At 39.0% G+C, this 72,089-nt stretch overlaps 4 protein-coding genes across 9 annotated transcripts in view; 2 read left to right on the plus strand and 2 right to left on the minus strand.

Moving 5' to 3' along the window:
- Positions 1–24,395: 24,395 nt before the first annotated feature.
- On the minus strand, positions 24,396–37,882 carry elmod1 (ELMO/CED-12 domain containing 1). 2 transcript variants are annotated; one of them, XM_077505430.1, is made up of 12 exons: positions 37,754–37,882; positions 36,109–36,172; positions 33,599–33,744; positions 33,369–33,397; positions 32,791–32,888; positions 32,594–32,723; positions 31,034–31,167; positions 30,892–30,960; positions 29,164–29,184; positions 28,752–28,802; positions 27,361–27,494; positions 24,396–27,192 (listed from the first exon to the last, which is right to left on the minus strand). In XM_077505430.1, exons 2-12 carry the CDS (start codon positions 36,123–36,125, stop codon positions 27,017–27,019), a joined length of 1,005 nt encoding a protein of 334 aa, XP_077361556.1. In that variant the 5' UTR covers positions 36,126–36,172; positions 37,754–37,882; the 3' UTR covers positions 24,396–27,016. The 2 variants fall into 2 exon arrangements, with proteins under 2 accessions (XP_077361556.1, XP_077361557.1); XM_077505431.1 differs by lacking the exon at positions 29,164–29,184.
- A 585-nt stretch (positions 37,883–38,467) lies between these two features.
- Positions 38,468–49,975, minus strand: slc35f2 (solute carrier family 35 member F2). Of its 2 annotated transcripts, none has more exons than XM_077505578.1 (9): positions 49,659–49,975; positions 48,833–48,933; positions 48,574–48,746; positions 47,936–48,063; positions 43,322–43,481; positions 43,082–43,238; positions 42,104–42,156; positions 40,707–40,861; positions 38,468–39,434 (listed from the first exon to the last, which is right to left on the minus strand). In XM_077505578.1, the coding sequence occupies exons 2-9, from the start codon at positions 48,919–48,921 to the stop codon at positions 39,237–39,239; spliced, it is 1,113 nt and encodes a 370-aa protein (XP_077361704.1). In that variant the 5' UTR covers positions 48,922–48,933; positions 49,659–49,975; the 3' UTR covers positions 38,468–39,236. The 2 variants fall into 2 exon arrangements, with proteins under 2 accessions (XP_077361704.1, XP_077361703.1); XM_077505577.1 differs by having other exon boundaries at positions 49,581–49,974.
- A 2,132-nt stretch (positions 49,976–52,107) lies between these two features.
- Positions 52,108–69,467, plus strand: cul5b (cullin 5b). Of its 3 annotated transcripts, none has more exons than XM_077505579.1 (19): positions 52,108–52,174; positions 54,054–54,163; positions 54,252–54,351; positions 55,274–55,450; positions 55,531–55,672; positions 56,715–56,860; positions 56,938–57,018; positions 58,076–58,169; positions 58,300–58,430; positions 61,260–61,367; positions 62,030–62,094; positions 62,183–62,315; positions 63,224–63,355; positions 63,452–63,575; positions 64,894–65,069; positions 65,157–65,318; positions 67,268–67,386; positions 67,867–67,990; positions 68,498–69,467. In XM_077505579.1, the coding sequence occupies exons 1-19, from the start codon at positions 52,151–52,153 to the stop codon at positions 68,690–68,692; spliced, it is 2,343 nt and encodes a 780-aa protein (XP_077361705.1). In that variant the 5' UTR covers positions 52,108–52,150; the 3' UTR covers positions 68,693–69,467. The 3 variants fall into 3 exon arrangements, with proteins under 3 accessions (XP_077361705.1, XP_077361706.1, XP_077361707.1); XM_077505580.1 differs by lacking the exon at positions 52,108–52,174 and adding an exon at positions 52,183–52,542; XM_077505581.1 differs by lacking the exon at positions 52,108–52,174 and adding an exon at positions 52,615–52,636.
- Positions 69,468–71,043: 1,576 nt separating this feature from the next.
- Positions 71,044–72,089, plus strand: part of capn5b (calpain 5b) — a 51,671-nt gene continuing 50,625 nt past the window's right edge. For both annotated transcript variants that reach the window (XM_077505488.1, XM_077505489.1), the window contains exon 1: positions 71,044–71,240. The gene's annotated coding sequence lies outside the window, so the exon portion shown is untranslated. The remainder of the gene's footprint in view (positions 71,241–72,089) is intronic.

A 72,089-nucleotide genomic window follows, 5' to 3' on the forward strand; every position in this document is an offset into this window, starting at 1 on the left:
ATCTGCATCAATGAACGGCGCTTTCAAACACCTTCCTCTTTGATTATGCAAATCTTTTGTGTATTTTTAAACATATCCCGCGCCTCATCGCTTGCCACGTGCGTGTGCAATTTCTTTTTTTTTTTTCCTGTTTTGATTAGCTGACACGTAGCGCAGATGGCGGTGACGAACCTGGCAGAATTTCAACATGAAAAGTTTATGGGACAAAGTTGATTTCGTGTCAACAACAAGGAGAGACGCTGATGAGACGCGATCAAATTAGGACGAGAAAACCGTGCGTGGTGCCTTCGCTAATTAGTAGCCAAGAATATGGAATGCTAATGATGATATGTACTCAATGTTCCTGCTTCAATACGGATTGAGCATTATTGACAGTGAAAAGCCTGCTGGAAAAGGTTTTCAAAATGTTTTTTTAAAAACTTTTGGCTGAACCCAAGAAATTGAAATTTCTAAAAATGGATGGACGGATGTAGGTGAGCACATTCATCCGATACATTGGTGGATTGGTTACCAACATCCCGAAATGCGAAAGTTTTACTAGCGTCTCACAGAGGGAACATGACAGAGAGACAGGAAACAGATGAGTAAGTATCCACTGGCTCGAATCTTGCGTCTAATCGCGTTCTCGTCTCCATCTGGCATCCCCGCCGCGCTTGCCCCCCCCCATCATCCTTCCTCACGCCATCACAGCTGTGAATGGCAAAGTCTCACTTCACTGCTAGAACAGGATTCCAAGCGCATCTTCTATTAAACGTCTTTGATTTTGCCATTTATTTTCTGCACTCTCCCTCAACGACTTAAATCGGAAAATCAAACTGAATGCGCCAGTTTTTTTTCCCCCCCCTTCTTCTTCCTCGGGCCATTGTTTTGCTAATAGCGGGTTTTAATTGAATATAATGTGAATTCTCTCGCCGCCACAATAGAGTAATCCGTTCGCCCACACCGCTTAATCGAGGCTCTGACAGGAAGCGACGTTGCTCGGCACGGCAGTCTGCGGAGAATCAATTGGCTGTTGGCTGGAGGAGGAACAGAGAAGATCACGCTGACGGATTTGGAACAGGCCACTCCGTGAACACACACACACACACACATACACACACGAATCATAATGTATAGTCTTAATTACACTTAACAATCAACGATGAAACATCACAGTGATGAGCAGCATCTTAAGTGACCTTTTCCAGCCATGACCTAAGCTTAAAAACAAACTTTGTTTTTATTTTTTTTAAATAGCCATTTCCCATTTCTGAACAAAATTGACTGAACTTCCATATTATTCCAAGGACCAGCTCATAATTAGTAATTTTTCACACTATTGCATTGAAGTCAATGGGTAACGATTGCGTGCCACAGGCAACATTGTTGTCATGACTCGGGTCATGCAAGGGTTATGCTTACTCTGACTAGGGTCATGCAAGGGTTATGTTTGGGTCATGACCGTGAGGTCAAGTGTCTGTTTTGAATTGATGTAATCGGCATCTAGTTTCAACTGGTAATACGCTATGTGATGTCAGGAATCTTTAATCTCTTTATCTAGGCAACAGCCAATCAGATAATTCCATATCAGTCCTGCTACCCAACAAATCAGATCGATTCACTGTCTATATTTGCCAGACTGAGAAGTGTGTGTTTTGTCGGATTATTACTAGGGGTGTAACGATACCAGCAATATTGTGATATTGTGATATTAAAACTAGTGTTATTCCGATACCATTTTTTGGCCCCCGATACAGATTCCGATATCCAGTTTTGCCGTATCAACCGATACCGATACCTAAGGTTGTTTTTTTTCCCTCAACATGAAAAAGCTGTCCTGCCATTGGTTCAGAGCATTCAAGGTCCAATAGGATATCTTAGATGGGCATGCAGTGAGCATATCACATATCAGTGAATGTCATGCACAAGCAAGACACAAGATGCTGCATCCAAAATCCTATATTAGTGTTAGAACTTAGAATGAAATGTTATCGGCATGTTACTTGTTCGTAATCAACCAAAACCACTGTTTTAATGCAATATCGGCGCCTCTGCCGATAGCAGTATCGGTATCGGAACAACACTAATTAAAACTGCCACAATATCGTCGGCATCATGTTCAAGATACTTAAAAGCTACACATCTGTTAAAAAAAAAAAATAATTCAGGTTGATTTCCATTGTTGCAGTTATAGCACCCTCTGGTGGCTATTTTTTTTGTGCAGTTTAATTTTTATTAAGTATCGTTTGGCCCTTGTATGTTTAAAATACATTAATTGTCAGATGAAGGGGATTGTGAAATGTTTTGAATAGAGTGAATATGGGGAGGAACTCAAAGTGGGCTTGCATTAGCAAGTAAGTGCCTCAATATTAAGTGTTAAGGATTGAAGGTAGTTTATATGTATTGCTGTTATGTACAAAAGCACAATATTGCGGTTTTTTTTAGTATGAGCTCTTTTTTTTTTTTACAATATTATGACTTTTTTTTAAATATTGCTAACCTCCCCACAATATTGTGATAATTATATAGTGAGCTTCATATTGTGACATCGTATCGTGATATTTGGATATTGTTACATCCCTAATTATTACCTCTGTTCCTCTGTGCAACTCTCGTTGTTTCTCGTCTAGTTAAGTTCGTTCCACGCCTCTCGATGTGAATAAATAGTTAAAATCTTATTTGTCTCTGCGTTTTTGGGATCCAACTCCAGAACATAATTATATTGAATCAGGCAACAGAAAAGAACAAAAAACTGATCATTAATTATATACAATTTATACCACTCATCTAAAAAAAAAAAAAAAAAGTAAATATTCTAATTTAATACTGATCATTCATTTATCGCTGGGGTTGTGTTCCGAAAAAAAAACTTGCGATAAGTGAAATCCGTTAAGTAGAAGTTGATTTGTTTTCATTTGTTTTTCGTTTATTATACTTGTTTATGAGTCAGTGGTTTAGTATGTTTGTTTTATTGGCCTGCCAGTATGTTGATGCATAACCCCCAACGAGAAACTCTTCTCATTAGGATGAGAAACTTTATTGTCCTAAAAAGAAACATTTTATTGTACAATGTCCCCCCCCCCCCCCCCTTGTCACTTTAGGGGCGCCATAGATTAAGAAAGAGTTTGTGAAGTTTAGAAATATTCATGCCACTTTTTCATCATGCGAGATGTCATTTACAACTCCAACAAAGCAAAAATGTTCTCGTTCCTGTTAGCTATTGTTTGCATAATTAAATAGGATTTCCTCTAAGCTGTAATTAGTTAATAGATGATTCATTTAAAAAAAAAATAATAATATTTTTTTTAAAATCGACCAAATTATTTTCAACAGACTTTGGACGAGAGGCAAACTAGCTGAGCCTGAGCCAACAGCGCCTCCGCTGGTTGCAGCCAAACGTTGCACTCCATTCAACACATGATTAAATCGACAATGAATTATGAATAAAATAAATAAAATTCAAAATATGAACCGCGGATGCTGTATTAGCGGTATCCTGCTAACTTTGCGCAGGCAGGGAGACGGAGGCGGGACGGCGAATTTAAACAGCGTTAAACGCGGCCGTTTAATCTGGAGCCGGGATAACAGGAACACAGCTGCGGCCGCCTCATCAGCCGCGACGCCCGCCGACGCGAGGAAAAGGCCGAGTGAGACGAGACCCCTGACGAATCAGCTGCCAGAGGCGAGACGTATTTGATTTCTCATGTTTTATTTATTTATTTATTTATTTTTTACCTAGTGGAGCACATTTTCACTCGGCGGCGTCAATTGGATCTTTGAGAGACGGCGGTTTCAACATTGAGTTAAAGGCTGAGTCCATTTGAACTTTGTGGCAAACAAAAACAGTTGCACCCACCAAAGCAGGTCATCAAAATTTGATTTGTCATGTTTTGAGTGTGGGAGAGGACAGAAAAAAGAAAGCATGCTCACCACAGGAGGTGGAGGCCTCGAGTCACATGATTTGCCAATCTTGACTTGACAAGTCATTTCAATTTTATTGAATTTACTGTTGCAGTATCAATAAAGAATACTGATTTTCACAATAGCAACTTGGGACTTGCTTGGAACTTGAAGGTTAAGGCGTGCATATATCTTTGCGGTCAGGCAGACACCAAATATGGTCAATGTAATTTTTTTTTTTCCACACAAATTGATACTGTCCCTTATTTTTACACATTATGAATTCATTTAAACTTTTTAACCCAAACGTTTTCATTTGAGGGCCACATAGAGAAAATCTGAAGGACGCAAGGACTACAATTTCTCTTCGTAACATTGTGTTTAGTCCTAAAAATTGTACAAAATTTATTTGTGCTTTTGCATATTTAGAAAAATGCTACAGTATATAAACCAACGTATTTGTAATATGGTAATAGGGTTATTATAGTTTGGGAATTTTTCATTTTAGTTAGTTTTTGTTAGTTTTCAGGGTGGTTCTGTTAATTTTTGTTAGTTTAGTTCTTTAAAAAATGCTTAGTTTTAGTTTAGTTTGTTGATTTCAGTATTAGTATGTTTTTTTTAAATGTGTATTACTTGTGCGCAATATTTAAAAAACACCATGGGAGCAATGTCATCTGAAGGTGCTTTTCTATTGGCTGCTGCTAGATGACGTCACTTCTGTGTGACATAGTTTCAAACGTCATTATTCCCGTTTATATCAAAATAAATCTACTAAAAATCACATTTAAAATCATCTCCAAAGGCTCATGCATTAAATTAATTACCAAAGACTAAAACAAAGGACGTTTGCTATAATTATAGTTAGTTTTATAAACAAAATGTAGTTTCAGTTAGTTCTAGGTTTTTAAAATGCATTTTCGTTTTTATTTTATTTCGGTAACAATATTGTTTTTTTGAATTTTAGTTTTTTTCATTAGTTTTAGTTAACTAAAATAACCTTTCATGGCACCTGTTTTCCAATACCCTACTTTGACCATCTCCAAACATTTTTGTTTTGTTTATTATTTATTATTTATTTTTATTTATTTTGTTTATTTATTTTTGTTTATTTGAACTGAGTCAAATGCCATTTTTAGCATGTGTAGCAGGCCACTGAAAAATGGACGGCGGGCCGCAAATGACTCCCGGGCCGTAGTTTGGACACCACTAATTTAAAGTATCATAAGACTTTTGAAAAACTAACCAGCTATTCTGTGAAATGGCTCATTTCAACTCTTCCCTGAAAAAAATTGCCAATTTATATTGAGCGATTATGATTTTATAGCACTTTTTATGACTATTTTTGCGTTAAGTACTGTATCGGGCATTTTGGACAGTCACGTGATCATCATGACGTATCACGTGCGTAAAATACACATTGAATGACATGGAATGAATGACAACAAAGAACTCACGAGGAATGATCGCGTCCCACGGCGGACCTCAAAGGTGGAATTTCGCCTTACAACAAAGAAGCATTTCTTCAAAAGCAGTACAGCCATGGAGGACACGCTAAAGATCCAGCAGCCGGCGAGTCGAAGTGGACGGTAAACAACCGGGTGACTTGTACTCTGCTAGGCTAAGCTACATGTCATGTGCTAAGCACGCTTTAGCCCACATTAGGAGCACACACCCCCACACGGAATGACATGAAACCGGACGTGTTGAGTACTTTACGCTGAACAGAATTGGCGCAGTATTTGGGATCGAAGACGTCTTTTTCTTGCTCCTTACGTCAGCAAATTCCCATTGAAACGAGCGAAGAACGGCATCCAGTTATGCACGGGATACGTCATGATCATGTGACCAAGAACATGGCCTTCCACACGGTACGTTGGAATTCGGATACTTAAATCTGTTTAAAATAAAATTCAGGGAATAAGATGCCAGGGGTATTTGCACTTTTATTCTTTGTACACAATGCCTAATCCAATACTGGAAAATGACTTAAATGTTGTATCGCTTTAAGGTGCTGAAATAGGTGAGAACAAAGCTATTCACTCTATCACTTCAACTCTGAAATTAAAACTTTGACTCTTCCTCACTTCACTGGAGCCGTGCGGCATTATGTCGCCTCAAGATTGAAAGTCTGGATTTTTTTTTTTCTTTCTAACAATTCACAAGTCAAGTCAAGACAGGACAGATTCACTTCTGCCTACTACGCGTTTTATTATTAGAAAGGGACAATACACATTGATGAATATTACACTATGTAAATATGCTGATGCTAGCATACAGCCAATTTATATTCATAGTCCCTTGGCAGATGACAAAAACATTGACAAGACAAACAAGAAAATGATCCTTCAAGTGGTCACGCTTTCACATGAAATCAAAACATCAGTCATGGCTCCAAGGCCTTTGAAAAAAAGTTTGGGAAGATTATGTGATGATTTAGTGAAGTATTAAAACCTTACTATAATGAATGGGAGAGTGAACGTGTGCGGTTATTGATGCTTGTGTGCAACATAAATAAACCTTGAATGATGGTAACAAGCAAGATGGTAACAAACAAGATGGTCCTTAAAAGTCAGGATTTTGGAGATTGCGCCGGACCTCTGCTATCCGCCATCTTAAATGTAAACAGAAAGCAAGAGATTAAGTGATACGCTTTACTGGTCGTCTGGCGAGGTTCTTTTATATTTGTTTTTAAGAAATCACAATCTAAAAACTGTGGCGCTTCTCAGGGGATCTTCTTTAAAAACGTAACCTGATGTTTGTTTGTTTACGTGGTTGCAACTGTTGGCGCTGAAACACTCCGGCAAAGACGTTGCCTCAAGGTCGGGGATAATAACTTATTAAAGCGGCTAACTGGATTACAAGCGGGCTTATTTGCACGGTCACCATCCTCCTCTGTAGTTTTTGGTCTCTTCAAAACAATATTGCCTGGAAATGGCAAAAGTCTGTATGATATACAGTATTCCACTCAAATAGCCACTATTCGTACCTTTCCCTGACAATGCCATAATACCGGTGGACACATTTGTCAGGGAATTACCTTTGCAACAAAGCAACCTTACAGCTATTTTTTAATAAATGACTTTACAATCAACCCCGGGCAACACAGACATAAGACGGGGAGCAAAGAAAGAGGCTGGCTGTTAGGCATCGGCGATTAAATCTATTCTAGTAGGAGCAAGCACTTACGTAAAGTCCTGGCGGAGGATTGTCATGAATGGTCGCAGTCTGTTTTTCCACACTGACCTTCGTCTCGATGCTCCCGTGCGCTTCCAGACAAATGTCAATGGAAAAACACCTGGCAAGCAGGTATTTTTGTTCTGTATGAACTGAATTCAAATGTACTTAACATCGAAAGATTAAAGTTCAGATTTCTAATGTTATGTTCTGAGGTGGGATCCCAAAAGCGCAGACAAAAAATAAGAGTTTAACACTTTATTCGCATAACATCAAGAGGCGTGGAACTAACTTGCCGTGACCAGAAACAACAAGAAGGCATCGAGGAAAAGAGGAGCAGGTGGCCAGCTGGACAGAGGAATAATCCAACAAAAAAAAAACACATGTTTCTCAAACAGCTTATATAGACAGTGAATCGATTTGATTGGTTGTGGCTAGACGTGAGTAACAGGACTGACATGGAATTATCTGATTGGCTGTTGACTAGATAAAAAGAATAAAGATTTCTGACATCACATAGCTTCTGACATCACATAGGGTATTACCAGTTGAAACTAGATGTCGATTACATCAGTTCAAAACAGACACTTGACTTCACGGTCATGACCCAAACATAACCCTTGCATGACTGGAAACATAACCTCTGAATGACCCTAGTCACAACAGTAAGCACAACTCTTGCATGACCCTAGTCATAACAGTAAGCATAACCCTTGCATGACCCAAACATAACCCTGTCATGCCCTTGCATGACCCAAACATAACCCTGTCATGCCCTTGCATGGCCCAAACATAACCCTGGCATGACCCAAACATAACCCTTGCATGACTGGAAACATAACCTCTGAATGACCCTAGTCACAACAGTAAGCACAACTCTTGCATGACCCTAGTCATAACAGTAAGCATAACCCTTGCATGACCCAAACATAACCCTGTCATGCCCTTGCATGACCCAAACATAACCCTGTCATGCCCTTGCATGGCCCAAACATAACCCTGGCATGACCCAAACATAACCCTGGCATGACCCATTCATGACATGTAATTCAGTAACCGTCTACATTTCACAAAGTGTACATTAGTGACAAATACAGGAAAACAGCATGTAACTGGTGTCAAGAATAGTGAAGGGATACAATTTGAGCAGAATTTTGTTGGAAAATAGACCTGATGTCACAAAATTTTTAAATTTAAATAAAATTGTTCAATTTCAGATATGTGGAAAGATATGTATTTTTTTCTCATTTAAAAAAAAAAATGCATGATACTTTATCACGGTTAAAAATAAACCAAAAACAATTGTGTGCTTTCTCATGTTAGACATTTATTTATTTATTTATCCTTTTGATACAGGCCATGTTTATTAATAAACATCTAAATAAACACATTAAATTCAATTATTATCTGGAAACAAAAACATTTACCGTTGGCCTGGCTTGGAAATGACCTTGACATTCAAGACTTGACTTTCCTTGCCATGTGTCCTGAAGCTCCTTTCTCAAAGTGTGTTAGGCTAATGATTATAAAAGAAGTTTACAACATCTTCATGACATGACATCACACAAATATAATTTAGCTTGAAAATGTCAGCAGAGCTGGACTGGCCATCTGGCATACAGGGGAGATGCCCAGTGGGCCTGTGTCCTTTGGGACCGATGCTGTGTTATTTAATTATTTTCCTCTATTTTACTCCAAGAAAGCAGCCCACAATTTATAGGGAATAGCTGATTAATCCATTTACAATATAGACAGCAAACATCAATGGCAGAGCTACGCGGTAGCCAGAGGTGCTTCGGAGTCCAGTGGGCTTCTGTCAAAATGCCAGGGCCAATGTTTTGTGCCAGTCCAGCCCTGAACGCAAGTCAGTTGTGCTACAATATTAGCTTTGGTAGAAATTTGAGGAGTTTTGAGCCACTGCTCGAAACAAAACATCAAACTCATGTCATTCTCAATAAAGTTATTTGATAGTCGAACAATGAGAAAGTGGCACATCTTAATTCAGCCTACTGCTTGGAAAGCATAAAAAAGGGGGAGGTTGGAATGCGTTGAATATGCAGCGTAAATAATGAGATGAGTCACGGGACACATTTGAACAAAGCTGTCCATGAGCGCTTTTAGCAGGACACACCAAAGGGGTGTTATGCGCGTTTAGCGCAGGAAATACACACAATGGCTGACTAAGAGGGAGTTGTTATCTTATGGGCTATGTCACATGGCAAGCCTCCGGGCCTCCACCAGGTCCAGGCAACGGGACGTCGCCAAGTGATTCACAGCGGACGCGGCGCTAATGCCCTTTAGCGACTTCTCTCGCCGAAGAAGAGCTGTCGAGGATGACAAGCTTCTATCGGTAAAAACATGCACAGTGAGACGCATCCCTGATCTTGTCCGTTTGGCTTTATGTGGTAGTTTGTACTTTGTTACGTCCTCCCACTGCCATAATTCACCATCTAGCAAAAGCTAGTAGCATTTTTGGCCTGCAGCTCTGGAGCACACCCTGAAGGGAATGTTTAGTAACAAACAGAAAGTGAATGAATATCATCAATCTGGAACACTACATACAACAAAGGACATTGTTTTTTGTTTTCTAAAACGCAGAGCTGTCATTGTTTTGCGCAAAAACAAAATGAACAAGTGTCGTTATGAGGTCATACGAAGGGTAAGGAAGCTACATCAGAGTGGATTTATTATTGACGCCGCAAGGCGGTCGATGAGCTCCCCTGATCGTAGCTTAGTGCGTAAGCAAAGACAGAAGCATAAACATGGATGTTGTTACTCTGACACCAGCTTTAATTCATCTCACACACACCTACACACACCCTCCCACACAAAAACAGGAGACTGTCTCTGTAAACTAGCTACAAATTTTTGTATGCCAACAAAGCTACAAGATACACCAAATGTTACAAATAGTCGCAGCTGAGATAGGCGCCAGCACCCCCCGCAACCCTTGCGAGGAATAAGCGGTCAAGAAAATGGATGGATGGATGGATGGATGCTATAATGGGCAAAATAAATGAAGTATCCCTTTAATTCAAGTTAATAAAAAATACAGAAAACTTTGTTTACATTCTGCCAAGAAGTCTGCTTCGTTTTGCCCAATTTGTGACACACTGGAATTCAATTGTCCCCCTTTGTAAGCCTGTTTTTCATGTGAATAAAATGATTAGCGTCCATATTAATTTATAAAGACATCCATCCTCCTCTTCTTTCATCCGCTTTCTTTGTCCTTCATGTTTCTTCATCACTTCTTCTTCTTCTCTTCCGTCAACGCTCCTCTATGTAACCTTGCGAGTTTGCCTTTAATATTCATGGCGACCGAACCCGAGGGGGATTCTTCGCCGTGTCTCTCTAATTTAAGCCAGATAAGCTTCATCATTCACGCGCTGATTTAATATGCGTCACGTGAGCGCCTGGTGAGCGGTTAAAAAGGAAAGGAATGACGGCGCGGAATCGATGCGGTCTAATTTGTGGAGGGGTCTCGTCCACGGGTAATTGCTAATGGACACATTTTCTGATACTCTAGTTCAATTGATGACATTTTTTGTTACCAACAAAATTAATTCCATCAGTTTTAGGTTTATACTTATCCTCGGGGCCCTGGACCAACTTAATCCGGACCTGCTAATACTCTGCCGCATAAAAATGTAATAGAGAGAAGGAAACCTGCTGCTCAGAATAATAAGTAGAGAATGTGATGTATTGTGAGAAATAGCTAAAAAATGTAATGTACTGTGTGAACTTCGAGAGAATTAAATGTGCTATTTTAGAAAGTTCTAGTTACTAGAGTTTGAAACTGAAATAATAAATCAGAAAATGAGGCAAGTGAAGAACTTGGATGAAACGTGCTGCTTAAAATAACTACAGTACAGACTAGTGATGCAACTGATCACAACAGTCACGGTTCGGATCGGATCACAGATCGGATCGTTTTTCGGATCAGGAAAAAAATAGATAATACTTTGTCTTCATTTAGTTTGCAAACACTTCTCCCCATTAAATTAAAAAACAAAATCAATTCAAAATGTCAAAAACAGAAATTAGGATTTAGGAACACAACTTCAAGTGCAATATGAGGCAGAAACACATTTTATACATGGCCCATGTGTAAAATAAGGTATTAATGGCTTAAATTTCTGTTCCTATAATCGAAATGGCTAAGTTTGACATTTTGAGTTGAATGTTTTTATTTATTTTTAATGGGCAAAAGTGTTTTATAAAATAAATGAAGACAACGTTCCAATTATCTTTTTTTTTTTTTTAATAATTAAAATACCTCAAAGTAGTCAAAGGCACACTCCCTGACTTTAAACAGAGTGAATTACAAAGTAGCCTTGGTCCAGAATATTGGGGGGGGGGAATCAAAATTCCAGCTGTCAAAAGTCATTTACAGCTACCAACCCGTTGGTAATGCTAACAACTAGCTGCATTAGCCAGTAGCCACTTCCGTCGGCGACTTCTGCCAGATCATACAATGGCGGCAACGTAATTAGTGGTTTCTTAGCGTCCTAAATTAGTGATTGAATATGAGTTTGGGATAGCGTTGTGTTGATGTTGGTCGCAACTTTACCGTCAATAAAAAAAACAAAAACAAAAACAAAAAAAATCTATGATAAATAAATCCTAAACGTTGCACCACTGCTACAGCCTGAATTCAACTTTATGAAATACTAACAAGAGAATGATGTATACTTTCTGAAAACTTTGTGAAATAAATCTCTAGACTGAAAGAGTTTGTGAAAATAACACGAGAATGAAATATAGAGCGAGAAGGAAGCTATGGAGTGAATGAAAGAACGCGGTTAGCTCACACTTGTCTTTTTCTTTGAGCACATCTCCTCCATGGTTCACACGACAAGTCGCACGGATGCGGATTTCCTTATCTGGCCATTATGCACGCTCTCACCTCAGCCAGTTATCTTTTTCTTTTCACCTCTCTATGCTAAGGAGGCCATTTTGTATTCCGGACACACTATGCCAGTGTGCTCTTATCTTCTCTGGGGCGTTTGAAAAGGTTCTGATTCTGCATTTAAAGTACGTTAGAAAAAAAAAAAAATCCAAAGGCGATTGAGGTGACTTGTGTCGCTATGCTAACAGAGTGAGAGGGCTAAGTGCACTAAGGCTGACAGCCAATTCATCTTGGTTATGAACACAGATGACACGTGATATCCTTCGGCACACATCATTGTACAGTAGCATAGCGTGGACCTTTTAAAAGATTCTCTTACTTGACTAAATCTTTTTCGGGATTTTGTTTTTCCAAGAGTTAACATATATCAAATTGATTTGCATTTGTGCATCCGTCAAGCATCCGTCGTTCCAAGTGTCCTTTCGCTCTCTATTGGACGGTGAGTCAGTCTTTCTATACAGCCAATTACAAGGATGCCTTGAGATACAAGTGACCTTCGACCGATTTTGCTTTGACTTAAGAGCAATCATTTTCGATTGTAGAAACTGAAGATGTTCATAAAAAGAGGCTTCAAGTTATTTATTGGCATTCTCAGGTGAGGTTTAGTGTCTTAGTCAGTCGTTTAGTCCATCGGTCCGTCCCATGAATATTTTGATTAATGAAGCAGTCGGTCGGACTACTTGTCTTTCGTCTGGATATCAGTCAGATCAGTTAGATCTATTTAGCCATTTGTTAGTTATGATTTTTATCGATCTGCGACTCTATGCCAGTGAGTTGATTGGTCTGTCCATTTGTCCAGTATCAGTCAATCGTTCTGTCCGTCAGTCCATTCATCGGTCTCTCCATTTGTTCAATTATCTGTCTTTCAAATTCCATTTTCAACAACATATCAGTCGGTTGGTCTGACTATCTCTGTCTGTCAGCCTAACCATCCATCTCTCCAATTAGACTTCTATCCATCTGTCAATTGGATAGTCCATCCGTCCATCCATAGGACTCCGTCTTTGTGTCTTTATAACCAGAATTTCTCCTATGTATTGGTTGGTCCGTCCATACATCTGTCCAAATATTAATTTTTCAGATTTAAACATCATGTTGGTTGATCCGTCTATAAATCCATCCATCTATCTATCCATCCTTCCAATATTTCCATCAATTGGACAGTGTAGGAATAATTCTAAATAATAAGTTATACATTTGCTGCAATGAAGAACTGCTTATGCTTGTAATTAAGAATGCTTTGCACTCACATTCACATAGCCTAGCCATATATGTTATCTTATCATATATTGCTGCCATGAAGGACTGCTTCTGTTTGCAGTGAAGACTGCTTTGCTTGCAAAGAAGAATTGCTTCTGCTTGCAATGAAGGATGATTTGCTCTGTTCCCACTCACATTCACATAGCCTGGCTATTTGAAGATGACTCAAAAGCTGAAGAACCACAACTTCTAACGCAGCATAACGGTTTGAGCCAGTCTGCTGAGGTCACCTGTTTTCTGTTAAGAAATGATTGCAAACTTGACCACACGTACTCAGCAATCTTCTCCTCCCATGCACAACACATAGATAAACAAGTACACTGTGTTCCAACTTACAACTATGCCTTGGAACACCCATATAACTAGGGGCGTGGAAAGGGCCTAGAAAACCAAATAAATAGAGAGAGTGAGGAGAGGAATCTTCAGAGAGTGCAGAAGTGAATTGTGTCAGTCAGTTCCTCTCCTCCCTCCTCGCGAGCCCTGAACTGAGTGTCTTCTCTCCTTTTTGTGTCGTGTTTAATAGCTGACAAACAGGTAACCCTGACAGACAGTGTGTCCATTCAGCTATCTGTCTTACCAATTATATCTTCATTGATCAATTATTCGGTCCATTATACTTGTTTTTAATCAATTATATTCCGTTTAATACCGCTTACATTGTTAGCATATTTGTAAAAGCAGTGTTTTATGCAGCTCTTCAAATCGTCCTTTCATGAACTTCAACTCTGGCAGAAGAGTTAAAAAAAAAAAAAGAAGAAAAAAAAAAAAAAAAAAAGAAACATGTTGCGCATCATGTTCACCCAAAACCCCCCCACCCCCAAAAAAATGTCAGCACTGCTGTTCTTTCGGCATATAAAACAACCCCAGCCGCCCTCCGCCTCCCCGCCTTATGACAGCGCTTGTCAAACCGACAGGAGCGAGCAGGAGGCAAAGCTGGCCGTTTAAATCAGATGAAAGGTGTGAAAGTGATGCCAAGAAAGTGTCATGGCTGCTGGAAACGCCGCGAAAACCCCTGTTGCTGCATGCAAACACTTGCTACTAGTCCCTATCAGTGGCTAAAAGAAAAAAAAAAAAAAAACTAAACAAACAAACAAACCCTTAAGCACCTTGCCTGAAATATTTCGGTCTTTTGTGGTCATTCTGTTGGAGATTGCAAGGGACCACAGAAAGGATAAACCAACAGAAGCCAGAAAAATCAATCAGCGTTTCATGTTTGATAGGCGTGGCTTGTTGATATCGCAATTGCAATCCCGTTTCTTATTATTTTGTCTCCCTCATAAACATGACAAGTAGCAAACATTTTTTTTTTCCTCTTCTCATTACGCTTTTGCCATAAAATGTCAATCGTGACGGAGTGCACCTCTGAGCGCGTTTGTTTGTCTTGAATGCTAATGAGTTCCCAGTGGGCAGATCCATCCGTTTAATTTGAATTATTTTTTATTTTATTTTTTATTTTTGTCCAGAGTTCAAATTAAAATAAACTACATACATCATGTCCAACATGGATGAGCAGAAGTACTGGACGTATAGCTCAAGGAAGCACCGTACAATGTGGGAATTGGCCAACATTTCAACCAACTAGACTAAGGGCAATTTCTGGAGAAATTGCATGGGAATGCTGAAAGCTGAATGCTAATAGCTGAACGCGAAAATGCATGGGGAATGCTTGGAGAGAAATTATGAAATCATGACCTCCTGGTTATTGGACAATGCACTTTAACAACTGTGCCACCGAGTAGTGTAAGACACCCGGTAATGATGATAAGTTATATGTATGGAAGTGCGCATGGAAAGTGATATTTAGAAAAGGTTTAATATCTGTCCCATTGAAAATGAATGGGGAAAAAGTTGATATTTAACGTTAAATTGTGCGAATACTGCAAATAATGTGGAATAGACGATATATACCCCGCGAGGCGTGAATTTTGGAAGGTAGTTGAAAATTAAACAGTGTAAATTGAAAGTATTATGTGGGAGTTATACGGCAAAAAAGCGTGGAGAATAAAAATCAAAAAACATATGTGGGAATGCAGCATTCCCACAATATTAAGTACAAAAGAGTGCCGCTTTAGAATACAAACCAAATTTAGGCAGAACTTTAGCCTTCAAACTTACACATGGCCTCATGATTTTTGCCCTAGTTTGACTTTTTTTTTTCTTTTCTTTTTTTCCAGGCAAAAAATGAAAAACTGAAATTATCAGAGATTAGAAACTTTTAACTGAAATGTGTCCCGAAGCAAAACACTTTGTGCCTGCAGCTATGCCCTCAGCAAATGTGGCACTTTGAGCCAAATGCTAATGCTAACGGAATGGAAGCTGCATTGAAAAGGCTTCAAATATGTACACTAGCATTATACAGCCTTCTGGGGATGTACATTGACGATTATTTTTTATAAATATACTTTTTTTTTTTTTTTTACTCACTGGAAGCAGCTTGTTTTTCATTGTCCAATTGTAATTAGTGTTTCCTCACCTGTATACCTCAAACCTTTCAGACCTCAGAATGCTGTTTATGGGGTATATGCCACGGAAGAGGCGGGACTGTTTTTGCACATCAGTTTGTTTCCGGTTCGGTTTGCGACGTGTGGGCTGCGTCAAAAATACTTGTGCTTCCGAATTTGTGCCCCTCGGTTGCGCGTTCACAACCCGGACCGGAAACAAACTGATGTGAAAAATCACGTCCCGCCTCTTCCGTGGCATATACCCCATAGGGACCAGGATCGGGAATTAATTAAGCACTTTTAATTCAGGCAATTAATTAAGTCACTCCTGTAGGAAGTTCCATGGCAATCCATGTCATACTTCACAGATGAATGCATCACTCCTCCTACAGAAAGTTGTCGTCACATTTGCAAACTTCAATCTCTTTCGCAAATACTGGCTATTGTTATGTGCTGAGGTTGGATTACAAAAACTCAGACACAAATAAGATTTTTAACTATTTATTCACATCGAGAGGCGTGGAACAAACTTGACTAGACGAGAAACGAGAGTTGCACAGAGGAACAGAGGTAATAATCCGACAAAAACACACCCTCCACAGACAGGCTTATATAGACAGTGAATTGATCTGATTGGTTGTGGCTAGACATGTGGGTAACAGGACTGACATGCAATTATCTGATTGGCTGTTGACTAGATAAAGAGATTAAAGAGTCCTGAGATCACATAGCTCTTGACATCACATAGCGTATTACCAGTTGAAACGAGATGCTGTTTACATCAGTTCAAAACAGACACTTGACCGTACGGTCCCGACCCAAACATAACCCTGGCCCCAAATAACACAGGCAAAACACGGTCATGACAGAACAAGCCCCCCCCCCCCCCCCCGTAAAAAAAAAAACGAGTGATATTGATCTGTTCAGGTAATTTTACTGCCACTAGATGGCATAAGTGTAAGACGGTGACAGCTCAGTGCATTTTTTCTTTTCATATTATGAGCTATCGAATATTTAACATGAAGCAACTTGTGAAATTTGGCACATTTCTAAAATTGCAAAAAACAACTTGACCCCATTCTCCACAAATATATGCATTATCATTACATTTATTACTGCTAAATTTTGGCGAGGACGTGTCTGCTGCGTTGCGACTGGCATTCCCCCAGTACAGCCTTTCCAAGTAAAGGGCGGCCATGAATCGTGCATTAAAAAACATTTTGTGGCTTTCAACAAACTTTAAATTAAGGCACTCATTTTGACACCCCTAAAAATAATCACTACAGAGAAAAGCATGCTGTGAAAATATATATATATATATAAAAGTAAACATTCTGTGTAATAGAAGGAAACATACTGTGTGAAAAGTAATAACATAAGAAAAAAGATACAGTATTAAGAGTAAATGAAGCAAACCTTGTAAAATTATTAGGGTTGTAATGATATCCAACTGTCACGATACGATATCACAATATGAAGCTCTTGATACGATAATTATCACAATATTGTGGGGAGGTTGGCAATATTTAAATAAGGTCACAATATTGCAAAATAAAATTAAAAAAATGGGCTCATATTAAAAAAAAAAGCACAATACTGTGATTTTGTACATAACAGCAATGTTATGGTATTATTATTAGTATTATTATGTGAAAGATATTGCGATATTGCTAAAGCTACTATATGGAGGATTTCCCCAAAAAATATCTTAACAATAGCTTTTTTATTTGACCATTTATGACTGAAACATATTCTAATTAGTAGATCTACATTTTAGCTGTTCACAATGGGTACCTACAAGCCTCTGGCCGATATTATTTAGGAAGCGTCCGGTCCGAATCCTTTGAATTTCCCGCCCTCTGTCTGCGGGATGTGACGTCATGCACGTTCTCGTCAGTTGTTTCCTGTAGTCGCGAAGACGGAACTAGTACAGATTTTCGCTGCCCCAGACAACTGCTTTTACTCCGTGGAAGGCTGCTTAAAAAAAATATATAAACAATGTCAAGTGCCACGAAAAAAAAAATAATCTAAACTTGATAGTGACCGACGCCGGGCAAGAACGAGAGTGATCATTGGTTTGACATTTCAGCGGTGGAGAGAGTTGAGATCCGATTTGGATTAGAAAAGTGATTCACAGCTGGCTTTCTTTCTACTCCAAAAGGTAAGAAGTGAGTATCTTGACATTTAGAAAAAAAATGTGTTGTTTTCAAGTAGCAGTAACCTCAAGATCGATCACTTCTCGGTCGTAACTATTGGGGTGAAAGTGAGGTGGACGGCAACATTTAGCGTGAAAGGGGCGGCAAAGTTGAATGTAATAGAACAGAATGACTTTATGAAGAACAGACGTTCCATTCCGCGGCGTTTCAATCAGACTAAATGTTGCCTTATTTTCCTCTGTGAAAACAGCCTATTGTAGCTACATTATGCTAACGGAATGTGAACGGTACTACTGAATGGCGATAACATTCACGGCCATATCACACTAAGTAGTGAATGGGTCTATATGTTTTTCACAATCGTCAATTTCCATAAATGACAGCCCACCTTTCGGCTCATGCACAATGATACTAGCCTGGGGGCGACATACAATAATAATGACTAGAATCAGGTTGACGTCCGTCGAGCGGGGTGACTACAATATGTAACTGCATATTAACATCGGAATGAGGTCCAATTAATTGACGTAATTTGCACATCGTTTTGGAGTACAGCACAGGACTGGACTTCGACCGACTAAAGCAATATGAGCTGCACGTCCCGTGGACATCAATTGTTTAGTGGGGATTGAGAGTCTCACCCCATGAAGTGGCCAGCTTTGTATAACATTTTAAAACTTCTTACCTCTGAAAACATAGTTTAATTGGATATGAAGAGCCCAGTCTTCAGTATTGAGGTCGTGCAAGTACGAGTGCGCGCAGCGTGTATGAGCGTGCAGTTTCTTTTCGGCCACAGGTGGCAGTAGCGATTTGAAATTTTAAATCTTCCATATAGCTGCTTTAATGCACGCACACATTGAGTTCCTCCACATATTGACTTGCTCACAGGCATGTTACGTTCCCCTTCATCTGACAATTGGTGTAGATTTTAATTAAACATAGAAGTGCCAAAACATCCCTAATGAAAATTAAATTGCACTAAAAAAAAGCAACAAAAAAAAAGCAGAGGGTGCTAGAAACTGCACAAATGGAAATCACCCTGACTTTTTTTTTTTTAACAGATGTGTTGCTTTTAATATTGTGAACATGACGACGATATTGTGGCAGATTTAATATCATGATATCGTGCTTATCGTTACAGCCCTAAAAATTATAACTACAGAATGAAGCATACTATGTGAATATATTTAAAGAACAAAACGTTTAGTAAAATCTAATTAAAGAATGAAAGAATCTTTAAAAGCAAAACTAGAGGAGTCAAATTCTCTAAAATAATACTATAGAGAAAGCAGCAAATTCTGAAACGATGACTAGAGAATGAAACTTGTGTAGATAAAGCATGAAAAGATGCTATCGGAATTATCTAAATAATATCTAGACAATGGATTATGCTTTGAAATAATACGAGAATGGAATAAACATTAAATGCAACAAGAGGAATGAATCACTGTTGAAATATGACATTGTTTCACAATGACCTAATGTTAGCATCCTACTGTTTTCCATTTGCTATTATGCTAATTCAAATACATTTCACATTCAAATCCAGCATGTAAGCAGTGGATCAGGGAGTCATACGACGCGTCTGCAATACAATTCGTTTTTCTTAATTATTATTATCATCAACTCCACTCAACTTTTTAAAATAGATGTTATTTTTGTAACTGTCAGGTCCCCCCCCCCTCGCCTCATCAGCGAAGCGGACGTCTCTAGCAATCAAGTCCAAAATGAGTTGGTCACAAAATGGACGCCGCGGGAGCTGACGGCTGAATTCCGAAATTAAAAAAAAAGGCCTAATTATACATTTACAGCCGCTATGAGAGCGCATGCAGCAGATCGCACGCACAAAGAAAAAACAAACAAACAAACAATATTAGCATGTCACGCGTGCTAATTGCGATAAAGGGAACGATATGATGCGGGACAGTCATTGATCCGGGCGGATATTGGATTGGACGCCGTGTGATTATGACGCCGGCGCGTACTCGCTCATCCAGCGAGATTATGCAAATGAGCCAATTGAGGAGGAGGATGCGGACGTTTTTTTTTTTTTTCCTCTCTCTTTCCCTGCCAGAGTAGACTTCAAAGAGGCCGGCGCCGCGCATAGAATTAGCGCGGTGCCTAATCCTGCAAAAGGTAGAGGAATGAGGAAAAATGTGTGTGTGGCTTTACTTTTGATAATGCACGAGGGTACAGTGAGTGAGAAAGGTGACAAAGTGAGCACCTGGAAAGATTTCAGCAGGAGAAATGGTGACTCCTAACGCAAAAACAAACATGGAGAGGTATATTTAAAAAATGCATTTTCGTCAACTAATGAAGATGAGACAAAAATGTCCTTTACTTAATAAAAACTGTACTAAAATATATGGACATTTTAGTTAAAAACGAGATGAAAATTATAATTTTGTTGTAAAAAAAAAAAAAAGTAAATTATAATTTAACATGAATTCAACAGCTATAACATTTCAACAATAATGTTAATATATATAATTAAATTATAATTACAACTACAGAATGAAGCATACTATGTGAATATATTTAAATCACAAAACGTTTAGTAAAATCTAATTAAAGAATATATATATATATATATATATATATATATATATATATATATATATATATATATATGTATACACATACATACATACACAGGGGTAAAATGGTCGTCCTGACTAAAACGTTGATGTATAAAATTAGGTTTTCTTGGACAAAAATAAAGACTAACCCCGGGTTTTCACCGGATGCGTATGCGGTGCGGTGCGTCTTGACTGCGTGCTCCGGACGGGTCAATTTTTTTGTCAATCCACACCGGCTCCGCACAGCTGCGGTCCGGCAGCTCCGTCGCCGCCCACTTCCCAACGTGTCTCGCGGGACCGCGCGCACGCGATCATGTGGCATTTCACAACGACAAACATACAGAAAGTCTGTGCTCAACAGAGAAGCAGAAAGAGAGGTGGACTTCTTTTGATTTAACCTTTTCTTCTTCTTCTGCTATGAGATTCCATGCAGCATCCTTTTTTTGGTTGTCCTTATAAAAAGGATGTGCCGTGTCATATATTATTTTGTGGTTTTCCACCTCCAATATAAACCTCTCCTCGTCCATGTTCGCTGGTGTCTAAACCGTGAATGAGCACATGGCCCGGCGACGCCCACGTCACGTTTTGCTGAAAAGCTTGCGAAATAGGAGCTGGCGAGTGTTTTATTCTGAAAGGTAACCGGAAATTTATTTTGAAACTGCGTCGGTCTTCCTGTCCCGCTCGATGTGTTTTGTGCTAGCTTGCCATTTGCCGGAGGCCTACCGCTGCGGCGTCCGGCAAAAATAGAAAATAGGTCTATCCTTGCGGAAGGCCTGCGGCACGCCGCAGCTGAGACGCAGTCGACACGCAACGCACCCGCAAGCGGTGTAAACTGCACCATTCGAATGAATGGAATCTAATTGCTTGCGTCGCCGGACCGCACCGCAACCGCACCGCAACCGCATCCGGTGAAAACCCGGGGTCAGATGCTAGATTCATAGTCAACTTTAAAAAAAAAAAAAAAAAGGGATGAGGTTAACTAACTGTGATAAAAATTAACAACGTGACTGAAATTGGACTAAAACTGAGACTAAATTTAAAAATGGCAAACTAAATTAACACTAGTTGGAAATGACTGTAAACTGAACTTATCGGAAACTTCTTTTGGAGCTTCACATGTTCCTGTTCCTGCGAGAGAGAGGGGGAAAAAGCACATACTGACATTTTATTACATCTGAGGAGCAGGATTTTGAAAATTACAGTTAAAGAAGCTGTTAAATTAGGAATGACTGTAAACTTACTTCTTTATGAGCTTCACAAATGACAGTAAAGGAGTAGGGATGTCGGTAAGATGACTACTTCTGAGCTTCACAAATTCCTTTAAATGGTGGCAGGTGTGTGCTGACTCACGTTTGATGAAGCTTGACCGTGATTGGTTCTGAACACAACTTCATCCCCGTTGAGAGTTGTATGCACAATGACCACGTTGTGTCCAAATTCACAAGGCTGGGTCCTCTTTATTATTATTATTATTATTATTATTATTATTATTATTATTATTATTTTGTTCCTGTAACCACTCATTCACACACACACACTTCATTTAAGCTACATGGGGTCTCCCAGGCGGAGGAGCGAACCCGCACCAACCGGCACTGAACGCAAGTGACGGTTCCACTCCTCCACCTGGAGCCCAAGGCTGCGTCCTCTGAAGGGCAAATTTGTCGGCTGCATGACGTCACTCTCGGCGCGACTCGACAGCACGCAGAAGATCCCGCCATCTTGGATCGCCAACCACGGCAACCACACTAGAACAAATACCTTTTGTGCATACGCGATAGTGCGCGTTCGTAAAAACACGATACAACATGGGGAAAAAAGCACATAATATTGATGCAAGTTAAAGTAACTAAGTAATTGTTAATCCTATAAAATTAACATTTTACTATTGACCTCATTACATTATAGTGAGTCTGCATTGTTGTATTTTACAGTAAGTCTGCGGTGTGTTTTTTAAATGACCCCCCTGCCTCACCTACCCTCAAAACCTATCCTATGATACTGGCCACATATTGTTCTAAAGACAATAAAATTACTGCAGACTAAACGTAAATTATAACAATGAAGATTCACTAGGATCTAGTGGGGACACGGCCATTGGCCAAAAACGACGTTGACGTTATGGAAACCCGGAAGTTGGAACTTGTGGCATCTACCCCATTGTGCAACCACATTCTCTCAAGTTGTTTACTTTTTTAAACTTCCAACTGAGTGCAGGTTATATGCTGCATTTTTCCCCCTTAAAAAAATAAATAAATAAATAAATCACAAAAGCCTGGGGGGGGGGGGGGGGGGGGTGCAGGGTGCAGCCTTTATATACACCGTACATAGGCCTACTGTAAATCTGTCATCGGAATGATCACTGTTTGGTACCCTCTGCGGCGCCGTCACAAAAAAGATAAAAAATAAATTAAAAAAATCACTTGAAATGTGACATTTAAAAAAAGCTAATTGCCACCATTGTTAGACACAAGTGAACGTATTAACTGATAACGGCAGAACGAAATAAGATGTGATTGGCTGTTGAATGTGCAACATGAAATGACAGCAGCGCTTACTTACATATTAGCTACTAGCGCCACCACATGGCCACCCTGAACATTACGTCCATTAAACTTTTTTTTTTTTTTTTTTTTTTTTTTTTAGTCAAACCATTAGATTAAAATTACAATTTTAACATTTTATATCTTAAATTTAACAAATAATCTACATTTCTTTGGTTTTATCTTAATCAAAGTAATGTTTAAAAAAATGACTTGTCAAATTTTGACATTCAAAACATTAACAATTAAGTAATGTCAATTACAAATGAGCAACTTTCGATAACATTAAAATGGACAATAGCGTAATCCATCCATCCATCCATTTTCTTGGCCGCTTATTCCTCACAAGGGTCGCGGGGGTTGCTGGCGCCTATCTCAGCTGGCTCTGGGCAGTAGGCGGGGGACACCCTGGACTGGTTGCCAACCAATCGCAGGGCACACTGAGAAGAACAACCATCCACACTCACAAGCACACCTAGGGACAATTCGGAGTGCCCAATTAACCTGCCATGCATGTCTTTGGAGTGTGGGAGGAGACCGGAGTACCCGGAGAAGACCCACGCGGGCACGGGGAGAACATGCAAACTCCACCCAGGAAGGTCCGAGCCTGGACTCGAACCGGAGACCTCAGAACTGGGAAGCGTACGTGCTAACCACTCGACTACCGTGCCGCACAATAGCGTAATTGTGACTTAAATTTGTATTTAAAAAAAGTTAGCTTTGTTTAGTCATCTCACTCGACTCTCCTGGTTACCAATGTACCAGGAATTTATTAAAATAAAAATAAAAATACTACTACTACTACTAATAATAATAATAATAATAATAATAATAATAATAATAATCTGACTTTTCCCCAAAAAATAAAACGCATTGGAATTTTTACAATTAACTAAAGTATCTCTTTGACATATGATAAAACAAAACAAAAAAGTTTAATAAAGTATGCATGCAATTATGCAAGCTATCAATCCTAATGCAGGCATATGAATAAATTTGCTCGAAATGTTATTTACTGCACAAACAGGACAGCTTAAAAAGCGCCGAGTCAACGTGCGGATCTTTTCACGGTGGTGATTCTGCGTTGGTTCTTGAGGACGCACGTCTGGAGTTGATCCGCATTAATCCGGACGCTTCTCAAGCTTTGATGTTCGCGTTGCACCGCTTGCGCCCTCATCAGCAACCGCTGCTTCTCGTGCTGCCGTAGAAACTGAAGGCATTGGCTAGAAAAAGTCCACACACCCCTGTTCAAATGCAACAGAAACCAACATCTGACATTCAAAAACACCTTTCACGTGACCTTTAACCTATACAAGTCGATTGAAAATAAATGACATGATTTCCTACCTGTCCGCGAACCACTTTTTGGGTCCCGACCCACCAGTTGAGAATCGCTCGTCTTGAATCACCCACTATCAGACTTTTTTGGATTTTAAACGAAAACAGAGCCATCCTTTAACTGTCTTTTACTTTGTTTTTATTGATTTGTGTTCTTCAGTGCACAACACAAGACAAATAAAGCACAGCGTTACAATATCTACTCAGGACATTTAGAAGAATATCATCAATCAACTAGACTAAGTGCAATTTCTGGAGAAATTGCGTGGGAATGCTGAAAGCTGAATGCCAACAGCTGAATACTAAGATTTGAATGCATGTGGAATGCTTATGAAGTAAATTGAGAGATAAATGATGACCTCCTGGTTACTAGACAATGCACTTTACCAACTGTGTCACGGAGCAGTATCAGACACCTGGTAATGATAAGTTATATGTATGGAAGTGGGCGTGGAAAGTGATACTTAGAAAAAGTTGTACGTCTGTCCCATTGAAAATGAATTGAGAAAAGTTGATATTACAAGTTAAATTGTGCAAATGCTGTAAGTAATGTGGAATCAGACGATATATACCCCGGGAGGCGTCAATTTTTGAAGCTAGTTGAAATTTAAACAGTGTAAATTGGTTGTATTATGTGGGAGTTGTTACTTGGCAAAAAATGTGGAGAATAAAAATCACAATAACATATGTGGGAATGCTTCAGCATTCCCACAATAAAGCAGTGAGACTCCACTTAAGAGTACAGGCAGGAAAAAGGTTTAAAGGCAAACGGGGGTAGTAAACAAACAAATGCAATTCATGACATTTATATTACAGAATCGTTGGTGAAGCAGCATGTGGCTCAAAGCTCCAGATTACAGTATAACGTTAATTGTATTGGGGTTTTTTTGTTTTTGTTTTTGTTTTTTTTTGTTTTTGCACTTCTGTTGCATCGACTGACTGGTCAACGCTGCCATCTTTGATTTTTCTTCCCATCATTCCGAAATGTAACTAAGCTGTAAACGATGCACGATGAAAGCCAGAAGCGAACAAAAAACAAAACAAAACATCATAACAAGCATGTTGCAACCCATCTACACCAAACGAATCAAAATTATTACTTTGGCTGATGTCGCACATTAAAAGTGTCACATTCCAATGGAAACAATCGTTGACGTGAGAAACATTCATGACAGAAAGTGTTTGTTTGTTTTTTTTGCAAATAAAGGCAAATGAGAAGCATTCTGATGTTATGAAGACACCACTTCAAAAATACACATTCAAAATATTGGCAAGGTGATTGACACATAAAGAAATTTGACAGCTTGATGTGTCGTATTTACATGTCATTTATATTTTTACAATATTTGGTTGAGAAGGTGATTTTTTTTTTTTTTGGCGTGAGTAAGCAAAATGAGTGTAAAGGGCAGGGGTGGGGTGAAGTCACATAAGTGCAAGTCGCTTCAAGTCTTATTAATGAATGTCATAGTAAGACTGGGCCACCCTTGAAAAAGTTTAGAATTGACTACAGATGACACAAAATGGCGGAAACTATTTTTGTCTCAGTGAAATTCCTCAACTCTCAATACTTCAACGTGCAGGAGTTCCTTGACGCCAGGATGCCAGAAGAGGGCAGCAAATCACGATTGTTGTCGAAATGAAATACTCCCGATTCCCTTCAACATAGTTCCTCAACACCAAGATGGTGCCAAAGCAGTAGTTTTAGCAATTTGGCCTGCATACAAAAACAGCGTAAAGGTGGTTTAAAAAAAAATACAATAGGATGATATGTGAATACCAATTGCAGATATGCAAAGGTTCACTGGAGTGTAAGTTGAGTCAAGTCTCATCAATACCAAGTCAAAGTCAAGTTAAATATTTGAGAAGTTTTCGCAGACTTAAGTCTGATTCCATGGAGGTTATGTGACTCGTGTCCCCCACCTCTGGTAAAGAGTGCGATACAATCATTAAAGTAAAAGTGACACAACGATGGTGTGACAATCGTTATGGTGATGTCTGATGCTGGTGGTGCATGTACATATATATATATATATATATTAGGGGTGTCAGGCGATTAAATTTTTTAATTGTAATTAATCGCATAACTTAATCGTTAACTCACGATTAATCACTTTTTTTATGTGTTCTAAATGTTAAATAAAATGTGTTTTTTTTTCAAGTTTTCATACACTTGTTAACATAAAATTGGGAAAAAAATGTTAAACTAGTAGAAATATGATAATAATTCATCAAATTGTGTTAAAATTAAATAGAGGTACTGTATGGTAAAAAAATAAAATAAATGGGTGTGATATTGATTTGTATTGAAGTCATTTTTCTATCATAGATGGCATAACTGCATTTGTAAGATGTTGGTGACAGCTCAGTGCATTTTTCTTTTCATTTTAAAATAAAACTTGGCCCCAGTCTCCACAAATATATGCATGATTATTACATTTATTACTGCTAAATTCTGACATGGACCCAAGTACAGGCTTTCCAAGTAAGGGGCGATCATTAATCGCGCATTTAAAAAAAATAAAAAATAAAAAATTGTGGCATTAAAGGAACTTTAAATTAACTCAAAATGAATGGACTCATATTGACACCCCTAAAATATATATAATTACAGAATACATTTATGTATGTGTGTGTGTGCCGCATTCATATTTGCCCGAGCATATTTACTGACGGGCATACCGGGACATCCGATGTGGTGGCGGGTGGTGGTGGTGTTGGGGGTTTGGGGGTAATGCACCTAGAGGTTGACCAGGTGGAGGTCGGAGGCGGAGAAGCGAGGGCAGAGCGCCGCGTCGGGGTCCCGCAGCTGCCGCAGGACCCGCCGTTGGAATTTGGCACGCACGCGGTTGAACTCCATGATGTCGCTGGGGTCCTCCTCGATCCAAAAGCGGTGGAACTCCTGCATCAGGTAGCCTGACAAACACAATTGGAAGCCTGTCAGGTTTGCACAGCTCAGGCTCCGGTTATCACGGCAACGAAAGCTCGACTCGCCATCGGTCACTTGCATACGTTCAATAAAAATGAGCGTATTGCAACACAATCCAAAATAGTAGTGTGCGGTCCCGTTAGGGGTCGACTCACAGAAGGTCTGCTGGAGGTGCGGCAGCGTGGCCATCTCGGGGGCCACGTTGTACAGGTGTGTCTTCAGGGCGCCGCTCACCAGCAGCGAGTAGGCCAGATCCGTGATGTTGATGCCCACGATGGCGAAAGAATAGCTGCAGGGTGCGAGGAAGCTCGTCAGGTTTGTTGGACGATTTTTTCTTTCTTTTTTTCGAGGTTGTGACACTTATGATACTTTAATAACTGTATTCTTGCTTTCATGTACATTTTCTTAATATACTTTGAATTCAAAATATGTGCATACATGCTAAATCACTAATTTACTTATGTGTTTACATTTTGTATTGTTTTATAATTTGTATTTCTTTTTGTTTTTAGTTCATTGTTTTTTAAATAAATTTGTATTCATTTTATTATGTTTATAGCTGTAATGTTTTTTGTTCATGCACTGTTCGTTATACTATACATATTACTTCATATTGGAATATTTGCTTTGAATGCAGCTGTTTATATTATTTATTTGTAAATTCTAAAAATGTGTATTATTTTATAATTTGTATTTCTATTTGTTTTTATTTCATTGGGGATTTCTTTTTTATAAATCTATATTCATTTTATTATGTCTATAGCTGCAATGTTTTTTGTTTATGCACTGTTCGTTATACTATACATATTACTTCATATTAGAATATTTGTTTTGAATGCAACTGTTTATATTATTTATTTGTAAATTCTAAAAATGTGTATTGTTTTATAATTTGTATTTGTATTTGTTTTTATTTCATTGTTTTTTTTTGATAAATTTGTGTTAATTTTATTATGTTTATAGCTGTAATGTCTTTTTGTTTATGCATTGTCCGTTATACTATACAAATTACTTCATATTAGAACATCCATTTGAATCACATTAATATTACAGCTTGATTTTAATAAATCATATTGATATTATAGCTTGATTGTAATAAAGCATATTGATACATTTTTGTTAAATTATGTGAATACAGTATGTGATTTTATACTTTTCATTTTATTCTATTATTTTTTTAAGTAACATTTTTGTCATAGCATATTTATTTTATTACATTATTTTTGAAACATTTTTAGTAAATTGCCATTAGAAGTATGTGATTTTATTTTATTTGCATTCTTTTAGTTTTTAATGTAAGTCTTATGCAAATCCATATTTTTATTCTTATTTGTTTATACAATATATAAATGTTTATTTTATTTTAATATATTCTCTATTTTTAATTTTTTTGTAATTTTTATATTCTCTATTTATTTTATTTATATCCGCGACCCTCGTGAGTAGTAAGCGGTTTTAAGAAAATGGATGGATGCATATATGAATAAATAACATTTAAAATGGCTATTAGTTTCTATGACTTTCGTTTTGGTCATGAGAGTCTTACCCAATGGCTTTGTCAACGTTTGGCGGCTCAAATTCAGACGCGTTTGCCTCGCTGTGAAGGACACATAAACATACAACAAACGCACAACAACAATCAAGGGTTGCAGCAGCAGTGCTCATGAATCACTCACAACCAGTTCGCTGCCTAAATAAGATCAACACGACATCATGTATGGACATTTTGGAGAGTTCCTGTACCAAATCTCGTGAAATTGCGTACCTAACGAAGTAGCCATGAAGCATATCAAAAAGATTAAATACAAATACTTGTGCAATTCATAAGTGAAGTATGAAATGACTCCTGGTAGGTAGAAAACGCTGTTTTAAATGGACCAGACGCCACGGAATAATAACAACAACGTTGTGCGGCATGTGGCTGACAAAGCGGGAGAGTGAGGGTGAAAATGGAATACCTGCGACTCCCCTGCACACTCCTGCGGCGGGGCATGGGAGCGACACAGATGAGGGAAGCGTGTGTCGAGACAGACAGAAGAAGCTCACTGAGATGCTGATGGCAAAGCAATACAAAGCAGTGATGCAATCAACACAAGATGAGGAGCCCAGTGAGCGACCGGCTGTGAACATTGGTGACGAGACCGCGCTATATGGACAAAAGCACGACGACATATTTGGATCTATCAGTTGAATCTTAATTCTTCATTACAGCAAGCTTTTTGGACCTCAACTTTGTTGCAAGAACGCAAAATCAGAATTCGCGAGGCTCTCGCGGGAAGCAGTGCCAGTTACTTCTGAGTATCTATCAAAAGTACCAATGAGTCAATTTAGACTGGTGTTCCGCAGGGAAGTGTTCTAAGTCCCATCATTTTACCACAAAAGTCAAACCCTCCTCATTCATGTATTCTTGCAGCAAGAGCTGGAAAAAGTCACCTCTGTTGCTTCAACATCCATCCCCAGTAAAAGTCTGACACAATTTGAAGGGGAGTTCCTCAGGGAAGTGTTTTGAGTCCTGTCATATTTCTATAAAAGTTGAACCCCGCTCATCCTTTTAAAGCGGAAGTCAACCCAAATAAATGCTCTATGCAACCCCTCTAGTCTAAATATTTTATTCTGGTTAATATTTTGTTCATGGAATATGTGTAGAGCAGCAAAATCCATCCGTTTTCATCCATCTCAGAGGGCGGCCATTTTGCCACTTACTGTCGACTGAAGATGACATCAGAGCTGCTCAGGTCTCAGGTAACAACCAATCACAGTGCAGCTTCAGAAAACAGGTGAGGACTAATTGGTTGTTGCCTGAGCCCTGAGCAACTGTGATGTCATCTTCAGTCGGCAGTGAGTGGCAAAATGGCTGCCCCCTGAGATGGATGAAAACAGCTGGATTTTGCTGCATAACTCATAGTCCACAAATGTAATATTAATCAAAATCTCATGTTTAGACTAGTGAGGTTAGATATAACATTATTGTCAAGAAATTTTTAGCAAACCTGAGTTCATTTGAGTTGTAGCAAGGTGTCAAATTTCACATGTCTTGCAGGTAGAGTGAAAGTCACGCTGAACATCCTTCTCAGGTACCAATGACACAGTTTGGGGTGGTGTTCCTCAGGGCGTTTTAGGTCCACTCATTTTTCAACCATAGTAGAACCCTTATCAACAGGGATGGAGTGGCACAAAAAAATTGGCCCAGGCATTTTCACCTGATTACTTAACCACCCCTGGCTACCATATAGCAATTGAATTTGTTGTTGCTCCTTCTAATTGTGGGGCAGTCGCTTGGGGGTAAATGGAAGAAAATAACAATAAAATAGCACCGCTTGGGCCACAAAAGATGCTGGCCCACCAGGCATCTGCCCTGTATGCCAGATGGCTAGTCCAGGGCTAATCATCAAGTAATCATCAGTCCGACAAAATTGGGAGAAGAGCTCCTCAGGGAAATTATTTTTTTGACAAAGGTTGAAATCTCCTTGAGTAATAGTTTGACGCAATTTGGAGGGGGATGTGATTTAGGTCCCATCATTTTTCAAGCAAACCTGAGCACGTCAAACACTTTTGTCCATATGTCGTGCGCGCATGTGCTTGAGTTGTGCGCATGATGCACAGATGAGGTCACTCGTATTTATAGTGGAAATAACGTTGATGCAACAAATGGTGTGCGAGAGTCGACATAAAGTCTTCTGACGTACTTGTGCTTGGGCAGCAGAGAGTCATGGAGCATCTGCAGAGCTGCAGCCTTGTCGTGTTCCGCAAAGTACCTATAGATAGACAATCGCATTCTTTTAGCATCTTAGCTTAGCGCCCCGTACGAGTTGAAGTAGTTAATCTTACAGCAGATTGTGGAGACCCAAAAGGCCCATGCCTCGGAAGTCTGTCTTGGGATCACTGCCTTGGAATCCGATCTCACACCACTGCTTGGAAATGCGTCCGGTCAGGGGGGTGTCGGGACGCAGCTCCTTCCACAACTGCTCCCCCCCCCAAAAAAAAACAACAACAACAATAGTGAATTGTGCGGCCATCTTGACAAGAGAACACAATTAGCTAGTCGTGTACGAGACAGGATTTAAAGTGGAAGTCAACCTTAAACATTTCTTGACAATAATATGTTATATGTGACCTTACTAGTCTAAATATGACATTCTGATTAATAATACATTTGTGTAATATGAGTGATAAAGCAAAAACCAGTCATTTTTATCCATGTTAGGGGACGGCCATTTTGCCACTTGCTGTCGACTGAAGATGACATCACAGTTGCTCAGGGCTCAGGCAACGACCAATCACAGCTCACCAGTTTTCTGAAGCTCCGCTGCGATTGGTAGTTGTGTTGTGTACTAAGGCTGGATGCCAAAAACGCAGACACAAATAAGACTTTAAAGGGATACTTTACTTATTTAGCCATTTTTGGCAGTCAAACATGAATATTTTTCCTATATTAAATTTGATATTTTTATTATTTTTCATGTACAATTAGTACCTTTAAAAACACATTTTGCAACTTGCTGTCGACTGAAAATGACATCACAAGGGTTCAGGTAACCAATCACAGCTCAGCTTGTGAATGTTACATGACCAAACCTAGAAAACAGGTGAGCTGTGATTGGTTACCTGAGCCCTTGTGATGTCATTTTCAGTCGACAACAAGTTGCAAAATGTGTTTTTAAAGGTACTAATTGTACATGAAAAATAATGAAAGTATCAAATTAATTATAGACAAATTATTAACTTTTTATTGCTATAATGGGCTAAATAAGTGAAGCATCCCTTTAACTATTTATTCACATCGAGAGGCGTGGAACAAACTTGACTCGACAAGAAACAACGAGAGTTGCACAGAGGAACAGTGGTAATAATCCGACAAAAACACACCTTTCTCAGACAGGCTCATATAGATAGCAAATCGACCTGATTTGTTGTGGCTAGACATGTGGGTAACAGGACTGACATGAAATTATCTGATTGGCTGTTGATCGGACAAAGAGATTAAAGATTCCTGACATCACATAGCTTCTGACATCACGACTTACCAGCTGAAACTAGATGCTGATTACATCAGTTCAAAACAGACACTTGACCTCATGGTCATGACCCAAACATAACCCTCACGACAGTAACCCTTGCATGACCCTAGTCATGACTGTTGTTGCCTGAGCCCTGAGCAACTGTGATGTCATCTTCAGTCGACACCAAGTGGCAAAATGGCCGCCCCCTAACATGGATAGAAACAGCTGGATTTTGCTGCTTAACTCATATTCCACTAACATAACATTAACCAGAATACTATATTTAGACTAGTGGGGATGCATAGATCATATTATTGTCAAAAAAATAATAACTTTGGGGATTAGGGGGGTTTTGACTTCCCCTTTAATGGATGGATGAAGAGCACACCTTCATCAGCATGTCCTCGTGTTGTGCGTTCTCGCAGTCGTAAGGCTCCCGCCGGAGCTTCTCCACCTCGGCCACCAAGTTCCTGTAGCCTACAATTTGTAGTAGGCTGGCCTGCAGGGAGATGCCCAACCTGGGGAAGAAAGGAAAGAGTCACCTTCTATTTCAGTTTGGCTAACAATCTCTTTACGCGGTCTTACTGAGGGTTGGTATCGGGGTTGATCTTCTTCAGAGCCATGATGTCATCGATAGTTTTCTCCACTTTGTCGGGATGGGCGCTAAGTGCGGACTGCAGCAGCTGCAAAGAAAATATGGGGTACTATACATTTCTCGCAAAAAAAAAAAAAAGATAATTGAATTCATGTAATGAAAGTGGAAGTCAACATTTCGTGACAATTTTATATGTGACCTCACCAGTCTAAATATAGCATTCTAGCATTATAGCAAAATCCAGCCATTTTTATCCATCTCAGGGGCGGCCATTTTGCCACTTGCAAAATAAAGATGACATCAATGTTGCTCAGGTCTCAGGTAGCAACCAATCACATCTCAGCATCTCAAAAAACATGTGAACTTATTGGTCGTTGCCTGAGCAACTGTGATGTCATCTTCAATCGACAGCAAGTGGCAAAATGGCCGCCCCTTGAGATGGATAAAAAAAAAAAACAGCAGGATTTTGCTATTAAACTCATATTCCACTAACACAAAACTAGACTAGTAAGGCTCCATAGAAAAATTGGGTTGACTTCCCCTTTAACCGTTAAACTTGGATGTTTACCTCATTTTTGGAGAACTTCAGAGACGACTCTGCAAGGAATACATTGCAAGGTTATGACATGTGGATCAAACCAGAAACTGAATCATAATCAATTGTCCTATTCTTGAATAAATTGAGATAAATCAAAATGTTTTTTATCCGATTCGTCTATAAAATTATATATATATATTTATATATATATGAAAAGCCCGACATGACCTCAAAAGGTCAGCAGCAATCCAATCTCTTACCAATCTTGAGCGTCCTACGGGCACCATGTTTGTTGTTGTAGCAGATCCGCTGTAGCTCGCAGCGCCCGGTGAACTTGCGCGCCACGAACTTGAGTCCTCGCCACAGACATTTGCAGTAGAGGAACACGAAGAACTGGGTCAACACCCTGCATGGGGAGAAGACAGGGGAGAAATTCATATTTACAAAGACAAGTCATTCATTCAACATGGACAATGTACTTCAGAATTCCCATTTTGGGGGGAAAGAAGCTGCCATTATTTCCTGAAAACTAGTCACTGAATTAATTGTATTGCATTTGTTGAGTAACAGACACTTAAGAGTGGCGTTCCTCAGGGATGCGTTTTAAATCCTGTCATTTTCCCCCCTTGTTATCTACGGATAAAGGACATCTGCGTGTCCAAAAAAATGTCCTGATATCGTGAAGAAGCGTGTTTGTTCATGTTCAGTGAGCTGGCCTCAAAGGAGATTTACTGACATTGTGCGTGATGATGCTTTGAACATCCATGTTTAGTTTGGCTATTGAGGCATATTTTTCTAATATTTGGTCTCACACGCTCTGCATTTCTAATATTTAGTTTCAGTAGCCAAAGCAGTATTTTGCAACAAAGAGAAAGATGGATCATAACGGTGCGTTATTAGACAGAGCAGATCCTCATAAAAAGCTATTTTTGTAGGTAACATTGAGTTAGAGTGGAGACACGTGCCCAGTGTTTTAAGTGGGCTGGAACGCATTGGTACGAGCGCCAGCACTTCTAAAAATCTCACTTGAGCGTTCAGGTACTTCTCAAACATGCAAAGAAAGTACTATCAGCGTTCCAGTATGCTCGACAATGCATGTTTTTATCCCCAAAAGCTGTTCCGGTGAGCGCGGCTCATCCACTGACTTACATATAGTATGGAAGTCCTGTGCTCATCACATTAACATGCGCACGCATATGCCAGAACTTTTACATATCTCTGCTTTGTGAGAGAAGCACGCTAACGTCATTCAAGTCGGCCGCTGTAAATGTGATGCTAGCGAACCCGAATGCGTGTGTTGAACCATAGTTCTTGAGTTAAGAAAATGAAATAAAAACGCTACCATGCTGTCCCAGTTTAAAGTTTCCAAAAGACGACGGTCAGGCGGTGGATTTGCAGGCTGATACAGCACGGACATAAAAATAAACGGCTTTAAAAAACACCCCGTCGGGACTTTAGATAAAACAAAAGTAATTTGCGTTTAATTAATTAATAATTGCTGAATTGCACCTAATTGATATGATGCTTTTACATTTTGAGCAATACAAGCATGCATGCAATTGCTTACATGCATTTAATCAATGTTTGCAAATGACATTCAGATAATAAAATGCATTAATGTCAAAATATTATGGTATTTTGAATTTATTTTATATTACGCGAATACACAAGTAATTTAGCTGATTAATCGTGATTAATCAAAATTAAAGTGTGATTAATCAGGTTAAAATTTTTGATCGTTTGACAGCACTAATATACATATACATTAGGGGTGTGAATTGCCTAGTACCTGACGATTCAATCCGTGTCACGATTCATAGATCACGATTCGATACCGATTAATCCCGATATGAATTTACAAGTCGATTGTTGCGATTTTTTTTACTCAAATTTAGAAAATACCATTCAGTAAACTTGCACACACACACACACACACACACACACACACACACACACCCACACACCCCCACACACACACACACACCCATCCTTGTACATATATCTTTGTGAGGACATCCATTGACATAATGCATTTCCTAGAGCCTTACCCTAACCGCAACCATCAAAAATGATTGCCTAAACCTAACCCTTACCCTAACCCCAACCATAACCCAATTCAAACCTAAACTCTAAAACCAAGTCTTGACCTTCAAAAAGAGGTCTTGCAAAGTGAGGACCGGCCAAAATGTCCTCACTTCACAAAAATGTCCTCATTCTGTTGGATAAAGACGTATTTTGGTCCTCACTATGTATTATGTACAAGAACACCCCCCCCCCCCCCCCACACACACACACACACACATACACATATATATATATATATATATATATATATATATATATATATATATATATATATATATATATATATATATATATATATATATATTAGGAGAGTACATGTGGGACATTACCGTAGCTGCTTTTACTTTGGCAAAAAAAACAAAAAAACAAAAAAACAGCAGGGTGGCAAATCCACTCAGAGGTGAGGGATTTTGTTACTGAACGAGATAGAAAATGATGGCGGGATTAATTAAGCAAACCTGATTTTCCAAAAACCTCTGCACGATCAATAACGTCAGCACGGTACATGCAGTAAGAGCAACAAGAGGGCTATAAATAGACAGACGTACAAGCGTTTACATAGCAGGTTCTTACTAGGTAGGATCAATAAGGGCCTCAAACAGGAGAACTGGGAATTAATTTCTTTGATCTAAACAGCATCACAAATGAATTCCATCAGCAGACAAAATGGAGGGGCTCGTCTTACCTCAGGAAGTGCTTCATGATGCCTGGCGTCTTCTTCGTTGGAGCTTCTGCAGGGGGATGATAATCTGCAAAGACAACATGATGATGGCGAGCCAGATGGAATGTGTGAAAAACTATAGTCAGATTGTATATGATGTAAATAACTAATTGTTTTTTGTGTGTGTTTTGCTATGGTTGCTATTAGTGTGAGCCATGATTTATGCATTTTATTTCTGCTGGGTTTCGAGACATTCCATATACACATCTGCATTTATTGACACATTATGCCAGTATTTGTTGCTCATAATGTTATCTCGTTGTGCTTTATAACCAATGCCATGTTATTTGCACAATGACAAATAAATATTGAATTATGAGAATAATGTAGCATTTTTTTAGTCTTTTGAGGAAAAAGTTGTATTTAATTTTTTGTATGGAAGGAAAATTTTGCTTAGAGAAGCAAATAAATCTTCTGAAAGTGACGTATGTGTTAAAAAGAAAAAGGGCTTTTTTTCAAGAATAAATTAATTATGAGAAAAATGTGTTTTTTTTCTTTTTTAGAAGAACCATATTATGCATAGCATAGTTAATTATCATAATCTGACAATAATGTTCAATTATTTTAAAAAGGAAACCTGTCTGAAAATGAAGTTGTATTTTTCAGAGAAAAAAAACTAGAATTAATGTCCGAATCTTAGCAGAAACAAAAACATTTTTACTCTCATTTAGTGTGACTTTCTTCTGTTTGGCGGGAAGCAAGGATAATGTCCCAAAAAAAATCTACTACTCCAAAAGAAGCTATAGTTTCAATAAAAAGCATTTTTTTTTTCAACTTATATATTTTTTTATTTATTATTTTGGAGAAACTAAAGTTTGGAAATTAATCTTTTATTTAGCGAAGTCATGTTTACTTGTTTCAAGAAGAAATGCTGTTTTACTAAAAGTAAAAGGCTTTTAAAAAAGATCTACAAAAATGTGATCAGTTTTAAGAAATAGTGCTTCAATACCATTTTCTCCTCAACATAAAAATGTTTTATCTAAAAAAAAATTGTGAAATATTGAAAAAAAAATTTTTTTTGTTTTTGTGGCAAAAATACGATTGTTGTAATATTACTTATTCTCATATATATATATATATATATATATATATATATATATATATATATATATATATATATATATATATATATAAAATTATTATTTTTTTTTACCTTGAATATGCATACTTTTTTCTTAAGTATCTTTTTTAGGATACAAATTTCTCAACTTAAAAACAAAAGACACCATAGTATGTTCGCCCCTGGCCCCCTTTTCAGTGTGTGCCGAATACTCCTCCATACTCATGGTTTGCGTCCGGCCCGCGAGCCCTATGTTGTCCCCGACCGCTGCAGGCCTGTGTCTGAGGAACTGTCCATGGCGCGCAGCAACGAACGCACCAGCCATCTCTTTTGCGTTCCTTCCTTCCCACCAAATTTCCCTCTTGCAACGCGTAACCGCTTCAAATTGGTGACACAATCAAATCGCCGCGCAAAAAAACCCCAAAATCTGCAGGATGATTAGCAAAAGCAGCGCGTCACATTTGCATAATCCGCAACCATGCGTAGCAATGCCGGCCACCTTGCAAGATCAGCACGTCACAAAATGCGTCTTAAAAAAGATGATCTCACCGTTTTGTAATCTTACGAAGGCTGTAAAAGCAGGCGACGTGCGGCTTCGTGTCTCCCCCAGTCACTCGGCTGCAGACGTCCGCTTCTCCTCCATGATGACGCCGTTGTGTGTGAGGACGCAGTCGAAAGGGGGCGCCAAAGTGCAAGGGAGCAGCTGAATGACGTCACGTGGCTGCTGGAGAGCGATGCTCTGATTTGGTTAAATGAAGATCTCTCAAATTGCACCTTCGCTATTTTAGGGGTCAATACATCTCATGCGTTGCATTCGAAAATGAATCCAATTTCTTAAAAAGATATATTTTTAATCAGTCAGGACTGAGATAATCATCTTTTTGGCAAACAAAATGCATTGATGCCGGTGCCAATGCTCAATAAAACGACAATTTCGTATAAAATACTGACACAAAAATATTGCTTAATAATACTTGCTTTGGTTAAAAAAAAAAGAAAAAAAAAATCAAAAACAAGTTTAGACAGTATTTATGTTAGAATTTTCCATATAAAATATTTGTGCTTAGTCAAACACTAAAATATTAAAATAAGTCAATATTCGTCCTGCATTTGGCAATTAGTACTAAGAAGAAAATTGACTTTTCGACATGATTTCATTCAAATCTAAAAAATAAATTAAAAGCTAAACCAAATGACAAGTGTGTGAAAAAAATCCGACATAACGTTTAAGTAGACAAAACTTTCACTGCAAGATACAGCAGACTTAGTTAAATATTATATTTTTCTGTAATAACATAAAAATTGACATTGAAAATTTACAATGAATTGAATAAGATGACGGAAAAACAATATAGAAAAGTCAAGTATGAAATAAAACACTTGAGATGAGCAGGTGGCACTTGTGGAAAAAAAAATTACATAAACAGTAAATAATCCACAATTTTGGGCAAACAATAGGCAGCATTTATGATTAAATAAATAAATAAAATAAAGTTGACTTAAGTTGATAATTTATGTCCCGCTTATTGACATCATTGTAAATACATTGGCAAAATATTACCTTCAAATAAAAAATGTAAAAAAACAAAAACCCAAAAAAAAAACCTTAAAATTACAACTGTGTGGGGAAACAGCTATTTTTTTTTTGCAAGTGATTGTTTGGTCAGTCAGTATAACATTTTTGGATTTGGCCTGTTTTGAAAAAGGAATATTAAAAACAAGACGGCATAGTAATGAAGCACTGCAGAACTGCATTACGATTGAGCAGAAAATATCAAATCAGTGCTTATAAAATGTCTAGCAGCAGAAAGGAGCAATTCTGGATCATAAATAGTCTTTGAAGTGTGAATGCCCAACAAGAAGCAAGCACCACGTTAGTTAGTAGCAGTAACATGAAAAATAATCAATCACGTTTTCTAAATGAACGTAAACATGTTCTTGTTTTTGTAACAGCATAATGGAAGACAACAGTTGAGATGCTTTTCTTAGAACAGAAAGACTTTTTTTTTTTTTTTTCCATCCTCTTCTGTGGTCATAGCGCAGAAACTAGTGTCAGGTTACTTTGCCCGTTTCTGTCAGCCGGCAGCAGGCGGTCCGAGGAGCTCCGGGCCTCCTGGTCCGAAGAGTCAGCCAACTCGGGCTCGGGCTGAGCAGAGTAGGTGGGCACGGCGTTGAACGTGACAAAGCCCGCCATGATGAGGATGAAGGCCATGATGTACAGCGCTGAGAACTGGAAACAAAAATTGTATGTCAGTTTTAAAAAAACAAAAGTTGTGATTAAAGTCATGCGTCCCTTAATATTATATTTGTCTTCCTTTTTTAGCCTATCCACCGTTATTTGCTACAATTTAACTGTATTCCTAAACATTTATGCTGAAATACTAAAAGGTGAACTTAAAAATAGTGTTAAGCACTAGGACATATTTTTTTACCCATGTGCAAGTTCACATCAGTTTGTGCAAATTTGTTATTTAAATTAGCATTCTTACGACGGTGTATTCGTGCCACGTATAGGTATATATTTTTGCAATATTCCGAGACAAAAACCATACAAATTTGGCACTTTAAAGTGGCAAATTTTAACTCTATAAAATCGTAAATTTGTGAGAAAAAAAATTGTACATTTGCGCCTTTATAAAGGCGCAAATTTGCCACTTCATAAAGTTGCAAATTTGTAAGAATTTTTTTTTGTAAATTTGTGACATAAACTCATAAATTTGCAAGAATTTTTTTTTTCAATTTGTGGATTTATAAAGTGGCAAATATGTGAGTTTATAATGTGGCTAATTGGCGACTTTATAAAATCATAATTTTGTGAGAAAAAAAAGTGCAAATTTGCCACTTTATAAAATCGTAAATTTTAAAGAAAAAAAAAATTTCGGATTTATAAAGTGGCAAATTTGTGAGTGTATAAAGTGGCAAATTTGCGACTTTATAAAATCGTAAATTTGAGAGAAAAATCGTAAATTTGCGACTATCAAATTTGTGAGAAAAAAAATTGTAAATTTGCCACTTTATAAAGTACTTTTGCAGTAAATTTTTTGGGGGAAATTTGTGACTTTATAAAGTCGTAAATTTGCAAGAAAAATTTTGGAAAATTTGCGGCTTTGTAAAGTGGCAAATTTGCGACTTTATAAAGTGGAAAATTTGTGACTTCATAAAGTGGCAAATTTGCAACCGTTTTTCTCAGGATATTACCAACCTCCACCCCACCCCCTGGGAAAAAATTTAATAAATCACACGTGGTACTAATACGTCGTCATACATTCTGGCTGTGTACATGCTAGATGCATGGAGTCAGTGCTTTGCCGCCATCTTGTGGCATCTATGCACAGTTACAAACCCTTTTTATTGCAGATGTCAACTTTTCGTGTGCTGGCAGTTCACAAATTTCACCTGTCGTAGCCAAGACAGGCTGCAGCTCACCCACAGCCCGAGGACCGACGCTACAGAAAATATATGAGCAAGGAAATATAAACTTTTTTTTTTTTTTCCCCCGTACTGTGTAGTGGAAGAGGAAGAGGCCACAGAAGAGGCTGAAGAGGTCAGCGGTGAGCAGTGACAGGTTGACGGCAGTGGCGCTTGTCCTCTTCACCACCACTGGCATGAAGCTGTAGAGTGCGAACATGCACAGCACGTAGAGGATAAACAGCAGAGCTGTGCCACACAAAAAAACCAACAACACCAGAGATGGGTTAGATAGACTCAAGCCATTCTCAAACTTTTGACACCAATCTCTCCACAGTCCAATGTCATGACCATTGAACCACAGTAAAGTGTTCATGATTAATGAGTTTTTTTTTATTTATTTATTGTAAGCCAGGGGTGTCCAAACTTTTTCATTTGAGGACCACATACAGAAAATCAGAAGGACGCAAGGGCCACATAAGAGAAGAGAAATTGTGTTTAGTCCTAAAAATTGTACATATAATTTATTTGTGCTTTTGCATATTTAGAAAAATACTACGGTATATAAACCAATTTATTTGTAATATGGCAGTAGGGTTATTATAGTTTTGGAATTTTTCAATTTAATTTTTATTTTGTTTTGAGTTTTATTTTTTTTAATTTAATTTGTTTTAATTCTTTTTCAGGGTGGTTCTGTTAGTTTAAAAAAAAAATAATTTTAGTTCTTTAATAAATGCTTAGTTTTAGTTTAGTGAGTTTCAGTATTCGTTTTAGTTTTTTTTTTTTTAATGTGTATTACTTGTGCGCAATATTAAAAAAAAAAAACACCATTGGCGCAACGTCATTATTCCGGTTTATATAAAAAAAAAATAAATAAAAAAAAAGACAAAAAATCTACTAAAAATCACATTTAAAATCATCCCCAAAGGCTCATGCATTAAATTAATTACCAAAGACTAAACCGAAGGACATTTTTGTTATTATTATAGTTTTATTTTAGTTAGTTTTGTAAACATAAAATGTAGTTCCAGTTAGTTTTCTTTTTTAAAAAGCATCTTTGTTTTTGTTTTAGTTTATTTTTTCTTTGATAATTCGTTAGTTTTAGTTAACTAAAATAACCTTTAATAGCACCTGTGTTTTTAGACACCCTCCCTTCTTACTTTGACCATCTCCAAACATTTTTGTTTTTATTTTATTTGAACTGAGTCAAATGCCATTTTTAGCAAATGTCGCGGGCCACTAAAAAGTGGACGGCGGGCCGCAAATGGCCCACGGGCCGTAGTTTGGACACCAATGTTGTAAGCCGCCCTTATCACTGCACTCATAGTAATTTTTTTTAATGGTTAATGTAGCACATGAATATCAACTAAAAATTGTAGCTAAATAAAAAATAAAAAAACACCACAACAACAACAATCATAGAATCATCATCATTGAGAATCACAGGGTTCGGGGGATTTTCATATACGTAAGACAGAGAGTTTAACTCACCAATGTGAAACTTCCACTCAATTTTCTTGACTGCACTAATTTCTAGCGCGGATCTGCAAGCAAAGGAGAACATTTTCAGTATGAGGACATTAATTAAAGTACATCGATATAATCATATAATTACGACATAAAATAATTTCAAATGTATTATTTTACAAGTGCTTTTCTTTTTCTAATAAAATTATTGTTAATAAAATAAAGTACTGGTAATTAAACTTATGACATAAGTCTTGTAATAGTCAACAGAATATAAATTACATATGCAAATTAGGCAAACAGATGCTGACGTAAAGGCCAACTTTGTCAATTGCAGCAATACCCATAAATCACCACTAGGTGGAAATACCACTTCTTTATTTATATCTGACCTCCATTATTCACGAAAATCATGTACATTTGCTGTAAAGGTATGACTTCTTGTCTAGAACTCGCGCAAAGTCAGAAGTGAAACTAAAAGCTGAAAATTATTTTTACAAATTAACACTGTAGTCTACTTTGCTGAAACTATTTATTATTATATATTAATGACTTATATGTGTATGGTGCGTGATGTCACATCTGTTTGGGCTAGCCTGTCATTAATGCTAGTATGCTAGATAATATTATTGATAAGCCTCATGTGAATGTGTTTAGTTTGTGTTGAATTATTGAACTAGTGAATACAGTTTATGTAACGTGCTTACATGCTAGATGCATGGTGTTGGTGTTTTATGGTCCCCTCAGTCTTAAGTTCTCTGCTGACATCTTGTGGCAGCTATACATAATTACAAACCCTCTTTATGAAGGGTGGGGATTATTGGTGGGGTTTCACTATTCGCAAAAGAGCTTGGTCTAGAACACCCACTGTACAGAATGAATAAACTTTTTCCACTATTATTTAAATGTGCCTTTGTGTACAGTATGTTGTAAATCACTGAATGTCGCCAAAAAAAAAAAAAAAAAAAAAATCAGAGGTGTTTTTAAGGTTGGAAAACTCACAGCTGAATCCCACTGATAATCGTCCCAAAGAATCCCATCATTCCCAAGAACTCCACCCGGCTGCGGTTCTTCACGGTCAACTCCTGGCACATGTTGGACACGGCGTAGAGGACGGCGCTGATCAGCACCAAGCTGTCGCCCAACATGACGTCGCTGGCTGCGGAATCAGTTCGTTACTAGAGGTTGCCGGCTCAACGGACTACGGAGAGGACAGAAAGACCAAGACCGAGGCCTCCTTACTAGATCCCTGGTCTCTTCCGGCCAGGATGTCGGCGCCCACCATGGCGCCCACGCCAAGCAGGCACACGGTCACGGCGATGTAGTGAAGCGGCCTGTAGCGAGTCTTCAGCAGGAACCAGGACATGAGCATCAGCGCCGGGATCACAAAGCAGTCCAGCAGCTGCAAACACAGTGGGGTTGATATAAAATGTAGGGCCCGGACAATTAAACAAAACAATCGACCAATTGGGCCAAATGGTCAAATGGTTTCCCCTTAAAACGTTACAACAGAAGAAAGCCAAATTTTCAGACGCTGTGAAAGTACCCTGAATGCACCATTTTGCTTGCGTAGCGTTAGCAACAAGCAAATGTGTAGCGTATGTTATTCTGTTGTCCCTAAGCGTCATTTAAGCTATTTAAAGACACCTTGGATGGAGTTAACTGTCAAACTAAACACAACAATAAGAATTACATCCACTGTATGTTTAAATCCAAAACATGCTTTGTTTTTAAAACATCGCTAGCCTAGCGCTAATTCTAAAAGCGAAGGGAGGATCCCATTCAAATGGGAAGTTAGCATCGACTTTGGGAGTATTTTTCTTTCAAATAACGAACATTCACACACAAAATGCTGTGGGACCACATATAGGGATGTAACGATAACTAACGCCAATATTGTGATATTGTGATATTAGAACTGACAAAATATATCGTCGTCATCATGTCACGATATTAACTCTTTACAATCCGCGGACGAGAAAGTTCGTCACGTGACACCCGGTGGGCGTCACCCGCAGACGAGAAAGTTCGTCAACTATGTTTTTTTTTAATGAATGGGTGGATGAGACTCTTTGGCAATTTCCCTCTGAGTATTCAGCCCGTGAAGCACTGTAGTGACGAACTGTGCCCTCTTGATGGCAGTGATGGTCTCTTTAGACGAGAAGGATGTGATTTCCTAGTAAAGGCGGAGTGTTGTGGAGTGGTGGGGGCCGGTGGCTGGGGGAGAAAAGACGAGTGCTAACGGCGGCTAACCGGAGGCCGCTAAAAACAAAAGCTCACGCTTTTGAGCAGAGCGTTTGTCACGATCGGTCAAGAGATGACGAATAGAAAGATCAAGGAGCCGGATTCTGCATAAGAGAGTATGAAAAGCGACAAAAACGTCACGGGCGCCCACTTCATAAGCCACCGCCTCCGGCGTTCTCTGAGACACGGAGTGAAAGTTTGCATCGTCGTATCTCTGACTAGTCCACGTCATCTGACGAGGAATCCGTGACGAATTTGGTGAACTCGAGCCGCCTTCACCAGTTGAACAGATCAATTTAAGTGTGGCAAATGTAGCAGCAGCAGCGATTTATCCCCGAAAGCTTCTGGAAGCCCCGGAGGTAAGCTAACGTTTAGCATTCTGTAAATCGAGTGATCACAATTGTACTAGTTCAGTATATTGAATGTGACAGGGATGAAATGACTTGGATGGATGAGAATATTCACAGGCATGCTTCTGTATACTGTATGTGCAATGTCTGTAACCTCGTACTAACTAACGCATTTTACACAACATTCGATTACAGTTGGGGCAGCGTACACAAATGGCCCCTTCGCAGTCACATGTAGTGCGACCGAGAGGTAAAAAAAAAAAAAAAAATCATCAATACCTTGCAACAATAATAAAAATTACATCTTGTTTACAGTATTTTTCTGTAATTTACAGAAGCAGCTACAACACTTGCAGAGGCACAAGCGTGTGAACATCTTGCAGTGTCCCCCTGAACACAGAAGAAAGCTTCACACGCGATCACACAAAAGACACTATTGGGTTTCAAAACAAAACCCACGCACCCACTCATGCATGCATATTTTGTAAATAACCCCAAATTTGTAAATAGTTTATCAAATGTGAAAATGTTGCTGTTATTTCCCTGTATAGTACGTAAATAGCGCACACGCACGAGCACGCACGAGCACGCACGAGCACGCACACACGAGCACGCACACGCACGCCCACACACATGCACAAACATTCCTGTAAATCAGGGGTGTCAAACTCATGTTAGCTCAGGGGCCGCATCGAGAAAAATATTTTATCAAGTGGGCCGCATCGGGAAAAAACGATATATAACTTAAAAACGATGTCCGTCATTTATACGCAGATTTTCGTGGACCAGCCCTAAATTACGAACTGTCATCATATTGTTCCGAAAAATAACACAAATGCAAATGGAACGCGGCAACAATTTGGTGGTACACGTTCCGGACGTGTTAAATCTACCTGCTTTGCATATATATTGTTCCCAGAATGCATTGCGGGGCGCAGCTAATGAGGGTATGATGTTAATCCTTGTCATATTTAACACATTTATGTCGGTCTATGATAAAAAAAAATAAAATAATCTAATAATAATAATAATAATAATAATAATAATAATATTTTAACAAACCGTAACTTTAAGTTGTGTGTAAAATAATGACATCCCGGACGATTCCCCCGTACAAGTTGCATTGCTCATCTCAGGACTGCTTGTGAATGTACAAATTTATTATGTTTTGATTGTCGACGGCTGATTAATTAGTCCAACATTACAATTTAATTTTTTGACTTTACAAAATCATCTCGCGGGCCGGATTAAACACCTTTGCGGGCCTGATCCGGCCCGCGGGCCGTATGTTTGACACCACTTCTGTAAATGATCAACATTTTGTAAATAGTTTGTGAAATGTAAAAATATTGCTGTTTACACACGCTATCAGATATGTAAATAATTCCTTATTTTGCTATCAAAAACACATTTTCATTTTTTTTTCATGTTTTATGGAAGGCAAGGACTCTTTAGATATTCGAGATCTCACTAAAACTAAAAAAATATTACTGTAAAAGTCACTGTTTTGCAGAAAATGCATCATTTCACAAAAAGCTTCTTTCTCCTTATTTTGCCCGAGATTCTTGAATTATGTCAAATCAAGCCATTTTCAAATGATGATTACTAAAGTACAGAAAAAGGTAGAATCATACCTTTTTTTTCTAATGAAAGAGGAGAACCCAATCTTTCAAACGACACCCACCATGTCTATTTAGTCATAGCACACAATATTCTAATAAGCATTGAAAATGGGTGAAACTATGCGAAATCTGGTGGGATTCTGGAGTTACCTTGTCAGAAAATGCGTGGGATTTAAAGAGTTAAAAGCAGCACGTCTGTTTAAAAAGTCAGGTTGATGTCCATTTGTGCAGTTCTAGCACCCTCTGGTGGCTAGTTTTTTAGTGCAGTTTAATTTTCACAAGGCATGTTTTAGCCCTTCTATGTTTAAAATCCACGCTAATGGTTAGATGAAGGGGAACGTAATATGCTTGTGATATGTGGAGGAACTCTGTGCATGCATTAGCAATTAAGTGCTTCAATATTAACCATGATAATATACTTTTTTTTTAAATTAAATGTTATTAGAGATTGTAGGTTGTTAATATGCATTGCTTTTATGCACAAAATCACAATATTGTGTGTTGTTTTTTTTTTTAAACAATATTGTGATCTTTTTTGTATCACCAACCTCCCCACAATATTGTGATAATTATCATATTGTGACCTTCATATCGTGATAATATCGTATGGTGATGTTTGGATATTGTTACATCCCTAACCACATACCCACAGGTAAGAAAACACTACTCAAAAGGCACAAATTCTTCTCAATCTGTGAGTTATTTTAATAGAATTCAATGACAAGTGTGTCCACCATGTATGCACCATATGAGGCCAAAACGTGCAGGAACAGCCAGTATTTGTTCTGATTATTTTTTTCAGTTGGTATTATATTTAATATATTCTTATTTCACTTTCTTACTGTTTTATTTGGTCAATTTCCACTTCTATTTCACATTTCAAGGATTCAAAAAATTTCTTTACTCAAGATGGAAGGATGCAAACAGGTCCCAGGTTAGTCCAAGACTTGTGAAAATAAAACAAGATTTAAAAAAATAAATAAATATGATTATAAGATAAGGTTAACGCTTAGAATGAAAATGAGTAATAAAAATAAAAGAGGCTTGAATTTTACAACGTAATTTGTACTTGACAAAAACTATAATGTTCAACAAATTGAAAAGGGATGAGAGGGAAATAATTTATGCAATTTAATGTTTTAAATAATCGGTAGATTAAAGGCATAGCTCTGATTTTTGGTCCTCACCTCCAGTGGTGACTTACCCCTGACAGGGTTCTGTGACATGAGTTCTGGTCCGGTTTTGGTCGAGAGGAAATTAGTCCGGCAAGTTGGCTGGGGTCACGGAAAGAAAGTGTTTTTCTTCTAAAAACAATTTGTGTTCAAAAGAGTGATACATTTGCAGCACAAAACTGCCTCCTACAAAAAGGTCAGACGACATTACCTCCGGGTACTATTTTTCTGTTCGTTCATATCACTGCGCCTTGCACTGCATACAGCTGATAGACGTGCACTAATCTACAATTGTTTATCTTTTCGAAGTTATAATTACGGGGGAAGGCGCGCCGATCAGCTGTATGCAGCACGTCTAATCTTAATATCCTAATCCTAATAGCCACCATGTTAAAATCAACGCTGAGAGGCGGCAGACGCACTAAACTAACCGTAAGAGACGATGCTGTACTTGTTTTTGCCTCTCACCTGGATGCTCGTCAGCGTGGTGTAACGGTAAGCCTTGACGACCGTGTAGTTGGCCTCCACGTCAGCCAGACCCATCAGCAGGTACTTCCACCATTTGGTCTTCAGCACCTGCAGGAAGTTTTGCTCCCCTGTCGACGCACACAAAAAGGCGTACTTGCGCTGCTATTCTTATCACAGGCCAAACGGATTGTTAAGTGTAGGAGGGAGTGGGAGAACATCAGGATGGTATCAATCTCTGGAGAGCAGTGTGGGGGATGCACACAACATTGTGGATAATATTAGCCTGAAAACTAAAAACACTTTATCTCAAATTGTCTTTCCCCATTGAAATGAATTGAGTTGACATTAATGCGTTCCAGCCCCCAACAAAAAAATGTTTGTAATTAAAAAAAAATTATAAGAAAATAGCACTCTACTACATACCACTTTATACAACATACATTAATGACTAATAATTTAAATAGATGGTAAAGAAATTAAACTGTTTTTTTTCCTCATTTTTTTATTTGATCCATCTTCTTCTACTTACCCATTGCTTAAAGCGTTATAACACGGCAACACCAATGCTATTCGTGTTTCATAAGCCCGTCTAGGGTGTTTCTCATTACGAGTTAGCGTGGCGCTAAACTGGTGTATACCTTTGTAGGTGCAGAGGACGGTGGTGTAGGCGAGCAGCAGCAGGGCATAGTTGAAGAAACTCTGCAACATGGGCGTCTCGGCGCCGGCGTTGGCCAGGTACTGGCAGCTCACCGCCGTGCCGCAGATCATCAGGGACAAGACCTGGCCCATGACCAGGGTCTTCAGCAAATCCCTGGAGAGGGGAGAACGTGAGAGGATCAACGCCCGCTGCCTCAGATGACGTTCCAACAAAAACAGGCCCACATTCCAAGCGCTCACCACGTGAAGACGTCCCTCAGCTTGTAATTGTACAGACCGCAGGCCAGCCTCAATTTCCCACAAATTTTCTCATCCGCTGGGGCCTCCATCGCTTGTCAGGGCTATAAGATTTTAAAAAAAATAATAATGAAAAATTAAGGGGAGAATGACAAGTCACACTGGTATGTCTTATGTTTCCAATTACCTGTACTGTCCGAAATTGCCATGGTGAATGACTCCACTGATGAAGAATACCAAGTTATTTTGTTTTGAATTCTTGCATTGCATGGGTACTTTGAGACAAATGCTCCTGATAGCCCATGTACAACACACGTCCAAAATTAAATAAAATAAAAAATACAATAAAATTTAAATGTGCCTAACCCTGCTTCCATATTTTTTTCCCCCAGACATAGCCCCATGGTTTACCTCACCAAAATGATTGCTGTAAAATGATAGTTTCACATTAAAATTATTGTGATTTTGGCGCTGCTGAAAGGAGACTGGTTCTCTTCCTCTTTCATCTATAAGTGCTTCGAACGTCAAAATGTAAGTAGTATGGAAATAATGTTGGTTTGTCGTGATTGTATGGTATTGTATTGCTGTTAATATTTTATGTTATGTTTGTTTTATGTTCTGTGAAGCACTTTGTGACAACTAAGGCTGAAAGGACTATATAAATAAAAGATGACTTGACTAGACAGGCCAAGTTGATATTCAAAAGAGGACTCAATGGCAATCAGAAGTAACAGACAACAACGAATCTTACCTTGAGCTAATCAGTAGACTTCTCTTTGCCACTTTAAATGATAAAACAGCAAGATTTCACTGTAGTCCAATCACTCACACGATAGTATTCAGTTCGGGAATGTTAGAAGAAGCCAGTCCACATTGCTGCCTCCTCCTCTCCGACAAGCGCGTTTCCGAGCCTTATCATGCTGTCGCACCGGAAGCGGACACTTCCCTCCTCCTACTTCTCCCATTTGAACGAAAACTGCAACCGGCGACAATTCTTGTCTCCGCAGTCAGTAAGAATTTGCCATACTTTAATGTGACTCTTTATAACCGTTACGTCGGTGTAATTTGGCGGATCGACAGTTTATTGGAGTCGCCTATTTTGCTTCGGCTGTTTCAGAAGATGTGACGCGTGCTAATTACGTCATTTTAGCATGGACCAATCAGACCAATTGGGTTCCTTTGCGTCAAATTTCGGCGTCCGTTTCAAAAGATACCAGCCAAACTCAAAAATAAAATGTAACAAAAACAAAAATAAATGAAAAAAAACAACAACAACAAAATAAATAAATAAATAAATGATAAATAAATAAATAAATAAAGAAAGAAGATATTACATAAATTAATCAAAACAAATCTGATACATCTTTGTCAAAATACCGTATATATTTGAAGATAAATTAATTGCTAAACAGAAAATTAAATAATCCGATAGAATACAAATCATTGATAAATTAGTATAAATAAAACAACCTCATATGATCTGGTCAAAACACACCATTCAATAAAGTGAAAACATTTGGAGTGATAAAAATAAATAAATAAATAAATAAATAAATACTACTACTAATAATAAAAATACAAGAACAATTATAATTAGATACACAGTAATGAGTAAATACAAAACTAAAATGACTTCATATGCCATTTAATTAAATAGATTCAATATTTTAAGCGCCAATGACCAAGTGCCAAAGGTTCAGATGGACTCTGACATTATTATTGTTCTGTTGCTAAGGCTAAAAAAACTGTTTTGCTGCCCTTTCTACCGCTCACTTTTCTAAACTCAGGGACGGGGGGTTCATTTTATCTGGCTGAAATGTATTTTAGTGATCAAATTCCTACACATGATTGACAAACGGCCTTCTGATTAATTGCTTGTTGTGAAGTAGCTTTTCATCAGACTACAGAAATTGGGGGGGGGGGGGGGGTTGGGGGGTTCTCTTTTGAGAATGATTTGATTTGATCAGCCCTTGGGCACTATTTGCATAAATACACCACTTCCGAGGCTTTGACTAAAATGTGTGGGAAATAAGGTGACACCCAATGCAATGAGTACATCAAGTGTCATTAAAGAGTGGCACATGCTTGGCTCTCTTTGTGACTGAAAAGTATATTTGAACAGGATTCCAATAAATGTAGATAATAAAGCTCTATTCGTTATTTAATTTTTAAAAAAAAATAAATAAATAAAAAAACTGCACCATAAGCCTCAAATTAACTTAAATATGACCCATGGCCACCACAAAATATGACCTACATTAGCAGAATTATCTTCCTTTCCTCTGCAAACTGTTTGTTTTATCTTGACGTGAAGGATGAATTCTTTGCACTCGTGTGGGAAAACACTGGAACAAGGTTGTCACACACAAAAAGAATAATACACACCAAAACTATCCTTCAACGCTTTTACTTCAACTTTAATCTCCCATGCATAGTTTATATTATTTTTTTTATTTTTTATTTTTTGTAGATGTGATAATGGCCTTTTCGTCTCACTGGAGAATTTTATTTTAACAGTGCAAGAGTAGTTGCTGGTAGTTTTTTTGGATGCAAGACTGCAGTTCAGTTCCAGTTTGAGAAGCTTACGCTATCTGTGGTAAGTTTCTCGAAATAAGATCTGTTTTTGCAGATGCAATGCAACCCTCCAGATGGACTTTCATTGGCTTTGTGTAAATCAGCAGTGGTATAGTAGCAGGCCTTGAACTGTGTGATATGTCAAGAACAAAACCCGTTTTGAGAAATTTTCCATGAATAGCACAGGAGTCGTGTGATGCCATAAAGTTTAGCAAAGTGGTGCTAAAATGCAGTCGGAGACAGAAAAAACTTAATGCTTGGTGACAATTTTGCAACCCTGCTCCAATGTCAATTAGCATGCCATACAAAATGGAAGTGTACAGGATAGGGACTCTTGGGATATATTATATCAACCATCCATCCATCCATCCATTGGACTTTTCGTTAGCCAATCACAGAGCATTGTTTTTACTTTATTTACATTTTATCACGCAGTTGTCCAGTCTAATTATATTTGCCTTGTCAAATACAACTTCAAAAATTGTCTGTATTGTTAATTTATTTCCTGTTTAAGGTTCTACTATTTAACCTTGTTATGCATTGTTGTTTATATATTATTGTTTTTTTAGACGTGTTTTTAATACCTTCCATCATTTCGTTAATTAAAATGCATATTTGAGTATCTTCATTATTATTATTATTATTATTATTATTATTATTATGCCTAACTTTTGATATTTGACTTATGACATGACGATTACCAGGTGGGCTCTCGCGAGATTCGGCGAGACTATAAGTTAAGGGAACATGGCGACGTCTAATTTGCTAAAGGTAGGAGCCCCTCCAATTTAATTAATTCCCGCTTATCAGACGCCGAAGTGCGTGTCACCCGCGAGCCGTTGCGTCGCCGTGAGAGTCTCCCGCTTCCGGAAGACCCTCGTCTGCGGACCACCGCCGGCATTGTCGGGTTTGACGCCGGCGCGGGGAGCATTTTTAACTTGGCTAGCATTAGCTCCCTGCCAGATATTTAGCTCAACATTAGCTTGTTAAATGAGAAGGGAATGGGGACAGCGGTAACATGGGAAGGGCGGACGGAAGATGGAAAGACCCGGCAGTGAGGGGTCCGCGTACCCCGGCCGGACGTGATTTCTGTTTTGTCTGCGCGACCCCCACGCAGGAGCCCCGATATCATCTGTCAAGTCAGTCAGGCACACACATAACAGGAATCTGCAGCTGACTGGCTGGGCCCCCTTAAAACCCAGTAGAAGGGCTGCCAAAACGCAACTGGCGGGGGTATTTTCTGCACACTGAGCCGCCACTAAAGCTCCTCACTGGCGTCAAACGCAACCTGACAGTCACCTATTTGGCTTAAATCAATAATCAACTCGAGAGGCTGCAGTGCATAGGTTTTACATGCAGGGGAGTTGCAGAGTGCTCAAGGCACATGCACGCTTATAATAGATTTACTTTTTTTTTTTTTTAAGGCTTCCCACAGCATTTAAATCAGGGGTTCTCAAACTAAAAGATTTTTATTTTATTTTATTTTTTTTTACTCATAAAACTAATGCCAATTAAACATACTGTAACTACAATGTAGCCTAAATGTGATGGTAATTTGTCAAGTTTTGAACTTTCAACAATCAGTCAAAATATTCAAGACCTAGGAAGCAATTTAACAACACAATTCAATTGCAAAAAATCTGTATGCAATCTTGTGAAGTATGGTGTACGGTATTAGCAGATAGAGATTCTGCCTCACAATTATGAGGTTTGGGGTTTGAATCCCGGCTGTAGTGCATTCCTGTGTGGTCTTTGTGTGGGCTTCTTTGTCCCACATTCTGAAAACATGCATGTTTGGTTCATTGAAGACTAAATTGATGTGAATGTGATTGTGGGTATATGCTTTTTGTCAACATGTAGCAATGTGACAAGATTTCCTAAAAAAAGCCGAATATGCACCAAGAATTGTTATTGGTTCCAGAGAAAGTTTTTTGCGTGTACTTTTTGGGGAACTTTTTCGATATACATGACCTAAACTTAAAAAAATAATTATTTCTCAACATTTACTTGCGTATTGCGATGGAGAACTTTAAAGGCATTCAAACTGTTTTTTTCCCCCCCCCCACTTTTTTTTCATTCATTTATCATTATCTCACAGATGACTTTGCTAGGTTTTGAGTGGTTAGCATGTCTTGGCGGTATAGAAGCTACAGTTCCATATAGGGATGCACGATAATGCTATTTTCAACCAATACCGATAAACCAATAATTTAGAGGTGCCGATGTCAATAACCGATAAGTAAGCCGATAATTGTTTGCAAAATTAGTTTGAATACAAATATGCTTTCAAGTGCTACTATAAGTCTAACAAATACATTGAAACATTGTATAAACTTTGCACAATGTTTCATTGTATGTAAAGCACCATGAAGCTGAATTTTATTGATATGAGCCACAAACACAACAGATGGACCAACGTGGCATGTCTATAATTATTGATGGATTTCTTTATTATCTGGTTTATTTGTATGAAATCAAATTGCCGATAATTATCGGCAGATTTCTTCTATTATCTGGTTTATCTGTTTGACGTCAAAATGGTCGATAAGTGCCGATAATTATCGGCCACTGATATTATCGTGCATCACTAGTTCCATATTATATTTTCACTAACGTACTTTATGTTCTTGTCATTTTCCCCCCCTCTTAGAACAAAGGCTCCCTTCAGTTTGAGGATAAATGGGACCTGATGCGTCCGATTGTACTAAAACTGTTACGGCAAGAGTCGGTCACCAAGCAGCAGTGGTTTGACCTTTTCTCGTAAGTTTGGCCTATTAAAAAAAAAAACAAAAAAAAAACAAAATCTTGAAGGGAAGCTTCGGTTTGGTGACATCTTATCCTTCCGCAGAGACGTCCACGCCGTCTGCCTGTGGGATGACAAAGGTCCCGCCAAGATCCACCAGGCCCTTAAAGAGGACATCCTAGACTTCATCAAACAAGCACAAGCAGTAAGGCAGAGACAAAAATGCCATCTTCGCACGTCATTTGCATGCCAAATTTATTTCTATTTTTTAAATGCCTTCCCTCTCCGTGCTTTGCTTCGCTCATTAAAGGCTTCAGTATACTTCTGCTTGAGGCTCACGCGGAGACGTTACGGCGGAGCTCCACTCGTGCGTTTGCCTTCCAACTTGTGCGCAATACACATCACAATACACATCGGTGTCTGCTGTAGTTTCACTCCATGTCGGGCTGTTGCTACGGCTGGGACGCCACAAAGTGGAGATTCCTCTGCATTTTATGACGAATTCAGGAAGTTCACTTTAATTCAGAAACACGAAACAAAGCCGGGGGGAGAGTTGGCTCATCGCCGTGGCAATTATTTATTGCCAATTTGCACCGGTGTCGGCCGCAAACTCGCCAAAACACAACAGCCACGCGCTTAGCGAACACATTTTTGTTTTTTTGTTGTTGTTTTCCGCCTCTCGTCCCAGGCACATATCCACATGTACAGCCGTGGTCTCCGAGCAGGAAGTCGATTTGCGCCGCCAAACAGTTGCCTTCACAGAAACTATCTGGGCGAGGGGGCGGTGAGAGAGAAAAAGAAAAAAAAAAAAAGAGAAGCAGAGAACGTCATCGAACGGACCAATCACGAGCGAGCTACGCCCCGCCATCTCCGGCGTGCAAGGATTGGCGACGTGTGCACCGCAGCCGGCCACGAGCTACGCGGCACTTTAAAATTCATAGCTCGCGTAGATCATGTGATCTACGCCGGTCATTAACGCGAGAGCAAACGTGGAGGCATAAATCAGGCTTAAGGCTGCTTGTCATAATGATACTGCCGTGACTTAGATATTGAAATTGATTTAGATTAGTATTAGAGCTTATTTTTTCAGGAAAATTAACCCAATGTTTGCCGCCGTTGTCTCAAAGCGGGTGCTGAGTCACCAGGATGACACGGCGCTGCTGAAGGCCTACATTGTGGAGTGGCGCAAGTTCTTCACGCAGTGCGACATCTTGCCCAAGCCCTTCTGCCAGCTGGAGATCACACTGATGGGCAAGCAGGGCAGCAACAAGAAGTCCAACATGGAGGACAGCATCGTCCGGAAGGTGAGCAGCGGCTGAGCGTCGATAGAATGTTTTGACGCGTGGCGTGGTACTAATGACCGTCGTTTGTGTTGACCTCGCAGCTGATGCTGGACACGTGGAACGAGTCCATCTTCTCCAATATTAAAAACAGGTTACAAGACAGCGCAATGAAGCTGGTCCACGCCGAGCGGCTGGGGGACGCCTTCGATTCGCAGTTGGTCATCGGAGTGCGTGAGTCTTACGGTGAGCAACAATGGACTGCAGTGGGACCGTGTAGCAGCCAAGCTCGAGTAGCAATATCAATAGATGTTTTTAAATCTTGTAATTTCTTCATTTTGTGGGGAAAAAACTGCAGAGAGTCACTTAGGGCTATGGCTTTTATTCAGGGTGAGGCCTCTAATTATTTTTTTTTCGGCATACAGATGTCATCTGCTTTACATGTTCTTGTGTTTCAAGTACATGGGCCAGACATGGCCGTCAAAGAGGCCGGGGGGGTCTGGCACCGTATGTGTCATGGTAAAGATTCCTTCTGCATAAAAGTATTTTTCTCTTTACGCAAGGTAGATAGGTTTTTATTTGGAGTGCGGTGTTCATTTATACAACAACATACTCTGGAATTCTGGAGTTTTACAGATGTTCCTTTGGATACCTGTGTTTTTTTTTTTTTTTTTTTTTTTTAATGAAAATACATGACATTTTAAGTGGGGCCGAGTCTGCACCCTCTTTTTTTTTTTTTTTTTTTCTCTTGAGTCAGCTATTTGGAATGTGGCATTTATTTATTAAAGTTGATGACTCACCCAGTAATTTAACTCATTTGCTCCCAAAATGTATAAATACGTTCTATTTTAAATGTTTTAAGTGGACGTCTAGACCAAAGACGTATTTATACTTTTTTTTTTTCTTTTTAAATGTTAGAGCATACAGAAAGCTTTGATGCAGCCTCTCAACTGCAAAGAACGGTTGACGAAATGGTAGTTATTACACAACCAGCCAGCAGATGGCAGCAGAGTAAAGGAGATCAACCATGTTGAAAAAAAAGCTCAATTACTCACCATTCTAAATAGATTTGTGAATAATGATGAAACTTAGCAATATTCTAATGCTAATTGCTGCAAAACGGAAATGGATAGAAATACACTTTTTTTTTCCTGATGAAAGAAGAGACTCTATTTATTAAGAAGAGACTTTATTTATTCTAGTATGTGATACACTCAGGGATAAATTGGGGTGCACTTTGCAAGTCATTTTCACCGCATCCATCCGTTCTTCTCTTGGTCCCCCGCAGTGAACTTGTGCTCGAACCCTGACGACAAGCTGCAGATCTACAGGGACAACTTTGAAAAAGCCTACATGGATTCCACCGAGCGCTTCTACAAAACGCAGGCGCCCGCCTACCTCCAGCAAAACGGCGTCCAGAACTACATGAAATACGTCAGTTCAAAGTCAAGATTGCGTTTCATAGATGTGTGGGAAATCAAATTCTACGGTTGCTTATGTGCTCGATTTAGGCTGATTCCAAGTTGAGGGAAGAGGAGAAACGTGCACTCCGATACCTGGAGACGAGGCGCGACTGCAACTCTGTGCAAGCAGTAAGTGTTGGGGGGCATGCACATGACGTGTGTGAGCACAAATGAGTCTTAACTTGAGTCAAGCTCATCTCCTGATTGATTGGTTAGGATGTGTATACTGTATACACTGCCCAATATACTGCTGGGACAATGGCCAGTAGAAATTGGTACCTAAAAAAAATGTACGTAGTTAGGGCTGTGCTATTAATCGAAATTCATTTACAATTTCAATTATTACACGCCACAATTACAAAATCAGCATAATCGTAAAAAGATTATTAATACAAATTTTTGAGTTGTTTACATTTATACATTTGCACCTTTTATTCAATTTTAAAATAATTTAATAATTTTGTTTCATCCAAAAGGAACTAGCATAATTATGGTGTTTCAAAGAATTTGTTTGAAATTAATATTTTGTATTTGTTTTTTTTTTTACATTTAATAATTTTCTTGTTTTGTACCAAAAAATAAATGATCATCCAATTGGACAATGCACTTGCTGCACTCCAACTTCAAGTTTTTGCTAACATAAATAAATAAATAAATAAATAAATAAATGAATGAATGAATGCATTTATAATAATAATAATAATAATAATAATAATAATTATTATTATTATTATGAATACATACATTCTTTTGGTCCAAAAGGAACTTACAATTATAGTGTTTCTATTTATTATTATTATTATTATTATTATTATTGTTGTTAATAATTAATATAAATACATATTATTATAAATTCTTTTTGGTCCAAAGGAACTTACATAAAATTATACTATTTCTATTTTTTTTTTTTAAATTGGTCATTATATTTTTAAATGTTTAAACATTTTCTTGTTCTGTACCAAAAAATAAACAATTGTTTGAGTAATCGTGATTATTGCCACAATAATAATAATAATAATAATAATAATAATAATAATAATAATGATGATGATGATGATGATGATGATTATTATTATTATTATTTTTTATTATTTTTTTCCCATAATCGAGCAGCCCTATACATAGATGTTTAGCAACAAGTTTGGATAATATATCCGCTTTACCATCAATGTGTTCTGCTTTCCAGTTAATGGAGTGTTGTGTCAACGCTTTGGTCACAACCTTCAAGGAGACCATCTTAGCCGAGTGTCCAGGCATGATCAAGAGGAATGAAACGGAAAGTGAGTACGAATTTCACTTTGGCGCCAGGAGGAATTAGCCGTAACCCAAATGTGCTGTTTTTATTTATTTATTTATTTATTTATTTATTTATTTATTTATTTATTTATTTGCCTCTTCCTGATGCAAAAGAGCTTCACCTGATGTTCTCGCTGATGGACAAAGTGCCGAGTGGCATCGAGCCCATGCTGAAGGACCTGGAGGAGCACATCATGAGCGCCGGCCTCGCCGACATGGTGGCCTCCGCCGAGACCATCACTTCTGTGAGTGCCCAAAAGGCGACGTTGTCTCTTAGGTCTGTTTTCAAGATGCTTTAAAAAAAAATAAAAAATAAAATAAAAAAATTGGAGTGCCGGGCAAGGTTATTTTAGATTAAGGGGTACTTGACTCATTGAACAAGTTTCATATTTTGTTCAGAATGAATTTGATAACTTAATTATTTTTCTTGTACAATTAATACCTTTTAAAAAATATTTTTTCCACTTGCTTTCGATTGAAGATGACATCACCTGTGCTAAAGAAGTAGGTAATGGCTCATCTGTTTTCTGGGTTTGGTCAGCAAACTGAGCCATGATTGATTTGATTTGTTCATTTATTTTAGGCAGCAATCAACATTAACAATATATCAGCAATTTTACTTGACAAAACTCCACTAACCCTAGCCTGAAAAGGAGTGGGAGGAAGAAAAACTTAAGTCCCACTCCCAGCCATTTTCACTGAAGCAACCCCCTTCACTCCTGGCTGTTTCACTGGATTTTGATTGATTCTGCAAGGCCCACATAATATTGTGATCTATTGCTATAAAAACATGAAACCTACCAAAAGAAAGATTAGTCTCTTCTTTCATCAGGGGAAAAAAGTATGTTTGTATCTGTTTTCGTTTTTCAGCAGTTAGCATTAGAATATAGCTAAGTTTTAACAATATTCGCATTCCTGGTAAAAACACTGACACAAACCTTGTTGCAACATGGCCCTGGCTGATCTCTTATACTCTGTTGCCACCTGCTGGCTGTTTTTTAAGTAATTGACATTGCTTAAAGCCACCCTTTCATGTCAGTCTGTATTAAAACATTCTGGGGCATATTCACTAAGAATGCGCTGCGTCCGGTAATAGCACGAAATATTGGACCACAACTGCACACGCAGTCTGCGCCCAGTTACCCACCTATTCACTAAGGATATTGCTCTAATCATATACCGGCGCAAACACGCCCGCAAAAATGACAGCTTGGAGCAAATTTGCACCTTATTTACCACACATGGCAATGGATTAGCGCCAACATCATGGTTGTTATAGTAACAGTTGCGAGAAAGATGACATTATCAGAAAGCGAGGTTGGACCGAGAGTAAGCGTTTAGAGCGCCATTAAGCTGTACAGAGCAGAGAGGACGACAACGACGTCATTCATTCATAAAGTACAAATTATTGATGCGATCGTATTTTAAAAATATATTTTCAGAGGTTGGCGTGGGTGTACAGTATGCATCTGGAACATAAGAATGATCGTAAAATGCCTCCCTGTCATTGCCGATCAGCCCGGGATACGTTATGTTGTCCTAAACTAACACGGGAATATTTCCCTCTCTCTCTCTGTCTCTTGCTCTTCTCGCCTCTCTGCGTGATCAGCCGCGCATGTTGTGGTTGTGCGGCAAATGGCATGCACTGCCGGAGATCGAGGTGCGTCAGGTTAATACATGCTTTCCAAAAACGTTATTTGCGTCACGCAAACGCGGTGTTGCTATTTGCGCTGGCGTTAGTGAATTAGACGCTGTATATCAATGAGTCTCATTTGCATTGGGGTGGGCATATTTTGCGTCAAATGTATGCAAATTACCTAATTTACATACGCGCAAATAACACTGGCGCACCGTGACGCAATCTATTCGGCAGAGCAATTAGTGACGGATTTCCCCATCTGTGCGTGTTTAGTGAATTAGGCGCTCGCAGATAGCTCAATTTTTGCCGGTTAGCGCGGTGCAAAGGCGACGCAAAACTTTAGTGAATAGGCCCCTTAGTATGCTTTTACATAAAAAAAAAAAAAAAAACATGTAAACACATTTTTGGGAGGGAAGGACAAAGTATTAAAAAGCGTTTTTACACGTTTTTGGGATTGAATGAGTTAATATCAAGCTTTGAAAACAAATTTTGCTACTTACCTGTATGATTGGTCGTTACCTACTTCCTCAGCACAGGTGATGTCATCTTCAGTCGACAACAAGTGGAAAAATTAGTGGTTAAAGGTATAAATTGTTCATGAAAAATGATTAAATTATCACATTCATTCTGGACAAAATATTTTTCTGCTGAAAATGGCTCAATGAGTCAAGGATCCCTTTCACAAAAACTAACGGAAAAACTAAAACAAAAATTGAAAAAAGAATTTTGTTAACGAAATAAAATAAAAACAAACGCTTTTTAAAAAAAAAGAAAACTAACTGAAATTACATTTTATGTTTACAAAACTAACTAAAACTATACTATTAATGTCCTTGTTTTAATGTTTTAATTTTTGGTAATTAATTTAATGCTTGAGACTTTGGGTATGATTTTAAATATGATTTTAAGTCGATGTAACCGGAATAAGGACGTTTGAAAGTGTGACATCACGCAGAAGTGTCGAGATCTAGCAGCAGCCGATAGAAAAGCACCTTCAGATAACGTCGCTCCTAGGTGACAATTTTTCATGCTTGACTCTTGGCTCCAATGGCTCGACTTGCCTGCTTTTTCCATTGAAGTCAGATGAAGTGAAACATTAGGTAAGAAATGTGTTACTTTTCTAATTTCACCACAGTGTTTATTAAATATGGCGCACAAGGAATACACTTTTTTTTTCTTTTTTTTTAAAACTAAACTAATATGAAAACTAACTAAAACTAAACCAGAACTAAGCAATTTTTAAATAAGTAATAAAAACCAACAAAACCACCCTGAAACCAGTTAAAACTAACTACATTTAAAAACCGTGTTACCCGGGGAACCTTCCACGCATTCACTAGTCCCAGTGGCACCCAAAAGCAGAACAAAATTACTTTTTGTGGCCATTTATTTTTGTTCTTGTCACTATTTATCATCATTTGCTCTTTTGTCGCAGGACTCTGAGAAATACGTGGAGCAGCTGCTCACGCTGTTCAACCGCTTCAGTCGGCTAGTGAAAGAGGCCTTCCAGGACGACCCGCGTTTCCTCACTGCTAGAGACAAAGTGAGTCCGTGTCAGCCAGTGATTCTTTTCCCACTGCATGAGCCTGCGTCAAGGTTATTTTAGTTCACTAAAACTAACGAAAAAAACTAAAACTAAAATTCAAAAAACAACAACTGAAACGACATTTTATGTTTACAAAACTAACTAATTATAGCAAAATTGTCCTTTGTTTTCGTCTTTGGTAATTAATCTAATGCATGAGCCTTTTGGGATTATTCTAAATATAATTTTAAGTAGATTTATTTTGAGATTAACGGAATAAGGACGATTGAAAATGTGTCACACAGAAGTGATGTCATCCAACAGCAGCCAATAGAAAAGCACCTTCACATGACGTTGCTCGCATGGTGGTTTTTGAATATTGCGCACAAGTAATACACATCTTTAAAAAATAAAAAATAAAACTAATACTGAAACTAACTAAACTAAAGCTAAGTGTTTATTAAATAACTAAAACTAATAAAAACTTAAGAAAAACACCCTGAAAACTAATTAAAATTAACTAAAAAAATAAAATAAAAAAGATCAAGATACAATAAAAACTAACTAAAATGAAAAATTCCAAAACTATAATAATAACCCTGGCCTGCATGTAGATTTGATCAATTTCTGTGTCCCATGCAATGGAAAAGTGACAAATGGCTCTTCTCACTTCTTTGCAGGCTTACAAAGCCGTCGTCAACGATGCCACAATATTTAAATTAGAACTTCCCATGAAACAGAAAGGGTAAGGGATTGAGAATTTTTTGTTTTGTTTTCTTTCCTCCTCCAAACAACAAACAAGTCTACTTCATGTGACTGTACTGCATTTTCAGTGTGGGCTTGAAAACACAACCTGAGTCCAAGTGTCCGGAGCTGCTGGCCAACTACTGCGACATGCTGCTCAGGAAGACGCCGCTCAGCAAGAAGCTCACGTCGGAGGAGATAGAGGCCAAACTCAAGGAAGTGGTGTGTGGTTTTTTGTTTTTGTTTTTTACATTTTTTTTTTTTTTTTCCGGTTTGGTGCACACAGCTGTGTCCAATGTTGCAAATGAAATGTGCCTAACTGGTTTGTCAGCATTGTACGCTAATGTAAAAATGACTAGCCAAAAAAGCAGCACATATTAGTGCGTGTAAAGTCTTTCATTAATTAGTCATACAAAAAAAGGAATAACACAATTTGCATTTATTCATTGTATTGAGTGGAATGCATTATACATTTAATTCAATTCAATTTTATTTCATTCCTTAAAAAAATTTAAATAAAATGGCACAGAAAGAAGTAAAACTTATGTTGTCTGCCCCTGATCAACAACAAAAATGATCAACCCAAAATAAATGACAGCGAGCGGTCAAGACGCTTTCAATGTAACAGTCCTATAAAATAATAATTCAGCAGGATGTCCTTGTCCTATATGTATTTTTCAAGTAATTGAGCTTTTGTCAAGTTTTTAAAAATACAGATGGATCGAAATGATTTTGTTTTACAATCCAGGTTGTTCCATAAGATCACACCGTGAGTTGAAATATATCGTTCCTCTTAATTATACTCACTTTCCCTTTTTTTTTTTTTTATTTAATTTGTATATTAAGTGGTAGAATTTCATGATGGGCTTTAAACATTATTTTGAGATGGTTAAACTCCATCAATTCAAAACTTTAAAGTTTTTTGACTGTATAAATAATAGATTAGTGTGGTCTCTGTGTCCACAACCGCAAACGACACAAATTGCACTTTTCTGTAATGATGATAATAATAATAATAATAATAATAATAAAAAGATGGAATCAATGTAGGTTTTGGCTGAACACCTTTCTGTTTAAGTTTGTAAAGTGGTAAACTGCATTCCATTTCTTTCCCCCACGTTGTTTTGCAGTTGTTGGTCCTGAAGTACGTCCAGAACAAAGACGTGTTCATGCGCTACCACAAGGCCCACCTGACCCGCCGCCTCATCCTGGACATCTCGGCAGACAGCGAGATCGAAGAGAACATGGTGGAGTGGCTCAGGGTGAGGTCAAGTGCATAAAAAATAGTCGGCGAAAAAAAATTCTGCCGTCTGCTACTCATCGCCCAAGTTTTTCTGCCATGTCATTGACCCAAACAGGAAGTGGGAATGCCGGCGGACTATGTCAACAAGCTGGCCAGGATGTTTCAGGACATTAAAGTGTCTGAAGACCTCAACCAGTCTTTCAAAGAAATGCATAAACACAACAAGCTGGCTCTCCCAGGTAAAAGACAAGACAGTGAACCTCAGTTTAATATATAAAAATATATTTAATATTCCCATACGTGTAAAACATTAAACATTGTGCTAATTATTTTTAACGAATTTCCACTAGCTTAATGCTAACGTATAATGTGAAAAACTTTGACAGGCTAACAGAAATTAGCATAGCTATCATACAATTAGAAACCTTAAAGGGGAAGTCAACCCCCTTTTTTTTTTTTTTTTTTTTTTACAATAATATGTTCCCACTGGTCTAAATATGGTATTGTGGTTAATATTACATTTGTGGAATATGTTATGAAGCAAAATCCTCATTCCTCATCTGTGTTGCAAAAACGGGCCGGGACCAAGGTTGAGAGGGGGAGCGCAAACCGGGCCGGCCACCCCGCGGCTCTGGGCCGCCGCGGTCGAAGCGGTCAAAAGAGCTTCTCGTTTGAAGGCCCCTCCGCCCGTGCAGGCTCGCTTGCCCTCTCTCTCCGGTAATGATCCTTCCGCAGGTTCACCTACGGAAACCTTGTTACGACTTTTACTTCCTCTAGTATAGTCAAGTTTGATCGTCTTCTCGGTGCGCTGCCCGCGCCGCGGGGGCCCATCCGAAGCGCGCACTGCCACGCACTGGCGCGCATCCTTCCCGCATCGTCCCGACGAGTTCACGAACAGTTTGCGCATAGTTCACGACCCATCCGTGAAATTTTGTCGTGACAAAAATTTTTAACATTTAAAAATTTTGGCCCTGACATGGCACGCAGTCACGACGGGTTTACGCGCACTTCACGCCACTTTACGACTAGTTTGCGCACAGGCACGACTCGAGTCGTGCAAGTGTCAAGGCGGCTTAAATATGATATTCTGGTTAAAATTGTGTTCATGGAATCTGAGTTAAGCAACAAAATCCATCCGTTTTTAGCCATCTCAAGGGCGGCCATTTTGCCACTTTCTGTCGAAGGAAGACGACATCAGTGTTGCCCAGGGCTCAGGCAATGACCAATCACAGCTCACCTGTTTTCTGAAGCAAAGCTGTGATTGGTTGTTACCTGAGCCCTGAGCAACTGTGATGTCATCTTCAGTCGACAGCATGCGGCAAAATGGTCGCCCCTAAGATGGATAAAATTGGCTGTATTTTACGTCATAACTCTTATTCCACAAATGTAATATTAATCAAAATGTCATGTTTAGACTAGTGAGGTCACATATATTATTGTCAAGAAATGTTTAACTGTTGTATACTGATAAACAATCTCTTCATAATGTGTGATATCGAGGAGGGTCACAGTTTGAAGTCACAGTCATCTTATTAACCAGCCTATGCGTTTGTTTAGCCGACTCGGTCAACATCAAGATCTTGAACGCCGGCGCGTGGTCACGGAGCAGCGAGAAGGTGTTTGTCTCGCTGCCCACGGAGCTGGAGGACTTAATCCCGGAGGTGGAGGACTTCTACAAGAAGAACCACAGTGGACGCAAATTACATTGGCATCACCTCATGTCCAACGGCATTGTGGGTGCCAGGCACACTGATCTCATTTGATTTAAGATGAAGACTTTAAGACTTTTGTTTATTTAATTTTTTCTCCCGTCCTCCCAGATCACTTTCAAGAACGAGGTGGGCCAGTACGACCTGGAGGTGACAACCTTCCAGCTGGCTGTGCTCTTCGCCTGGAACCAGAGGCCCAGGGAGAGGATCAGCTTCGAGAACCTCAAGCTCGCCACCGAGCTTCCCGACGCAGAGCTGCGACGGACACTCTGGGTAACCAAAAAAAATAATAATCTGTGACGTTGGATGATTTCCATGTAGTTTTTAATTAAAAATGTTTTTTTTCTCCCATTGTAATTAATGGACAGTAAACTACCGTAATTTCTGGACTATAGAGCGCACCTTATTATAAGCCGCACCCAGTACATTTGTAAAGGAAAAAACATTTTGTACATACATAAGCCGCACCTGACTATAAGCCACATGTGCCCACATTGAAACATGAGATATTTACAAAGAAAGACGGTACACAGAAAAGAGTTTTCAGAGGTTTAATAATATACCTTAGCTTTTCTTTCCAAATACTGCCCGTGACACAACAGTAACACAGCAACAATACAGTAGTAACAGCACTAACAGGGCTGGTTAAAAATAACATGACAAAAGTCACTGAGACTGAGACTTATTGTATTTTACTTAACTCTTTGACTGCCAAAGACGTTTCATGATGATTAGTAAAATTCCAATGAATGGAATGCGATCTTTCATTTCGTAGCCACATTGTATATGTTGTAAAGGCAAACAATATTCTTTTTGCCTTGAAAGATGAGTTAAAATGCTCAAAAGCGGCTGGCACTGTGGATTTTTTTGTTTTGTTTTTATAACGCCTGGCAGTCAGAGATAATGAGGGTCTGTTCATGCTCATTTTATTCATGCACAAAGTTACATTAAAGGTCCCCTCATATTAAATGTTCAATTTTTGAGGGGTTTTGGTCATAAATATGCCTTACTACAGCCTGACAAAGTCCCCAAGTTGTAAGATAAGCGGTCCATGTTTCCCTTTTCTATGGCCGTTTGTATCAAAGTAGGTCAAATAGCACTCAAATGGGCTGTTTTAGCAGGTCGGTTTTACACGTCACTAACCCCACCTTTTTCGGTTTTACACGTCACTAGCTCAGCGCGAACTCCACCCTCACAATTTTCAACCCCTCCCGCCGCCGGAGATTTCCAACCCACGAACAAACAGCAGTAGCAGCAGGAGGACAGCATGACAGCAAAACAACCCCATAGGAACTGCTCTGAACCAGATTGTATAGAGGACAAAAAAAAACCCATTTTTCTTCTGCCACAGAAAGGCTTGTGGTTGGACTGTATTTATGTATTAAATATGCCCAAGCAACTCCCAAAACGTGTTAGTTCCCGCGAGTGGGGTGGCCGATTTCGCGGTCCTGTACCTCCGGCTCGGACGGTCGTGGAGGGCCGAGATCGACGGCGATGGAAAGCCGAGGACGACCCGGTTCCGGGGATGTATTCATTTACACCGTAGGACTTATGGTTCGACCGGTACGGGGGTGTCAATCCCAGTAGCTGTACCCGGAAAATGTGCATTGTGAGGAGAGTTAGCAGCCCTGACAGTTTGTGGCAAATATTTTACCAACGACTGCTTCAGGAATTTGGGACAATACAAACGTGGATTAGCAGAACATCTTTCACTTACCCCGAAAGACGGATGAAACTGGCATATCTGGCCGTCGATGAGTCCAAGTGGACGGTAAACATCTGGGGGACTTGTACTCTGCTAGGCTAAGCTACATGTCGTGTGCTAAGCACGCTTTAGCCCACATTGGGAGCAGCCAACCTGCCACCACCCCACCCCAACACGGAATGACATGTAACCGGACGCGTTGAGGACTTAACTCTGAACAGTATTTGGGAACCAAGATGTCTTTTTCTCGCTCATTACATCAGCAAATTCCCATTAAAATGAACGAAGACGGCTTCCGTTTACGCACGGGATATGTCATCACGATCACGTGACCAAGAATATGGTGTTCCACACGGTACATTCGAAATCTGATACTTAATCGGTTTAAAAATAAAATTCATGGAATAAGATGACAGAGATATTTGCGCTTTTATTCTTTGTACGCAATGCCTAATCCAATACTGGAAAATGAATGTGTTGTATTGCTTTAAGAATTCGCACCCGTCCTATTTTGCAGTCCCTGGTGGCGTTTCCCAAGCTCAAGCGGCAGGTGTTGTCCTACGACCCGGCGGTGTCGTCGCCCAAAGACTTCGCCGAAGGAACGTTATTCTACGTCAATCAAGAGTTTTCCCTTATGTAAGCAGAAAGTCTTTTTGTTCGGTTATTTTCCTCCTTCAGCAAATCAACTAAGCATTTTCCCAGCCCGGTACTAAATGCCCGCCCGGTGTTTGGTGGCCACCGATGTCGATTACTGGATTTGAAGGACGATTAGCATTCCGGAAGACTCTTGACATTGGATCGCTCCACAATGTTCTGTGCCGTCATATATATAATCCGTGTTCCATCATGTCCGTCTCAGTTCTTGGTGTTTTTCTGCATTTCTCCATAATTTTCATTTCTTTTAAAAATTCACTTTCATTTGACAGTTGACACACATTGCGATATACCAATATTGTTTGATATTAATACAAAAATTAGTAGCCGCCTCCCACTTTTGCAATTGAATACGTGACTCCGTCGCCATCCAAAATGAAACTAAAATGCAAACCTAAATGTCAGAACATCGTGTACCTTGATGTGGCTTTATTTATTTTAGTTATGTTTGTATGTTTCCAGAAAAAATTCAAAAGTTCAGAAGCGGGGAAAGATCAACCTGATTGGTCGATTGCAGCTCACCACGGAGAGAATGCGAGAGGAGGAGAACGAGGGCATTGTCCAGCTCAGGATACTCAGAACACAGGTACGCCACCGTCATCATACTCTATAGAATAGTGTTGTCACTATCGAATATTGTTTGAATCGATTCATCTATCAATTATTCAAAAATGTATTACCAAAGCTTGGACAATTTTAAATTAAAAAAATGGCTCCATAAAATTACTCGATTAATTTGATAATTGATTACTTGATTAAATGATTTTGACAGCTCTTGTATAGAGCGCCCCCTACTTGGCACTGACAGTGTCTTTCCCTTTTCCAAACATTTTTGTGAGATTTTTGGTAAGATTTTCAAAAATAATCAGATTGCAATGCCCCCTCGCCCCACAATATTGCGATTGCAATCCAATAGGCAATTATTTTTTTCATTGTATTTTGGGACACCAAACTAGAACATGTCAGATGGTTTTCAGTCATCTAAGTGAAACGACATAAGCAAAACGTTTTGTTTCACTTAAATCCTGTGTGTGTATGAATTTGTGTATCACTAGCAGCTCTTACAACGCCGTCCATCTTCTTTCCCGTACAGGAGGCCATCATCCAGATCATGAAGATGAGGAAACGCATCAACAACGCCCAGCTCCAGACAGAGCTGGTGGAGATCTTAAAGAACATGTTTTTACCACAGAAGAAGATGATCAAGGAGCAGATCGAGTGGCTCATCGACCACAAGTACATCAAGCGGGACGAGACTGACATAAACACCTTCATCTACATGGCATAGCACAACGGTTTGGACTTCCGGCTTTTCCTCCCCTCCACAATGGGGCCTGATGGACGCTAGAATACTTCCAGGCCCACTCGACCCCTGCCCCTCCTGTTTCCTACCCCTGTCCTCTATTTAAAACGAAATCCTGTGCAGGGAGGCATGAATTAAAAGACTATTTAAAAACACTTCCTGCCTTAAAGTTGTATAAAGAAGACAAGCAAAGTCTGCACCTCGTGGTTGTAACTGTTTTTATTTGGGAGGCTGTCATTCAAGCTTTGTTTGACTCTTTTTCGGAATGCTACAACGGCGTGCTGGCTAGCTCGCTCACACCCGACTCTTGTGGAATTCTACAAACGCTGGAGGATCTGGGGTGACACTTTTTCTGTGGGCGGGGGGGGGGGGGGGGTTCCAGTGCGAGCGAAGCCTCCACAGCACTTCGAATCCAGCTATTTGCTTCAAGGCAGCGTGGTTTTGTTTGTGTTGTTGTTGTGAGAGTAAGTATCACTTAATCAGGACTTTTTTTTTTTTTTTTTTTTTGCGTACAGTGCCAGACCGACACGTCACCGCTTTTACACCCCCCGGCTTCGAGGCTGTATTCTGAGGGGGTGTTAAAAGAAAGTTGTAGGACGGACGTTTTGGATTTCGAAATGTCCTCAGGGTCAGCGGAGGGCGGTGTCGATGGTTTGCACCGTGTGAGAACCCCGAGTCAGTATTAAGTATCAAAAGCTTTTCAGCGGGGGTGTACCGTGAGATGTGAATAAATGAAAATAAACAGCACCTTAACATGAAAGCGTTTGCCAACACGCCTTTTTCTATTGAGTCTTAGTTACAGGGTACACAGAATGTGATTGCTGTGGGATGTTTATTTATTTGTTAGTTATGAAGGTCTCGCGAGATTTGTTAATATCTACTCTGATCAGGGTTTGTACATCTGTGAATCATGAAAACCATAAGGGGCTATGTTAACCACTGCCAGTAGGTGGCGTCAGAGTAAAGATTTTAAATAGCTCGTTTTATTTTGTTTTTTATCCATTGCAAATGAGAACGTTTTTTGTTTTTTTTCTTACAATTTAGTAACATTTGGATAAAAAAAAAAATCAATTCATTAATCAACCGTTTGTCACATGAATACAGGATGGGCCAAAAGTATGTATGTTTTTTAAAATTAATCTTACCATTAACCCAAGGAAGGCAGAATCGCGGTTCTGGGCAAAAGAAGAATGTATGCAAAAGAAAAAGTGTGTCAAATGCAAGAAAGAAGTAATGGGAAAATAACCATCGGGAATGAAATAAGTAAATGAAGGATGAAACGATTCATGTGGATCTGAGAAAGCAAAGAAGGAAGGCAGAGAAGTAGGTTCAAGGTGAAGGATGCGCGGATGCATGGAGAAGAACAGGTGTGAATCTGAAAGGAAGGCAATCTGAGGGAAAGAAAATAAGAAAAAGGAAGGATGTCAGGCAGGGAGACAAACAGGTTGAAGTGAAGTAAGGATGGAAAGGTGTATAAATAAAAAGTGTTTGATAGCAGAAAAGAAGGGTTGATGAACCTCAGGAAGGGAGATATGTAAATGGAAGAATTTATATTTACACATAAATATAGAAAAGGTCACTAGTCCCACTTTAATTAGGCGACTCGTCTTCCTAATCACATACGCATCCTCTTTGTGACAAAGACCTGAGGGATTAGAGCAGGCCGCTCGGCTCTGCGCATGCCCAGTCTGTCTGCTTTCTTCCCTCAACAGACAACTTCCTGTAGGTTGCTTTAAAAAATAAATTCAGAGGGATTTTAAGGAGCAGTTAATGGCACTTTTAGCTGCATTACGACTCGCAGAAGTATTGGGAAAAACAATAGGGATTGAATGATGAGCTTTCATTTATTTATGTATTTATCAAATAAATAGGACAAAGTGTAGAGTTTTGTCAAGCTTTTTTTTAAGTGGAGAAAGCTATTGAAGCGAGCTAGTTTGTCACCATAGGATAGGTTTGATTTTATAAATATTATTTGGGTTTATAGATTTATTCTCACTGAAATAAAATGTATGTGATCTCCGTCAATTGCAATTGCGCTTTCTCGTCTGAAGATGGGAGTGTTTTCCACAGTTTTGCATGGGTCCTTTTTTTTTTTTTTTTTCTCTCCTGGGTCTTTCTATACGGTTTGTTTGTTTGTTTGTTTTTTGTTTTTTTGTTTTTTTTGTTTTTAAGTGGAATGTCAAATTAAATTAACTGGACAGCGACGGTGGAGCCAACTGTCATTTTTTTTGTACAATAAAATGTTTAGATTTTGAAAACGAAGCAAACTTCCGGTGTCACCGCGGAGTGATACATGCCGGCTTGACGCTCGCTTTTCGGCGGAGGAGGATGAGAGCGGTGCTCCGGCGGAGGAGAGGACCAGGCAGGCAGGCAGGCAGGGAGCGAGCGAGGCGAGGAACCCCGGCCAGCCCCCCTCCCCCGCCCCCGGAGAGAGCGAGAGTCGGACCCGCTGGACTCCCCACCACCCCCTTACCCCCGGAGGAGGACCCGAGAGAGAGGGAACCGCGTTGCCACGGGAGAGGCCTCGGTGCAGGTAACCGAGCGCTCGGCATCGCGCGCCCCCGGGGGCGCAGGTGCTCGTGAGGGGGTGGGGGGAATGCGACGGCTGAGCGGCTTGGTAAATCTCAGGAGAACCACGATGCTCTTACTTACTTGATGCTTCATTTTTGTGGTTCCTAGGCTAACAAAAACACAACCCTAAAGCATCCATCGTGTATACACTGCGCATCATGTAGCGGAATATGTGAGCACTATGCTATTATTTTCTACGCATCTTGTGATGTTATTCGAGCATAAGAAAAGAAGACGAAAAAAAATACTACTCATAACACACATCCTATATATGTATATTTTAAGAGGCATCCGATAATCGAGCGTTTTCCAGTCTTTAGTGGGCCAAGGCACATATTTTACAAGAGAGAAAATCTCACTGCATACCACCGAACAAAAATGTCACAAGAAGTACCATGCTTTAAACCTAGCCTTGATTTATCGCTGAAATTCTTACCTGTTCACTGTTTTTGTTCACCGTTTGTGACATCGTGAGCCAAGGAACTAAGCTGAAGTGAGTTGACGAGCGTTATTTAGACAAAAGTTGGGCTTTGGCGCCATCTTCTGGCATCATGGTGCCAAGGAACTAGGCTGGAAGTTGAACTGACGACTTTCATGTAGGCAGAAGTAGCATTATGGTATTAAGGAATTATGTTGAAGTGTATTGAGGACCTTCATGACAGAAGTAGTGCTTTGGCGCCCATTTTGTGGCATCATGGCGCTGAGAAAGTCAGTTGAAGTGAGTTGAGGAGTGTGATTCAGACAGTTGTAGTGCCTTGCCGCCATCTTATGGTGTCATGGTGCCAAGGAACTATGTTGAAGTGAGCTGGAG

This window comes from Festucalex cinctus, chromosome 18, assembly GCF_051991245.1.
Source record: "Festucalex cinctus isolate MCC-2025b chromosome 18, RoL_Fcin_1.0, whole genome shotgun sequence".
NCBI lineage: Eukaryota > Metazoa > Chordata > Actinopteri > Syngnathiformes > Syngnathidae > Festucalex > Festucalex cinctus.

What these genes read in the sequence shown, in the direction of transcription:
- cul5b (XM_077505579.1), top strand. Translation starts at nt 52,151, where the DNA reads ATGGCGACGTCTAATTTGCTAAAG. An exon ending in CAACAAGCTGGCTCTCCCAG is followed by an intron (nt 63,576 to 64,893) that starts GTAAAAGACAAG and finishes GCGTTTGTTTAG; the next exon opens with CCGACTCGGTCAACATCAAG. An exon ending in ACCTCATGTCCAACGGCATT is followed by an intron (nt 65,070 to 65,156) that starts GTGGGTGCCAGG and finishes CCGTCCTCCCAG; the next exon opens with ATCACTTTCAAGAACGAGGT.
- elmod1 (XM_077505430.1), bottom strand. An exon ending in AACGTTGACAAAGCCATTGG is followed by an intron (nt 27,495 to 28,751) that starts GTAAGACTCTCA and finishes CGCACCCTGCAG; the next exon opens with CTATTCTTTCGCCATCGTGG. An exon ending in GCACCTCCAGCAGACCTTCT is followed by an intron (nt 27,193 to 27,360) that starts GTGAGTCGACCC and finishes TGTGTTTGTCAG; the next exon opens with GCTACCTGATGCAGGAGTTC.
- slc35f2 (XM_077505578.1), bottom strand. Translation starts at nt 48,921, where the DNA reads ATGGAGGCCCCAGCGGATGAGAAAATTTGTGGGAAATTGAGGCTGGCC. An exon ending in CCACGCTGACGAGCATCCAG is followed by an intron (nt 43,482 to 47,935) that starts GTGAGAGGCAAA and finishes CTGTGTTTGCAG; the next exon opens with CTGCTGGACTGCTTTGTGAT. An exon ending in ATTATCAGTGGGATTCAGCT is followed by an intron (nt 42,157 to 43,081) that starts GTGAGTTTTCCA and finishes CTTTGCTTGCAG; the next exon opens with ATCCGCGCTAGAAATTAGTG.